The 72,089-nt window shown below is 38.3% G+C and overlaps 3 protein-coding genes across 4 annotated transcripts; 1 reads left to right on the top strand and 2 right to left on the bottom strand.

The window, feature by feature from the left end:
- Nucleotides 1-25,288: 25,288 nt before the first annotated feature.
- Nucleotides 25,289-28,871, top strand: LOC149409093 (uncharacterized). The gene is made up of 2 exons (XM_089650145.1): nt 25,289-25,794; nt 28,853-28,871. The coding sequence occupies exons 1-2, from the start codon at nt 25,289-25,291 to the stop codon at nt 28,869-28,871; spliced, it is 525 nt and encodes a 174-aa protein (XP_089506271.1).
- Nucleotides 28,872-29,368: 497 nt separating this feature from the next.
- Nucleotides 29,369-44,065, bottom strand: LOC149409092 (uncharacterized). The gene is made up of 8 exons (XM_089650144.1): nt 44,016-44,065; nt 43,766-43,927; nt 43,291-43,565; nt 43,127-43,204; nt 42,560-42,631; nt 42,121-42,283; nt 41,268-41,663; nt 29,369-29,639 (listed from the first exon to the last, which is right to left on the bottom strand). The coding sequence occupies exons 2-8, from the start codon at nt 43,909-43,911 to the stop codon at nt 29,369-29,371; spliced, it is 1,401 nt and encodes a 466-aa protein (XP_089506270.1). The 5' UTR covers nt 43,912-43,927; nt 44,016-44,065.
- Nucleotides 44,066-56,247: 12,182 nt separating this feature from the next.
- Nucleotides 56,248-57,616, bottom strand: LOC149409091 (uncharacterized). Of its 2 annotated transcripts, XM_089650176.1 has the most exons (4): nt 57,536-57,616; nt 57,260-57,444; nt 56,666-56,906; nt 56,248-56,519 (listed from the first exon to the last, which is right to left on the bottom strand). In XM_089650176.1, the coding sequence occupies exons 2-3, from the start codon at nt 57,321-57,323 to the stop codon at nt 56,668-56,670; spliced, it is 303 nt and encodes a 100-aa protein (XP_089506302.1). In that variant the 5' UTR covers nt 57,324-57,444; nt 57,536-57,616; the 3' UTR covers nt 56,248-56,519; nt 56,666-56,667. The 2 variants fall into 2 exon arrangements, with proteins under 2 accessions (XP_089506302.1, XP_089506301.1); XM_089650175.1 differs by having other exon boundaries at nt 56,248-56,906.
- Between the last annotated feature and the right edge of the window lie 14,473 nt (nt 57,617-72,089).

Here is a 72,089-nt window from a genome sequence, read left to right as displayed (position 1 = left end):
GAAACAACTTAAGTATGTCACAAGAAATCATTTATTGTCAAAGAACGAAACAATGATTATTTTAGTTTTTATTTAGGATTTGATTTAACCAGAACATGAGACTCATAACTTAGGATAGATAACAATTTCTCAAGGTGTGTGCTTCGAACGAAGATCACTAGCACAGTTGGAATTAAATGGTAGCAATTTTATAAGTTAGTTAGTAACAAAGAAATAAAACGATTATAATCTAACCTGTTTCATAATAGGGCGCCATGCGACTCATAGATTTGTTCTGCAAAATTTATAAAGGATAACGTGATGACCAGCGATTACAACAGATAGCTAAACAGGAACAATATGTCCGCAAGATTCCTCCCATAATGTCTCCTGGAGAAATCGCTCCAATCCTTCTAGTTTTAAAGTGTTTCCTTGACCGCCGCCCGTTTGGTACTAGAAGTGAGTTGTTCGCGAACGAGTCGGCTCAGTGAGCCGGATCTCTACACGGATCCGTAAGATCCGGTTCCTAAATCAGCCGCTCACTCGTTCGCGGATCAGTAGGGACTCAAGCCTGGTACACACGCAAAGCTCACATCAACAGATAATATAAAGCACAATAGCGCTCGCCATACAATCCCATACAGACCCGACACACGTAAAAAGATAACGCGCTATAAGTGTGGTTCTGAACTTCGCTAACCGAATTTATTTTACGTAACCGCTCCCGACGCGATATTTGAAAAGATATGCGTCCCCCTCTCCGCCGTAAAAAGGAGAGGGGGTCATTTTAATTACGGAGCTACCAACTAAGTTCCGTGTTCCCTTTGACAGCCATGACATAAGCGGCCTAATAATGCATTTCTTATTTATTATGTTAGCTCATATCGTCATGTGTGCTAGTAAATTTAGAAACATAAAAGACGTGCTCAAGCTGTCAGTAAGTAAAGTTGTCACTTTGACAGATGAAATTATGTTCCTCGGCCGCTCTCGAATTCAACTGACCCCCTCTCCTACCATAGGAAGAAATATTTGATAGCGTCGTGTGTCGGTAGAAAAGATGATGCGCTGTACATTAACTTTTGATGTGAGCTTTGCGTGTGTACCACGCTTCACCCGTTCGGGAACGTTGAGCCGGTGACCCGCTTCACTCGTTCGCGAACGGTGAGCCGGTGACCCGCTTCACTCGTTCGCGAACGGTGAGCCGGTGAGCAGGTGACCCGCCATACCCGAAGAGCCGACTCACCCGTTCGCGAACGAAGATTCGCATACATCGTTCAACGGATCTCACGGCTCGCGGGTCACTACTGAGGTACTGATCGAATTGATCATAGCTACAACATAATAATAATAATATTGGTATTCCCGCTTGGATAACATTTTAGTTGTTGTGTCGGCACTTATTTAGTTTACTATAACAGGAACAAGGACGAGTTATATTATGTTCATTGTTTATTTTCAGTTAATCATTGATATCTAAATAATCGTAAAAAAAAGTAATGTTGGTGTTGAGTACTTACATGAACCACGTTTTTAGCTATTATTCTCACACCGAAGTATTTTGTTTCACAACACATTTTTTATATTATTTTCACACTTATTTAGGACACAATTAATGTTAAATAGATTTGTTTATTTGAATTGTTCTATATTTTAATACGATTCACCAATTGATTTTTAAAATTAATTTAAAGAAATTTTTCGATAGTATTAACATATATTATAGATTTTAATTTAAAAATAACACATCTGACAATTTTGAGGATTTCATTCTGGACCTTTTTTGGGTGAGAGTTTGACCTGCTTTCGAAAATATTCTTTCACAGGGCACTGAGGTTGCTGCTATACATAGGTAGTCTTTTTTTTAACTAAAGCCGGGGGTAAATAGCTTTTCTTTGGTGCCACCAGTCTAAAAGAGAGTCCTCGTGGCGATAGATGAGTGGTTAAGATATGTATTTGTCCAATTCTATAATGCCTGCAGCGGTAGAATTATGTGAAACTTAGTACTAAAAATGATTTTAATCAATGAATAAACAATTGTAACTGTAACCTCACAATGTTGTAATAGTGTTGAAGCATTTTTCTTCTATGTAAGTGAACTATATTATTAAGAAAATGTATTTTATATAAAGTCAACTAATGGTGAATGTTGATAGATTTAAATAATGTCTACTACCTAAAAATATTATTATCTAGTTACCGCTACTCATCAATAGATGGCAATAAGTCAAAAATTCCAAAACAAAATAATTTATATAGCTAATAGTCAACAGATGGCAATACAAACAATTTTGAATGATAATCTGTAAACACGGAGAACGAAAATAAAACTACTTGAAAAAAATCCTGACCCATCTACAAAATCATGTATGACCGCAAGATCTAAACCAGCGCGAGGAGGGAATGTCTTATGATTCTTACAATGATAGCGAGGATGAAGAAAAGATAGAGGCATGTAAGGAAAATAATGCCCTGACAAACGCACGAATAAAAATAAATTGAATAAAGGCAACGATCATAGAAGGTAAAGGAAAGATAATAATAAGCCAATTTTTTTTTTGTAAATTAAGGCATGGACTCATTATTCGACATTTTAGCCCATTTAGTAGCCGAAAACAATTAAATGAACGGTGAACAAAAAATATGAACGAAGTTAAAAAAATTATACAGGAAATTAATTCATTGTTTGTCAACATGAGACATAAAAAATATTGTTCCTGAAACTTATGCATAATAAGATAAAAAACCACGAGCCCGTTGTAATAACCAAACCAAAAAATAAAGATAATGAAGAGAATAAGGAAACTGAAAATGAAATATAAGTGTTGGTTTTTTTTTTTTGTTTTTTTTTTATAAATAAATTTAAGATAAATCAAATTTAATAATTTTATAATAATTATTAAGTTCTGCAAGTATTTCTGTTAATTTTCCAGTTTTTTATGTGACAGCTCTTTCGGCTTTTGAGGCCATTATCAAACTGTCTTTGATTTATCTTAAATTTACTTAAAAAAATTAAATGGAGTTCTACAAATTAAACACCAAAACAATAAATAAGTGTTGGTACCTAGCATTATTACCGACACCTTTCCTTTTGATCTCCTTTATGAATAACCAAACCAGCCCAAGTTGCCGCTTGTGTTATCAGTGATAAGTGCGAACGTGGAGATTACCGGTTCCCAAATCATCGTAAAGAGTGCCTGAACAATTTTTGTATGTTTATTTCATAACGCTACCCAACTTTTAAAAGACATTGAATGAACAATAAATTAGAATTAAGAAAAAGGACAGTTAATTTTAAGAATTATAAATTAAGACTTGTATTAAACCTAGATTAAAACGAATCCTCAACCTTATACACTTTTTTTTTAATAAATGTTTAAAAAAATTGTAACTACGTAACTTCTTTTTATTTTTACTCGTTCCTCCTTTTCTTTTACATGCATGGTGTTAATATTAGACTCCCCTAAGTAAAGTTGTATCAACTGTTTTTAAGAGATGAGATTAGTTCTATAACTTCTGGTAGTGGGAGTGAAAGGAAAAAGGTTTTAGCTGAGGTTAACGACAGGTATTGTTTGCAAGATCTTTCTCCGAGTCGTTGTTTTTGGCTAAAATATTTTTTGCTAAGTTAGGTCCGATATTTTTTCCGGGTCAGAGTTGACGTGTATTGTTTGATCTTCGATATTAATCTTAACAATGGGTGAGTTGGTTTTAATTATAATGGCAATATCTTTAATGATATTCCATTTTTTTTTGTCGTCGGAAGCTTCACTGGTTTGTTTTTGGTAGTATTTCATTTTAACGTTGTCAATTATTTGTTACAGTTATTTCTATAGCGTTTGAAGAATAAGAGAGATGCATAATCGTTGGGATGTATTCTACAGGCGCTGTGAATCTTATCACGCTTTCTGATACAGTGGAGAATATCAGCAGTGTGTTCCGTCACGCCGGTTTGCTTTTGACAGTCCATGTGCTGACCAATAGTATGGTCAAATTATGAACTGTACAGTTTGAATTCACACACGTCAACTATAATCACGAAGTGCCGTGAGCCGACAAAGGCGGGCTTACTACCCTAAAAATATATATTATAACACCTCAAATATTATGGTCAACTATTTCCTAAGCATATAATAACATTTTCTAGTAAACCCAGGTTCAAAAGTAACTAGAAAAGGAGTCGGTTCCATATCGGTTGCAAGTAACTGGAACCGCAGTACCAACCCATTTATATGGCGGGTGAGTTATTTGTAAATAAAGATTTAAAAATTATTGTAGCAGAGTAAGTACGATTATACAATTACTAGATGACATGTACCCGGCGTTGCTGGGGGTTATCCTTAGGAGATAGACATATACCATCGCAGACTAGCTGACATGTACCCGGCGTTGCTGCTGGTTATCCTTAGGAGATAGACATATACCATCGCAGACTAGCTGACGTGTACCCGGCGTTGCTGGGGGTTATCCTTAGGAGATAGACATATACCATCGCAGACTAGCTGACGTGTACCCGGCGTTGCTGCTGGTTATCCTTAGGAGATAGACATATACCATCGCAGACTAGCTGACGTGTACCCGGCGTTGCTGGGGGTTATCCTTAGGAGATAGACATATACCATCGCAGACTAGCTGACGTGTACCCGGCGTTGCTGGGGGTTATCCTTAGGAGATAGACATATACCATCGCAGACTAGCTGACGTGTACCCGGCGTTGCTGGGGGTTATCCTTAGGAGATAGACATATACCATCGCAGACTAGCTGACGTGTACCCGGCGTTGCTGGGGGTTATCCTTAGGAGATAGACATATACCATCGCAGACTAGCTGACGTGTACCCGGCGTTGCTGGGGGTTATCCTTAGGAGATAGACATATACCATCGCAGACTAGCTGACGTGTACCCGGCGTTGCTGGGGGTTATCCTTAGGAGATAGACATATACCATCGCAGACTAGCTGACATGTACCCGGCGTTGCTGGGGGTTATCCTTAGGAGATAGACATATACCATCGCAGACTAGCTGACGTGTACCCGGCGTTGCTGGGGGTTATCCTTAGGAGATAGACATATACCATCGCAGACTAGCTGACGTGTACCCGGCGTTGCTGGGGGTTATCCTTAGGAGATAGACATATACCATCGCAGACTAGCTGACGTGTACCCGGCGTTGCTGGGGGTTATCCTTAGGAGATAGACATATACCATCGCAGACTAGCTGACGTGTACCCGGCGTTGCTGGGGGTTATCCTTAGGAGATAGACATATACCATCGCAGACTAGCTGACGTGTACCCGGCGTTGCTGGGGGTTATCCTTAGGAGATAGACATATACCATCGCAGACTAGCTGACGTGTACCCGGCGTTGCTGGGGGTTATCCTTAGGAGATAGACATATACCATCGCAGACTAGCTGACGTGTACCCGGCGTTGCTGGGGGTTATCCATAGGAGATAGACATATACCATCGCAGACTAGCTGACGTGTACCCGGCGTTGCTGGGGGTTATCCTTAGGAGATAGACATATACCATCGCAGACTAGCTGACGTGTACCCGGCGTTGCTGCTGGTTATCCTTAGGAGATAGACATATACCATCGCAGACTAGCTGACGTGTACCCGGCGTTGCTGCTGGTTATCCTTAGGAGATAGACATATACCATCGCAGACTAGCTGACGTGTACCCGGCGTTGCTGCTGGTTATCCTTAGGAGATAGACATATACCATCGCAGACTAGCTGACGTGTACCCGGCGTTGCTGCTGGTTATCCTTAGGAGATAGACATATACCATCGCAGACTAGCTGACGTGTACCCGGCGTTGCTGCTGGTTATCCTTAGGAGATAGACATATACCATCGCAGACTAGCTGACGTGTACCCGGCGTTGCTGCTGGTTATCCTTAGGAGATAGACATATACCATCGCAGACTAGCTGACGTGTACCCGGCGTTGCTGCTGGTTATCCTTAGGAGATAGACATATACCATCGCAGACTAGCTGACGTGTACCCGGCGTTGCTGCTGGTTATCCTTAGGAGATAGACATATACCATCGCAGACTAGCTGACGTGTACCCGGCGTTGCTGCTGGTTATCCTTAGGAGATAGACATATACCATCGCAGACTAGCTGACGTGTACCCGGCGTTGCTGCTGGTTATCCTTAGGAGATAGACATATACCATCGCAGACTAGCTGACGTGTACCCGGCGTTGCTGCTGGTTATCCTTAGGAGATAGACATATACCATCGCAGACTAGCTGACGTGTACCCGGCGTTGCTGCTGGTTATCCTTAGGAGATAGACATATACCATCGCAGACTAGCTGACGTGTACCCGGCGTTGCTGCTGGTTATCCTTAGGAGATAGACATATACCATCGCAGACTAGCTGACGTGTACCCGGCGTAGCTGCTGGTTATCCTTAGGAGATAGACATATACCATCGCAGACTAGCTGACGTGTACCCGGCGTTGCTGCTGGTTATCCTTAGGAGATAGACATATACCATCGCAGACTAGCTGACGTGTACCCGGCGTTGCTGCTGGTTATCCTTAGGAGATAGACATATACCATCGCAGACTAGCTGACGTGTACCCGGCGTTGCTGCTGGTTATCCTTAGGAGATAGACATATACCATCGCAGACTAGCTGACGTGTACCCGGCGTTGCTGCTGGTTATCCTTAGGAGATAGACATATACCATCGCAGACTAGCTGACGTGTACCCGGCGTTGCTGCTGGTTATCCTTAGGAGATAGACATATACCATCGCAGACTAGCTGACGTGTACCCGGCGTTGCTGCTGGTTATCCTTAGGAGATAGACATATACCATCGCAGACTAGCTGACGTGTACCCGGCGTTGCTGCTGGTTATCCTTAGGAGATAGACATATACCATCGCAGACTAGCTGACGTGTACCCGGCGTTGCTGCTGGTTATCCTTAGGAGATAGACATATACCATCGCAGACTAGCTGACGTGTACCCGGCGTTGCTGCTGGTTATCCTTAGGAGATAGACATATACCATCGCAGACTAGCTGACGTGTACCCGGCGTTGCTGCTGGTTATCCTTAGGAGATAGACATATACCATCGCAGACTAGCTGACGTGTACCCGGCGTTGCTGCTGGTTATCCTTAGGAGATAGACATATACCATCGCAGACTAGCTGACGTGTACCCGGCGATGCTGCTGGTTATCCTTAGGAGATAGACATATACCATCGCAGACTAGCTGACGTGTACCCGGCGTTGCTGCTGGTTATCCTTAGGAGATAGACATATACCATCGCAGACTAGCTGACGTGTACCCGGCGTTGCTGCTGGTTATCCTTAGGAGATAGACATATACCATCGCAGACTAGCTGACGTGTACCCGGCGTTGCTGCTGGTTATCCTTAGGAGATAGACATATACCATCGCAGACTAGCTGACGTGTACCCGGCGTTGCTGCTGGTTATCCTTAGGAGATAGACATATACCATCGCAGACTAGCTGACGTGTACCCGGCGTTGCTGCTGGTTATCCTTAGGAGATAGACATATACCATCGCAGACTAGCTGACGTGTACCCGGCGTTGCTGCTGGTTATCCTTAGGAGATAGACATATACCATCGCAGACTAGCTGACGTGTACCCGGCGTTGCTGCTGGTTATCCTTAGGAGATAGACATATACCATCGCAGACTAGCTGACGTGTACCCGGCGTTGCTGCTGGTAATCCTTAGGAGATAGACATATACCATCGCAGACTAGCTGACGTGTACCCGGCGTTGCTGCTGGTTATCCTTAGGAGATAGACATATACCATCGCAGACTAGCTGACGTGTACCCGGCGTTGCTGCTGGTTATCCTTAGGAGATAGACATATACCATCGCAGACTAGCTGACGTGTACCCGGCGTTGCTGCTGGTTATCCTTAGGAGATAGACATATACCATCGCAGACTAGCTGACGTGTACCTGGCGTTGCTGCTGGTTATCCTTAGGAGATAGACATATACCATCGCAGACTAGCTGACGTGTACCCGGCGTTGCTGCTGGTTATCCTTAGGAGATAGACATATACCATCGCAGACTAGCTGACGTGTACCCGGCGTTGCTGCTGGTTATCCTTAGGAGATAGACATATACCATCGCAGACTAGCTGACGTGTACCCGGCGTTGCTGCTGGTTATCCTTAGGAGATAGACATATACCATCGCAGACTAGCTGACGTGTACCCGGCGTTGCTGCTGGTTATCCTTAGGAGATAGACATATACCATCGCAGACTAGCTGACGTGTACCCGGCGTTGCTGCTGGTTATCCTTAGGAGATAGACATATACCATCGCAGACTAGCTGACGTGTACCCGGCGTTGCTGCTGGTTATCCTTAGGAGATAGACATATACCATCGCAGACTAGCTGACGTGTACCCGGCGTTGCTGCTGGTTATCCTTAGGAGATAGACATATACCATCGCAGACTAGCTGACGTGTACCCGGCGTTGCTGCTGGTTATCCTTAGGAGATAGACATATACCATCGCAGACTAGCTGACGTGTACCCGGCGTTGCTGCTGGTTATCCTTAGGAGATAGACATATACCATCGCAGACTAGCTGACGTGTACCCGGCGTTGCTGCTGGTTATCCTTAGGAGATAGACATATACCATCGCAGACTAGCTGACGTGTACCCGGCGTTGCTGCTGGTTATCCTTAGGAGATAGACATATACCATCGCAGACTAGCTGACGTGTACCCGGCGTTGCTGCTGGTTATCCTTAGGAGATAGACATATACCATCGCAGACTAGCTGACGTGTACCCGGCGTTGCTGCTGGTTATCCTTAGGAGATAGACATATACCATCGCAGACTAGCTGACGTGTACCCGGCGTTGCTGCTGGTTATCCTTAGGAGATAGACATATACCATCGCAGACTAGCTGACGTGTACCCGGCGTTGCTGCTGGTTATCCTTAGGAGATAGACATATACCATCGCAGACTAGCTGACGTGTACCCGGCGTTGCTGCTGGTTATCCTTAGGAGATAGACATATACCATCGCAGACTAGCTGACGTGTACCCGGCGTTGCTGCTGGTTATCCTTAGGAGATAGACATATTTTTTTTTTTTTTTTTTTTTTAATATTTTTATTTATTTTATAAAATACAGTATAATGTTTAAATTTACATAGTTAGAGCATATTTCAATAAAAATAAACATGTTTACCTTTACAAGAGTCTAAAACTCGTGTGTAAAGGGAAAATAATAAAAACTTAACATACATATGTAAATAGAAGAAAAAAAGAATCATAAAAACATATAAAGTGAAGAGATTTTAGTTTTTTTATACAATAATTTATAAAATAATATAGTGAGATATCATCGTCATTCTAATTCGTTAAATTATTTATTGTAGTGAAGTTAATTTTATTTTTAAATTTATTAAAGTCCGGTTCTATGCTCATCTCAGTCGTTAATTTATTAAACCATACCACTCCAGTGTACGTGTAATAGTGTTGTGCAAAACTGGTATGCATTAATGGAGTCCATAAGCGACCCATTGTATTTTGCCTATTGCTCTCGACACGAACCATGGCATGGTGTGACTTCTTATACAGATCTTTATGGATTTGAAGTAGCGTATTTTTCGTATATGTATTTTTTAGTGATGGGACTTGAAAATCTTGGAAAAGTTGTAAGGTTGGGTAGTCTGATGGTTTTTTTATTAAAATTTTTATTAACAGCCTTTGAGTGATTTCCAGCGGTAAAAGTGATGATTTGTAAGCTCCCCCCCACGCAACGATACCATACTGTATTATTGAATGCGCTAGAGCGTAGTAAATATTTTTAAGAATTTTTAAGTTAAGTATATTTCTTAGACTAATAAATATGTAAATGAGTTTTCTTAATCTATTTATGATATTGTTTATGTGAGTTTTCCACTTAAGTTGACTATCTATTATTACACCTAAATATTTAATTTCATTTTTATTTTCTATGGATAAACAGTCATTATTTTGGCAAGTAGATTTTTTTGATATGCATTTTTTTGAATGTATTTTAATATTTAATGTAATAAAAGGGTTTATTTTGTTTATACTAAAAATTATATAATATGTTTTTTCAATATTTAATGTTAATAAGTTTTTATCAAACCATTCTTTTAACGTATTGATATCATTGTTAGCAATTATTTCAAGTTCATTCAATGAATTCGCTTGAAATATAATTGCAGTATCATCTGCATATGAAATGAGTTTTCCTGTTAATGGTAATTTAAAGATATTATTAACATATAATATGAATAGAAGAGGGCCCAATATGGTGCCTTGTGGTATTCCAAAGTCACTTGTGTTCGGTTCACTGAGAGTGTTATTTATTTTTACATATTGACTTCTAGAGTTCAGGAAACTTTCTATCCACATTTTGGCATTATCTATAATTCCTATTTTGTTAAGCTTGTAGAGTAATTTTTTGTGACTTATGCTGTCGAAGGCTTTCTTTAGGTCTATGAATATTGCAAGAGATTTTTTGCCTTTGTCTAGTGCTTGATGTATTTTTGTTGTTAAATCTATGATTGCGTCCTGTGTGCTTATTTTTTCGCGAAATCCAAATTGTTGGTCACTCAATATATTATTAGTTTCAATAAATTTTAGCAGTTGTTTTTTTGCTACCTTTTCAAAAATTTTTGAGATATTTGATAATACTGATATAGGTCGGTAGTTATTAATTTCTTTAGTATCACCTGATTTAAAAATCGGTGAAATAATAGTTTTTTTGTAAATAGATGGAAAGATTCCTTTTTTAAGACTATTATTTATGATATGTGTAATAGGTTTTTTCAAAAAGTTAAGATTTTTTTTCAGAATTTCAACGGTTATCCCATCAAAACCTGGTGCGGACTCAGTTTTTAGGTTTTGTATTATAACAACAGTTTCTTGTTCGGTTATCGTTTCGAATGTTTTTACTGTTTTATTTAATGAAGCTACTGGAATTCCTGATGTGGTGGTATTATCTATGTTGTTAGTTATTTCGTTTGCGAGATTTTTTCCGACATTTGAAAAAAAATTATTGAAAGCATTCGCACATAGTTTTGGGTTATCAGAAACTTGCATCATATTATTGTTAATGTGCAGCTTTAAAATGTCACTTGTCTTTCTTTTTTTATCAATTATTTCATTTATTGTTTTCCAAATTTTTTTACCACTGTTACCTGAATTTAACATCTTTTGTTTGTAGAATTCTTCTTTGGTCATTTTAATTAGTGCCGTTAGTTTATTTCTGTATTTTTTAAAGTGTAAAATAATCGAATTATTTAGTGGGAATTTTTTTGTAAGTTTAAATAATTTTTCTTTTTCTCTAATGGAAACCACTAGACCATGGGTAATCCATGGTTTAATTTTTTTGAATTTTTTTTTATATATTTTTTTGTGTATTTCACAGCTTGAATCTTTTATATGCTTTTGTAAGGTGTCATGAAATTTTAAAGCACTATTATTTACATCTTCTGTGCAGAGTATAGATTCCCATGTTTCGTGAGACAGTTTTTCATGAAGTATTTGTTGATTTATCGATATTTTAGGCATGTTAGATTTATTACTATTATTAATGTTTTGTTTTTCTATGTTAAGGTTAAGAATACATGTATGATGGTCCGTTATGTTGTTTCTCCATATTATTGTTTGAAGATTATCAATGTAGTTGGAATTACACCATATGTGATCAATACATGATGGTATTTGATTATTAAATTCTCTAGTATATTTATTAATACAGGGTTTAAAATTTAAAGCGGTCATCATGTTAATATAATTGTCCTTTTCAATAGTGTGATTATTTTCAGCAATGTTAATATTAATATCGCCAATTAGAAAATTATTTGTACATTTATTATTTAAAATAATATTATTCAATTCTCCAATAAAAGTGGATATAACAGCAGAGTGTGTCCTGTATATTGATATTATTTGTATAGGTAGTTTATTATTAATGCTCAGTCTTATAATAATACAGTTTGCATTAGTCATATTCGTTTCAGTAAAGAGTACGTCTTTAAATATCGTCTTCGTGTATATAACAATACCACTATTTTTGTTAATATAATGTGAGCTCTGAAAGTAGTTGTAATTGGGGAGAGTTGGGATGATTGAGTTGGTGTTTAAATGTGCTTCAGTCAGTATGATTATGTCAGGATATTTGTTTAATAAATTTAGGTTTACTAGAAAATGATCAAAATTTTTCTTTATAGATCGTATGTTTAGATGCATTACGGTAAATGAATCTGGAGTCGTTTGAAGTATTGTGTTACAGTCATTAGAGTTGTCACAAATTACATTTTTTACGTAAAATTTTTTTTCCAGATGTTGAATAATGTAGTCATCCATTTCTAGTTTTAGCAAAAGGATTAAATAATATATAAGCGTTTGATGCATTTTTGTTCAATGAAGCGAAGGAATATATTTTAAAAATATTATGATATTGGTAATCGTATTGTATATAGTTTTTAAACGGTTGTGAAATGTTTTCTTTAAAACACATTTAAAGTTTTGAAGAATTTAAACGATATTATAATTTGTAGTATACAATGAGAGTTTTTCGTAAATGGAAATAAATTGATATGTAAATTATTGGGAATTAATATATAGAATTTCATATAAAGTACTGAAGGTATATTATAGTTTTTATAATACAATCTAACTAGTAAATTAGTTTTATGATATAGTCAGAATTCTATTTTTTCCAAAGCTATTTTAAGCATTCTTTGATAATATGGGCAAGCTTTATTATTTGCTAGGTGATTTGTTGGTATTTTTAGATTGAATCTTTCATTTGTTGTGGCACAATTTTTACATTTTGGAGAAGTTTCCTTATTTTCACAGTCCTTGTAGGAGTGGTCTCCTGCACAGTGCATACACGACATTTTATTTGTTACCTTTTGAAGGCATCTGCTTGATGTGTGCCCAAATTTAAGGCAAAAATAGCATTGTACGACAGGATTTGTGTCTTCCACGTATATTCGCTGATACCCCAGGTTGATTTTTCCTTCTTTTATTATTTCTTTTCTGACTTTGTTGTTGGTTTCGACAATGTAGCTAACATTGTCATTAAATTTATTTTTTATTATTTTTTTAATTTCAAATAGGGTACTTTTGTTAAGACCTTGAGTTATTATTTTTATGCCTTCATTCTGGTTGATTATGTCCTCAACGAAGTCCTCTTTATTGTAGTCATTGGAAATTCTATACCATCGCAGACTAGCTGACGTGTACCCGGCGTTGCTGCTGGTTATCCTTAGGAGATAGACATATACCATCGCAGACTAGCTGACGTGTACCCGGCGTTGCTGCTGGTTATCCTTAGGAGATAGACATATACCATCGCAGACTAGCTGACGTGTACCCGGCGTTGCTGCTGGTTATCCTTAGGAGATAGACATATACCATCGCAGACTAGCTGACGTGTACCCGGCGTTGCTGCTGGTTATCCTTAGGAGATAGACATATACCATCGCAGACTAGCTGACGTGTACCCGGCGTTGCTGCTGGTTATCCTTAGGAGATAGACATATACCATCGCAGACTAGCTGACGTGTACCCGGCGTTGCTGCTGGTTATCCTTAGGAGATAGACATATACCATCGCAGACTAGCTGACGTGTACCCGGCGTTGCTGCTGGTTATCCTTAGGAGATAGACATATACCATCGCAGACTAGCTGACGTGTACCCGGCGTTGCTGCTGGTTATCCTTAGGAGATAGACATATACCATCGCAGACTAGCTGACGTGTACCCGGCGTTGCTGCTGGTTATCCTTAGGAGATAGACATATACCATCGCAGACTAGCTGACGTGTACCCGGCGTTGCTGCTGGTTATCCTTAGGAGATAGACATATACCATCGCAGACTAGCTGACGTGTACCCGGCGTTGCTGCTGGTTATCCTTAGGAGATAGACATATACCATCGCAGACTAGCTGACGTGTACCCGGCGTTGCTGGGGGTTATCCTTAGGAGATAGAATGAAATAGTCCGTTCCGGCCGCCGACCTGTTAATGCGCCAAGAATCTAAATCGCTCTCAGTACCTAACACAGCGTCCTTGGGGTTAGAACTCCACTAATCGCAACCAGAGTAATGGAATTGTTAGAAATAATTGATAAAACACACAAATTTGCGGATTTTCGAAATGAACTTTTTATTTTTCCTATTATATTATATAATTGCCTCAGCGAACATGGTGGTGACCGCAGCCTACCAGCACCAAGCTCACTTATAGCCACGCCCCACATAGTTGTCCTAAATGGGTAATTTATTTTTGCATTTTCACATATCTATTGTAAAATAAATTTGTATATTTTTATGGGACGTTTGGGACAAAACTAACCTCCCGAGATAGTGGAATAAAAATGAAGATTATTATTATTTTAGCGATAAAAGCGGATTCGGTGTGGTTCAATATAAACAGTAGTTGTTTCAAAAGGAACTAGTAAGGGGAACGCGAAAGGGAATGACAAGTACAATCGCACACAGAGTAACAAATTATTCGGAACTGGCGTGAACAATCTCGATTACCAGCATATATTTTCATCAGTAAACTTCTTCTAACTGCCTGCTAACCTACCTGCTGACCTGCCTGCCGACCTACCTGCTGACCTACCTGCTGACCTTCCTGCTGACCTACCTGCTGACCTACCTGCTGAACTGCCTGCTGACCTTCCGGCTGACCTGCCTGCTGATCTACCTGCTGATCTACCTGCTGACCTGCCTGTTGACCTGCCTGCTGACCTAACTGCTGACCTACCTGCTGACCTACCTGCTGACCTGCCTGCTGAACTGCCTGCTGACCTTCCGGCTGACCTGCCTGCTGATCTACCTGCTGATCTACCTGCTGACCTGCCTGTTGACCTGCTTGCTGACCTAACTGCTGACATACCTGCTGACCTACCTTAACATTGACATTTTGCTTATTCAGGAGCAGTACACCTGGGAAGGTAAGACTCCAATTGAATTTCCGGGAGCGGTACTCGAAGTCGGCTCATCTCCAGGGGCGGGTGTTCTGGTCAATACATCATTGATCAGCCCCCTCCTTCTGGCTGGGCTGTCTAATGAGTACCAAACCTGTGTATGTATTAAATTTGCTGATACTGAGATCTATCTGATCTCAGTCTATTTTAAATGGGGGAACCCGGTAGAACCACATATCCTGAGTCTGACGCGCGCCCTAAACGCGCTTAAAGGTCGTAACGTAGTTATCGGAGGGGACTTTAACGCTCGCTCTCCTCTTTGGTTTGACAATACTAAAACCCATTCAGTACGATCACGGACTGACGCCGTCGAAGACCTGATTGCTGCGCAAGGCCTTTGTATCATTAACGAACAGAGTTCGTTCTTTACCTTTTCAAACACACTAGGAGAGAGCAACATTGATCTAACTCTTTGCTCTGGATCAGTTGCGGCCAGGATATCTAAATGGAGGGTCCATGAATGCGCAATAGTTTCGGATCATAGATTAATCACATTTACAATAGGTGTTAAGAAAACTGAAACTCCGAGATCCTCCTGGAATTTCAACACCTCAAGGGCGAATTGGGATAACTTTGGGGAGGCGCTACGAGATACATTAAGGGATTTTCATCACGTAGCAGCTAATGATCCGGACAATTTGGGGAACTTTTTCAATTCAGCCGTTGTATCTGCGGCTAATTCTTCTCTGGGCAGATCAAACCCAAAGACGAAAATTAGAACGCCGTGGTGGTCACCTGAGCTGACTTCGCTAAAGGGGGCCTATAAAGGAGCCTATAGGGCCTTGGGACTGTCCAGGAGGGGATGCTGTACGGAGGAGGAGACAGCTACCCTCCAGGCCGCTCTCAGGAGATCCAGGGCAACTTTCAAACATGCGGTTCTCCTTGCGAAACGAGCTGCCTGGCATAATTGGGTTAAAGATGTGGGCAACGCCAACCCGTGGGAAATCCACAGCGCAATTGAAAAATCCGTCAAGGGTTCGGATCGGTTTTTGTCTAGTCTAATTGGGAAGATTGATGGGAGGGACGCTGAGACTGTGGACGTGGCCTCTACTCTCAACACACTTTTGGGCAAGTTAGTCCCTGTAGAGTCAGTAATTGGGGAAAGTGACCACCAAAAACAGATTAGAAATCTGGCACGGCTTCCACCCAGAGACCTCGCCCAAGAGGATAGAATCACTCCTGTCACTAGAGCTGAAATTGGTGCTATAATTAAGGGTTTGGGTCCAAAGAAGGCACCAGGGCATGACAGACTTAATGGCGAGATAGTGAAGCATGTCTGGGTCCACGCTAAAGAGGAGCTCTTTCAAGTGATGGAATCGTGCCTGAGAAGAGGAATTTTCCCTTCTGAATGGAAGAGGGGCGTGCTCAGGATTATACCTAAAGGGAACGGCAAACCACTCACCGACGTAAAGGCTTATCGCCCGATAACCTTGCTCCCAATCCTCGGCAAGATCCTGGAAATACTCATTCGGCAGCGACTTCGCAGTACACTTTCACCGTCCAGTGAACTACAATTTGGTTTCGTCCCGGGTAAATCCACCGTGCACGCCATTTCGTTTGTGCTTAACTGGGTGAAGGTCTGCACAAAGAGGTACGTTGTAGCAATCTTCTTAGATATAACTGGTGCCTTCGACTTCGCGTGGTGGGACATGATACGCACAAAGGTTAAAAGTAGGAATTGTCCAAAACGCCTGTTTAAATCGGTTGACAACTACCTATCGGGACGAACTGTCTCGATATCCCATGGTGATTTTACTATAGAACGCGAAGTAAATATGGGTTGTCCCCAGGGCTCCGTTCTGGGACCTGAATTTTGGAATATTGACTTTGACGACTCCTCTAGGTTACCCTTGCCTGAAGGATGTATCATGATCGACTACGCGGATGATAAGATGTATCTTGTCTCGGGGAACAGCAGAAAGGAAATTGAAGAAAAGGCTGGTGATGGTTTGAACACCCTCCTTAAATGGGGGGAGAGGAATAAGATGACCTTCGCTCCCCACAAGACAAAGGGTCTCCTGATGAAGGGCTCTCTCAGTAGAAAAAGAAACCCTACCATCCGGATGGGAGACACCAACATCAAATTTGCAGACACGGTCAAGTATCTAGGTGTAACACTCGATCGATCGTCCTCATTTCTGGCTCATGTTAAAGATGTTTCAAGCAAGGCTCAGGCGCTGTTCCTAAAGCTGAGGAGACTCTCCACCGCTGAATGGGGACTACGCAATCCGGCACTACGTGCTCTGTACAGGGGCGTATACGTTGCGCAAGTTTCGTATGCTGCCTCTGTTTGGGAGCACCGCCTGGATAACTGCCTTATACTCCTCGCTCTTACTAGGGGCCAGCGAACTTCTTTGCTGGCACTATCTGGCGCATACCGTACTGTTGCTTCGGACGCTTTGCCAGTTTTGGCCGGCATTTTGCCAATCGATCTGGAGATTAGGGAAGTCTTAACCAAGCAGAGACTTTCCAGAGGATCCCCGGCAACCCATCTTGGTGTCGTTCTGACACCAGGTGGACCGGGAACTCTCCCTGGACTGCTTCGGAAGATGAAGGACCTTTCGCTCAAAGAGTGGCAGGTCCGTTGGGATAGGTCGAGCATGGGAAGATGGACCTTTTCCTTCTTCCCATCAGTTAAACTCAGAATGGAAGGGGCCTTCCTCAAACTGGACCATCACATGACGCAGCTCCTCTCAGGACATGGGGAATTCAGGGGGAGGCTTCACAGCCTTGCCCTGTCTACCCATCCCAATTGCGCTTGTGGCAATACTTACCAGTCGGCCGAGCACATTCTGTGGCACTGTGAGATTTTGAAGGATGCCAGAGACGAAATGATAGACGGTCTGAATGTCCCCATTAGACCGGTGTGGAACACCGATCTTGTTTCTAACAGAGTTAATTTCGAATGTCTGAGGAAGTTTACTAGGATCTGGGTTGAGAGATGGTCTGTGCTTAGAGTCGCTGACTAGTGTGATAACTGAGAACCCCTGGTGTATTGCTCCTGCTCCATGACTAATTCTTTTACAATTCTCCGATTATTGTTTATGCATTCTGTTCTTCTTATTTTTATTATTTTTCTTTCCTTACTGTACCAGCTGCTTCAAATGATTTTCTTTCGTTTACATTTCTTTTAAACAACTTGTATCCTATTTTCTTCTAATTTTCAGTTTTCTTTTCTTATGTTTTGTGTCTAAGGTAGACACACTGTCCTTTTTACAGACATTGCAGACACTCTTTATGTATCTTTGCTTAGCTAATTATCTCTTTTACTTTGTCTTTTATCTTATACTTCACATACTGTCCTCTTTACAGACCATGCAAATGTTATTTTTATGCTTTCTACTTTTGTTTTACTTATTCTACCGATGTTCTTAAGTGGCACTTTTGGATTGTTTATTGTTTTTCTTTTTTTCTTTTCTTTTCTCGTCTTTTTTATATGTATTTTTTTTTTTGGTTTTCTTTCTTTTTTTCAGTAACGGCAACGAGTTTACAGGCTAGAACTGAACTCCGTTGTTTGTTTTGTATTGTTTACTTTTCCCCAATAGGGGTTGGACAACGGGCCTCGTCCCCGCATGCACTGCTGGAGCTTCTTTTAATTTCTTGTTTTTACCGGGGGACTCCGCCAATCACCTGCGCCACCCCTGAGGAGCGTTGGTGGTCAGAGGGGTGACTGTGCGGATTGGGGTAACCTCCACCCTGCCTCCGACCTCCTGACGCTTCTTTCCCCTAGGTTCTTTAGGGTTTATCCCTCTTTTTCCCATGCTTATCTTCAGGGCACCACCGGGTGGTCGGCTAAGGGGTGTGGAAGTCCTGACCTGCACCAGTCACCCCAACCACCACCAATCTCTCAACAGGACTGCCAGACGTGGCTCGGCGAAACTCCCCCGTCACTCTATTATTTCACTTTGTTCTTTTTGTGCTTACAGGTACTGGAGTGTGGGTTCCCTCCACCAACTATTTGCCTGAAACTTGTTACTTGATTGTTTGATGCTTATTGTTCTGTGTTGTCTTTGGATTAATACCTGTAAGCGCTCGCATACCGCTTTCTAACACCGTATGCGGGGACATTGAAGGTCTAGCTTCATTTATATACTTTGTAGAGCCGTTTATTCAAAAATTAGATTCATGCGAGAGCTCCGAAGGGGTGACCATAAGTCACCTATACCGGGGTGGGACAGGGCGGGTGTAACCTTCAATGACCTACCTGCTGACCTACCTGCTGACCTGCCTGCTGAACTGCCTGCTGACCTTCCGGCTGACCTGCCTGCTGATCTACCTGCTGATCTACCTGCTGACCTGCCTGTTGACCTGCCTGCTGACCTAACTGCTGACCTACCTGCTGACCTACCTGCTGATCTACCTGCTGACCTGCCTGTTGACCTGCCTGCTGACCTAACTGCTGAACTGCCTGCTGACCTTCCGGCTGACCTGCCTGCTGATCTACCTGCTGATCTACCTGCTGACCTGCCTGTTGACCTGCCTGCTGACCTAACTGCTGACCTACCTGCTGACCTACCTGCTGACCTACCTGCTGACCTGCCTGCTGAACTGCCTGCTGACCTTCCGGCTGACCTGCCTGCTGATCTACCTGCTGATCTACCTGCTGACCTGCCTGTTGACCTGCCTGCTGACCTAACTGCTGACCTACCTGCTGACCTACCTGCTGACCTACCTGCTGACCTGCCTGCTGAACTGCCTGCTGACCTTCCGGCTGACCTGCCTGCTGATCTACCTGCTGATCTACCTGCTGACCTGCCTGTTGACCTGCCTGCTGACCTAACTGCTGACCTACCTGCTGACCTACCTGCTGACCTACCTGCTGACCTGCCTGCTGAACTGCCTGCTGACCTTCCGGCTGACCTGCCTGCTGATCTACCTGCTGATCTACCTGCTGACCTGCCTGTTGACCTGCCTGCTGACCTAACTGCTGACCTACCTGCTGACCTGCCTGCTGAACTGCCTGCTGACCTTCCGGCTGACCTGCCTGCTGATCTACCTGCTGATCTACCTGCTGACCTGCCTGTTGACCTGCCTGCTGACCTAACTGCTGACCTACCTGCTGACCTACCTGCTGACCTACCTGCTGACCTGCCTGCTGAACTGCCTGCTGACCTTCCGGCTGACCTGCCTGCTGATCTACCTGCTGATCTACCTGCTGACCTACCTGCTGACCTACCTGCTGACCTACCTGCTGACCTGCCTGCTGAACTGCCTGCTGACCTTCCGGCTGACCTGCCTGCTGATCTACCTGCTGATCTACCTGCTGACCTGCCTGTTGAACTGCCTGCTGACCTAACTGCTGACCTACCTGCTGACCTACCTGCTGACCTACCTGCTGACCTGCCTGCTGAACTGCCTGCTGACCTTCCGGCTGACCTGCCTGCTGATCTACCTGCTGATCTACCTGCTGACCTGCCTGTTGACCTGCCTGCTGACCTAACTGCTGACCTACCTGCTGACCTACCTGCTGACCTACCTGCTGACCTGCCTGCTGAACTGCCTGCTGACCTTCCGGCTGACCTGCCTGCTGATCTACCTGCTGATCTACCTGCTGACCTGCCTGTTGACCTGCCTGCTGACCTAACTGCTGACCTACCTGCTGACCTACCTGCTGACCTACCTGCTGACCTGCCTGCTGAACTGCCTGCTGACCTTCCGGCTGACCTGCCTGCTGATCTACCTGCTGATCTACCTGCTGACCTGCCTGTTGACCTGCCTGCTGACCTAACTGCTGACCTACCTGCTGACCTACCTGCTGACCTACCTGCTGACCTGCCTGCTGAACTGCCTGCTGACCTTCCGGCTGACCTGCCTGCTGATCTACCTGCTGATCTACCTGCTGACCTGCCTGTTGACCTGCCTGCTGACCTAACTGCTGACCTACCTGCTGACCTACCTGCTGACCTACCTGCTGACCTGCCTGCTGAACTGCCTGCTGACCTTCCGGCTGACCTGCCTGCTGATCTACCTGCTGATCTACCTGCTGACCTGCCTCTTGACCTGCCTGCTGACCTAACTGTTGACCTACCTGCTGACCTACCTGCTGACCTACCTGCTGACCTGCCTGCTGAACTGCCTGCTGACCTTCCGGCTGACCTGCCTGCTGATCTACCTGCTGATCTACCTGCTGACCTGCCTGTTGACCTGCCTGCTAACCTACCTGCTGACCTGCCTGCCGACATGCCTGCTGACCTACCTGCTGACCTTCCTGCTGACCTACCTGCTGACCTACCTGCTGAACTGCCTGCTGACCTTCCGGCTGACCTGCCTGCTGATCTACCTGCTGATCTACCTGCTGACCTGCCTCTTGACCTGCCTGTTGACCTTACTGTTGACCTACCTGCTGACCTACCTGCTGACCTACCTGCTGACCTGCCTGCTGAACTGCCTGCTGACCTTCCGGCTGACCTACCTGCTGATCTACCTGCTGATCTACCTGCTGACCTGCCTGTTGACCTGCCTGCTGACCTAACTGCTGACCTACCTGCTGACCTACCTGCTGACCTGCCTGCTGAACTGCCTGCTGACCTTCCGGCTGACCTGCCTGCTGATCTACCTGCTGACCTACCTGCTGACCTGCCTGCTGAACTGCCTGCTGACCTTCCGGCTGACCTGCCTGCTGATCTACCTGCTGATCTACCTGCTGACCTGCCTGTTGACCTGCCTGCTGACCTAACTGCTGACCTACCTGCTGACCTACCTGCTGACCTACCTGCTGACCTGCCTGTTGACCTGCCTGCTGACCTAACTGCTGACCTACCTGCTGACCTACCTGCTGACCTACCTGCTGACCTGCCTGCTGAACTGCCTGCTGACCTTCCGGCTGACCTGCCTGCTGATCTACCTGCTGATCTACCTGCTGACCTGCCTGTTGACCTGCCTGCTGACCTAACTGCTGACCTACCTGCTGACCTACCTGCTGACCTACCTGCTGACCTGCCTGCTGAACTGCCTGCTGACCTTCCGGCTGACCTGCCTGCTGATCTACCTGCTGATCTACCTGCTGACCTGCCTGTTGACCTGCCTGCTGACCTAACTGCTGACCTACCTGCTGACCTACCTGCTGACCTGCCTGCTGAACTGCCTGCTGACCTTCCGGCTGACCTGCCTGCTGATCTACCTGCTGACCTACCTGCTGACCTGCCTGCTGAACTGCCTGCTGACCTTCCGGCTGACCTGCCTGCTGATCTACCTGCTGATCTACCTGCTGACCTGCCTGTTGACCTGCCTGCTGACCTAACTGCTGACCTACCTGCTGACCTACCTGCTGACCTACCTGCTGACCTGCCTGTTGACCTGCCTGCTGACCTAACTGCTGACCTACCTGCTGACCTACCTGCTGACCTACCTGCTGACCTGCCTGCTGAACTGCCTGCTGACCTTCCGGCTGACCTGCCTGCTGATCTACCTGCTGATCTACCTGCTGACCTGCCTGTTGACCTGCCTGCTGACCTAACTGCTGACCTACCTGCTGACCTACCTGCTGACCTACCTGCTGACCTGCCTGCTGAACTGCCTGCTGACCTTCCGGCTGACCTGCCTGCTGATCTACCTGCTGATCTACCTGCTGACCTGCCTGTTGAACTGCCTGCTGACCTAACTGCTGACCTACCTGCTGACCTACCTGCTGACCTACCTGCTGACCTGCCTGCTGAACTGCCTGCTGACCTTCCGGCTGACCTGCCTGCTGATCTACCTGCTGATCTACCTGCTGACCTGCCTGTTGACCTGCCTGCTGACCTAACTGCTGACCTACCTGCTGACCTACCTGCTGACCTACCTGCTGACCTGCCTGCTGAACTGCCTGCTGACCTTCCGGCTGACCTGCCTGCTGATCTACCTGCTGATCTACCTGCTGACCTGCCTGTTGACCTGCCTGCTGACCTAACTGCTGACCTACCTGCTGACCTACCTGCTGACCTACCTGCTGACCTGCCTGCTGAACTGCCTGCTGACCTTCCGGCTGACCTGCCTGCTGATCTACCTGCTGATCTACCTGCTGACCTGCCTGTTGACCTGCCTGCTGACCTAACTGCTGACCTACCTGCTGACCTACCTGCTGACCTACCTGCTGACCTGCCTGCTGAACTGCCTGCTGACCTTCCGGCTGACCTGCCTGCTGATCTACCTGCTGATCTACCTGCTGACCTGCCTCTTGACCTGCCTGCTGACCTAACTGTTGACCTACCTGCTGACCTACCTGCTGACCTACCTCTGACCTGCCTGCTGAACTGCCTGCTGACCTTCCGGCTGACCTGCCTGCTGATCTACCTGCTGATCTACCTGCTGACCTGCCTGTTGACCTGCCTGCTAACCTACCTGCTGACCTGCCTGCCGACATGCCTGCTGACCTACCTGCTGACCTTCCTGCTGACCTACCTGCTGACCTACCTGCTGAACTGCCTGCTGACCTTCCGGCTGACCTGCCTGCTGATCTACCTGCTGATCTACCTGCTGACCTGCCTGCTGAACTGCCTGCTGACCTTCCGGCTGACCTGCCTGCTGATCTACCTGCTGATCTACCTGCTGACCTGCCTCTTGACCTGCCTGCTGACCTAACTGTTGACCTACCTGCTGACCTACCTGCTGACCTACCTGCTGACCTGCCTGCTGAACTGCCTGCTGACCTTCCGGCTGACCTGCCTGTTGACCTGCCTGCTGACCTAACTGCTGACCTACCTGCTGACCTACCTGCTGACCTACCTGCTGACCTGCCTGCTGAACTGCCTGCTGACCTTCCGGCTGACCTGCCTGCTGATCTACCTGCTGATCTACCTGCTGACCTGCCTGTTGACCTGCCTGCTGACCTACCTGCTGACCTGCCTGCTGACCTACCTGCTGACCTTCCTGCTGACCTGCCTGCTGATCTACCTGCTGATCTACCTGCTGACCTGCCTGTTGACCTGCCTGCTGACCTACCTGCTGACCTGCCTGCTGACCTACCTGCTGACCTTCCTGCTGACCTGCCTGCCGACCTACCTGCTGACCTACCTGCTGACCTACCTGCTGACCTTGTTAACCAAATAATGCGTCACTTTGTGACAGATTGTGGACCCCGCAAATCAACTTTGACTCCCGTCCAGGGGAGTCTTGGACGCCAAACTCTGACTAAATCAGAGTATGTTAAAATGCGGAGAGCACGAATACCCCGTCTCAGAGCATGGGCAATTGATTAATATGACATTCCTGTAAGGGTTTTGATCAGGGTTTCGCTACAAATAAAAACCAGAGGTAGGTAGATAATTGTGAATATTCTATTGTGCTCATAAGTATTTTTACAAATTAAAAAAAGTAGGACTCACCCCGGGACCATTAGTACACTTTCCCTACTCTTAACTAACTATGAATCATCCACGGCGGTAAATCTGCAGTTGAAGAGGCCCATCTCGCCTCCTCGTGGTGATTTTGACGCCTTGTACTCCGCGGCATCAAGATAAAGCGTCCTCCGTGACGACCAGCTGGTAGGAAGGGACCCTTAGACCTTCTGTGTGCGTGATTATCATCCAGACTTCCAGCCGATAAGATTGAGAGCCCGTATCGTGTTGGCGGTGCATCCGTTTTAAATGTGTTCCCGACGGGAAATCTCTTGCTGCAGTTATCTAAACTCGCGGGCGTAACGCCTACTCAGTAGAACGATTCTTTTGATTAATCCGGAACATTATATTTAACATACGAGCCGGGCCGGCACTGATCTCGTGTTTAAAATCCCAGTCCAAAAATCTCGCTTATTACGCGGATGAATGCAGAAATACTTTTTAATTAATAACTTGACATTTTCTTCGCCCGAATGTCGTCAATTCCGAACTTCTTATTACATTAGCACATTTGCAATTTTAAATTCTGTGACTGTCGTTTTAACAGCGGGCCGCACCATCCGCTGTCCAAACCAGAGTGCGGAAACGGAAAGACAAAACAGGCCGGCCACGCTCTCAACATAGTCATAAGGCCTTCCATAAAACACTTGTATACTTATGTAAACACCACTTTTAATTAGTAATAATCTAATTATTGAGTCATAGCCAATGGCTTCTTTTTCAAAATAATGACAATTACCTTAAAATAAGAATTTTGTAAACCATCTTTAGCGTATATTTTTCAAATTTATCTTCAGATCTGAAGTCGCATCCTGTGGAAAAACGATTTTCTTGTGACGATTGTAACAAATCCTACCGTGGTATGTCAAATTTTGAACTTCACATTTGCACTCATACTAGAAAAAAACCATTTTCACGTTCTAAGTGCAACTATTCATTTTCTCAAAAAAGCAGTCTGACGAACCACATCCTGACTTATACAAGAGAAAAACCTTTTATGTGTTCTGAGTGCAACTATTCAAGTTCTCAAAAAGGACATTTGAAGAAACACACGCTGAGGCACACTAGAGAAAAACGTTTTTCATGTTCTTTGTGTAACAAATCATTTTGTCGAAAGGGCAATCTGACGAGCCACATTCTGTCTCACACTGGAGAAAAACCTTTTTCATGTTCCGAGTGCAACTATTCATGTTGTCGAAAAGACCAACTGACGAGACACATGCTGACTCACACTAGAGAAAAACCTTTTTCATGTTCTGAGTGCAACTATTCATGTTGTCGAAAAGACCAACTGACGAGCCACATGCTGACTCACACTGGAGTAAAACCTTTTTCATGTTCTTTGTGCAACAAATCATTTTGTCAAAAGGGCAGTCTGACGAGCCACATGCTGACTCACACTGGAGAAAAACCATTTTCATGTAATTTGTGCAACAATTCATTTTCTCAAAAAAACAGTCTGACGAACCACATCCTGACTCATACTGGAGAAAAACCTTTTAGGTGTTCCGAATGCAACTATGCATGTCGTCGAAAAGGCCAGCTGACGAGCCACATGCTGACTCACGCTGGAGAAAAACCTTTTTCATGTTCTTTGTGCAACAATTCATTTTCTCAAAAAAGCATTCTGACGAACCACATCCTGACTCACAGTGGAGAAAAACCTTTTTCATGTTCGGAGTGCAACTATTCATCTTCAAGTAGGTGGCAACTGAAGCGGTACATGCTGTCTCACACTCGAGAAAAACCTTTTTCATGTTCCAAGTGCAACTATTCAAGTTGTCAAAAGGGCAGTCTGATGAGCCACATGCTGACTCATACTTGATCAAAATCTTTTTCATGTTCTGAGTGCGACTATTCATTTTCTCAAAAGAGAAGTCTGACGAGCCACATGCTCACACTGTAAAAAAACCTTTTGCATGTTCCGAATGCAATTATTCATGTTATCGAAAGCAGCATCTGACGAACCAAATTTTGACTCACTACACTTTGAATCATTTAAACAAAATATTTGACGTTTCCTTAACATCCCGAAGAGATCAGAGGAATGAATTTACTCTCAAATTATATAAATTCCAAGCTTTCCATCGTACGAAGAACGTAATCAAGTTTTATCATGCCTCTGTCTTACTATAACACACTTTCAAAATGTCTAATAGCTTTAGTAGAATATAATTTTATAGTAAACACCATTTTTTTTTTATTTTTTTTTATTCTTAAATATATTAGCATCACAAAGGTATAGTTTATTGTCCTCCACGCTAAGAGTTCACCTGTGTTGTGGATTTTTTCCCAATACTGTACCTAGAATCGATAATTTAGATATATCTAGATAGTTTGAGAAATTATTTTTTAAGATTGGGATATTCAAGGCTATTTTCAATAAGTCGCCCTAAAACTGGATAACAGGATGTTTCCCGATAAAATTTTAGTAAATTCCTAATCGTGACTATACATTTGTGTCTCGTTAGAGTATAACATCCATGGTTCTCTGTTTGTGCGCTTATTTCCTCTAAACTATGCAACGATGTTTGATAGTGTTTTCACTTAAGGTATAAAAAATTAAAACACTTTTCTAAATTTTACATTTAGAAAATTTCTTCCCGAAGGTTTTTACATATATGTATTTATTATAAATATATGTGCATGATACATGGATATTATATTTATTGAAAGAAGAGAAAACTCGATCTACGCCGGGTACACGTCAGTTAGTTATAAATATATTACATTGTGTTTTTTTTATTCGGTTAGTGGATTCGGTTTCAGTCTGTATTTTATTTATTTATGTCTATTCTTGAATACACGTTTTACAAATGATTACTGTGGTTTATATTGTAGTACAGAGAAAAAAGTACAGAAAAAAGGTATAAAAAATTAAGAACATAGGTTGATATTGGTAAAACTGTGTGTGGGTGATATTGTATGTAATGTATTTGGTTATGGTTTGGTTATTATGATCGCCCTCTGTTGAATAAGAGTGGGATTCTTTTGTAAAGTTTATGAGCATTGAATAACTTCGTTCCTTATCTTCCAGAATAATTTTTATAGAGGTTTTTTAGATTTTGATGAGTTGATTTTAAAATATTTTCATTTGCACTGATCATTCCGATAATTCCGTATATTAAGAGCGATTGGCGAAGAGCATGTATATTTCTCCATGTCTTTTCACTGAGGGCATTCGGGTGGTTTTGAAGAAATAACTTAGTTTTTAAAATTTAATTATCTAAATAGTTTTTACACCTAGATCTATTCATTTATAAAGTAAAAACGATTTTAACGCTGCTTTTACATCCGGTGCACACGATTGACCACTCGGTTTCTTTCGCTCGTTAATCTCTGTGTATTCTCCTGGAATAATTTTATTGTTTGAGAAGCTGCATTATTAGAAATTCTTGTTCTATGATCAATTATTTGTGATGAGCATCTTCTTTAACTAAATGTTTAATCGCCAAGCGATATATTAGCTAAAGTGTCACATAGAACTAGGTCCAAAATGCATCCATATTTGTTAGGTAACTGGTTAAATTGAGCAAAAGATAAGAAGACAAGTAACGCGAGTGAACGTTGGTTCTCTGTTAGTTGATATTTGTAGATTATTCCATTCAATATTGGTCTTGTTATAATCGTAAATTGATCGTTACATCAGATAGTTGACTGTAGTATGATGTTGGTAAAACTGGTAAATAATAACTTTTTTTATGATTTTCTAACCAAAGCAACTATTACGAAATATATACACCCCGATACCAACATTTCAGATTAACGATACTGTAACAAATTAATTGCGTCAAAGTATTTTTTAAATAAAAGTGTCGCAAGGTCAAGTTGGGTGAGGGAGAGTCACCAGTTCTACGAGTTCATAGAGGACCGACAGTTAAGACCGAGACGGGAGTGGTTGTGGAACACCAAGTATGCGTTTCTCGCCTGACGGTATGATGCTGGGCGGTGGATGAAGAATTTGAATTTGAGTTCGAGATATGTTTCTCGGTTCGACAATATAAAGCTGGGCATGAGCCAAAGAAGAGTGGTGACCTGACACGGCCAATGGCCAAAGTGCATATAACAAAGGCGCTGGCGCTGGTGGGAGACTTTGCTGGAGTCTCGGCTCGGAGGCCCTGAGCTGCTGAACTAAACTTCGGCTTTTTTAAGGTCACGCAGAGAACTCAGTGACGACAAGGTAAACAATATCATGCGCTTAATTAACAATGGCGACGTAAACAATGGAGAAGCAACCCCGAACCATATGACAACTAGTTTAGATTTAGAAATAAGTAGATCTAAGTATATTTAAGAATATGTATTAAAACCTGGCCAAAACAAATTATAACCCAAATGCCTAAATATCTAACATCTCTTTATGATTAAATTTATCCCCCTCGTCCCAACTGACGTCACCCGAATTGGTGAGAAGGCAGAGTGGAGAAAGTACACGACCGAAGAGGTAAAGTATAAAACTGCAATTTATTTAAAAATCATTATAATTCTGAGCTCGTTACCGGAGACATAAACGGATTCGTTACAATTCTCCCTGCAGCTATCTGTTTCTCCCTTGTTCTAGGGACTTCTGCCGAGACTAGGTATTATCACAGCGTTTCCATAGAGTGAGAGCTGTGCTATCATCACAACAAAACTAACACTTTCCGCTTACTGTAGTGGTAGTAGGAGATTTTCAAATATTGATGGGTTATTCGTAACCCAGGAAGCCAAAATCTTGCGTAGAATAGTTAAAGTCATCACATTTCTTTAGTTTTTCCTTTCCACGAATTCTTCCATGTTTACTGAGGGAGCTAGATTCTTTACAAGCGTATGTACATATGCACATCCAAACACCCAGCTTTTGTAAAGCTCTTACCGCATACTAAACACGCGTGACATTTGAGACCTAGAATCGTCTTTTTATGCGCGGATAGATAGCTAGTATTTTCACAGGTATGAGCGCATTTGTCGCACGAAAACGGCCGCTACCCGCTGTGCGTCTTTTATGTCTTTGTAGAAGTCTATTTCTAGCGAATGTTTGACCAAACACCGTACATACGTTTGGTTTTACTCCAGAATTACAGCGTTTATGTACGCCTTAAGTTTCCAAGACTGGAGAGCATGTGTACCTAAATGCAGAGATTACAAGCGAAAAGGTTTTGAGGCATTGACCGCAGAAGTATGCGTGGCGTCTCGGTTCTCTTTTGACAATTTTAACGACTTCTTCATCGCTTTCGTCTTCTTCTGCATCATCGTCGTCGTCTTTGTCTTTATGGTCATCTTTATCTTGGACATCTGCCTCATCAAGAAGAGTCTCTTGTTTGATGACGATAGGTTTTATGCAGCCAATTAGCATGTCCTCCACGGCACTAGTTGAATCAAATTTAGAAAAGGGTTTAATTAAGTACCTATATAACGCGTTATACGAAATCAGCTTATCCTTTCGGAAGGGTAAGTTTTCGTGACATCGGTTTGAGGGTAACCTGAAATAAAAAATAAAAAAACAGAAAATACATTATTTATAAATTCATTCGTGTGTATTCAGTACAGGAGTACTAGTCAGACTAAGGCATCCCCAATCTGAAGGACCTGGACAGGGTAAGTAGATAAAAAGAGAAAGGATAAGAGCACCTGAATATATTTATACCTGCTCACTTAACATAATTATCCTACATTATTCTTCTAAAGTATTTTAAAAAATGTTAAAAAATAACATCAAATATTTTCTTAATCTACAGGATATGCTTTGGCGAAAAAGTCTCCACATAAGTATGTGCAAATGTTCATTGCACAGCAATTTTGAGCATCTGCAACATCCTTTTTTCGTGCGCCTATTTTTCTTTGATGGAAATATACTGAATTTGCCTTCCTTCTTTGAAGTTGATGCGTGTTCTATATGAATCAAGCGAGCAATTTCTTTTCTCAGATGAATATTTAAAGTTCCTCAGGGGAATATTTAAAGACCTTGCGGTCATATATGGCTTAACCATCGCAATCTCCTTCAAGTGCTGTCAGCGTAACATCAAGTGTTCAGTATTGGCTTTTTAAATTATTTGGCTATTTTTATTTTTATTTTTTATTAGTGTCTATTTAATAAGGTTTGATGAGAGTTACATTATATAAAAATTTATAATATTTCATTTATATAGTTTGTTCTTAGTCCTCCTCACTAGGTAGTCCTGTGCTGAGGCGGACTGGTAGATTTCTTTGATTTTCTTTTATTTAGTTTCTATGATGTTTTTAGTACATTTTCTAGTATGTCTGCATTAATTTCTTTCACCCATGTTTTGATTTTTTCCTTAAGCTTATTTATCTTTTATATATTTTTCAAACTTGGAGGAAAGATGTTGTAAAGTTTGGTTGCCAGATATATGTGGTTTCTTTGGCCAAAACTTGTCTTGAATTTTGGAACATCTCGTATATCCCTTTTTGAGGCTCTTGTATCATGTATCCGAGTTTCATTAGGAGATTTTCTGTTTTTAAAATGATGTATTAAAATATTCTTGGCATATATTTGTTTTAAATTTAGAATGTCAAAACACTTGAAAATATCTTTTGAGGGGGTTCTGATGGGTAATTTTAGTACGGTTTTTATAATGCTCTTCTGAGCAATATCTAAGTGGTTAATACTATTTGCTGTAGCAGATCCCCATACTAGAATTCCGTACTCAAGACGGGAATGAACTAAAGCATAAAATACTATTTTGATGTCTTTCCTAGGTAGTATGTTTCTTAGGTTTTTTAAGAAATATACAAGTCTCGTAAGCTTTTTAGTGAGTTCATTTATGTGTATGTCCCATCTAAGGTTTTCGTCTATTTCCACTCCTAGATACTTAATACTTTTTGCCTTTGTTATAATAGGGCAAGAGCAATGTGACTTATTGTTTTGACACTCGTGCAATTTTAGAGTGTATTCTTTACCCGGTTGACCTCTTGAGTTTATTGAAAAGGCTAGATAATTAGTTTTAATTATATTTACCGTAAGAGAGTTCATCCGAAGCCAATTTTGAAGTGCAGTTAGTCCATGTTCAGCCTCTTTATAAGTGTCCATCCAGTCCTTTTCGTGGAATAACATAACAGTATCATCGGCAAAACTAATTATATTTCCATTGATGGGAAGTTTGGTAATTTCATTTACGTAGACGAGAAATAAGATTGGTTCCAAGACACTTCCTTGATCCGCCGTAGTTTATTGGAAGAGGATTGATTTTTTGTTGGCCTTTTTGTACTTGTTGTGTTCGTCCTGTCAAGTACGTCATCAGTAAATTTAGTGGAGTGCCAGATATGCCAATTTTTTTAAGTTTTGTGAGAAGAATTTTATGATCTATTGTGTCAAAGGCTTTTTTTAGGTCTATAAAAACAGCCAGACATTTTTTTACATCGTCTAATTTTTTATGGCTATTCTTGTAAAATGTTCAATTGCGTCCACGGTACTCAAACTTTCCCGAAATCCATGCTGTGTCGGGGAAAATTTTTTATTAATTTCCAGAAAGTGGACGATTTGGCTTTTCAAAATTTTTTCCAGGATTTTTGAGAAAGTGCTTAGGATACTTATAGGGCGATAATTATTTATGTCATTTTTGCTTCCATTTTTATAAATTGGTAAAACTGTGGCATTTTTTAGACAATAAGGAAATATCCCCTTTGATATAGAGAGGTTTATAAGGTATGTCAGGGGGAGGATCAACTCCTCTTGGAGATGTTTTATAGTTTTGATTGAGATAGGATCATTTCCTGAAGAAGTGTTGTTATCTAGTGAAGCAATCACTTTTCTTAGTTTGTTGCTAGTTATTTGGTTTAGATTGAGTGTGCTATCTTGGATTGAGACTTCATTATTTTCTATTTCCTTTTAATTAGTAATTGGTTTTGTGATTTTATTTGCCAATTTCGAGCCTATGTTAGTGAAAAAAGTATTAATATATTCCAAAGTTTTGTCAGGATGCTCTGCAAAGGAAGTTGGAATCATGTCAATGTTTAATTCTCCAATCATTTTCTTGTTGTAGGAGGGTTCAGAGTTAGTGATTTCTTTTATAATCTTCCATAGTTTTCTGGAGTCATTGGTACATTCTTCTATTTTCCTTTTATAGTAGTTTTCTTTGGCGTTGCGAATAACATTTTTACTTATATTTCTGTATCTTTAATAGAATCTTAATTTAAATATATCGTTAGGGTCTTTTTTATCTTTTAAATGTATATCATCTCTTTTCCTTATACAGTTTTTTTATTTTTTTTATTTATTTATTCGAGACACAAACAGGATATTTATAAAAACATTAATTATGGATTACAAAATATAAAAAAATACAATTATAAATATCCCTAGACTAATGTGTCTGCAGCAATCACATTTGCACATTCACATAAGCAAACATGTAAAATAATGACAGTATTTATATACAAAACTTAAAACTTAATTACAAAGATTGAAGCACATAATAAGTAGAAAAAATTAAAGGTATATATTAAAAAAATTCTAAACCACTAAACAATTTTTTTTTTTTTTTCTTATTATTTTTTTTAATTTTTTTTTATGGAAATACAGAAATCATGGAGATATTTCTTGAAACAAGTTATATTATTTGCAAAAATATCTATGACAGTGTGTGTTTTAGCAAGATCATTGTATGATCGAGACATTCTAGACATAGGATTAAAATAACTAGTGTTATTGGCAAAAATTTCGGTCCAAAATATGTTCATATTTCTTGTTTATTTGGGCCTGGCATAAAAATTGATTTGATTGACTAAGTTACTATTTACACCATTATTCACAATTTTGTAAAGCATTAAGAAGTCATTTATATTTCGTCTTTTAACTAAACTCTCTAGTTTGAAATATGTAAGTCTTTGTTCATACCCATTTAGAAGATGGTGGACACCTGATCGATAAGACAAAATCCGTGTAAATTTTCTTTGGACAGAATCAAGTCTGGATACCTGTGTAATGTAATGTGGATTCCAGACTGTTGACCCGTACTCAAGAACACTACGGATTAACGAATTGAATAGAATTAACCACTGGAGCGACAGAGAGAATAATGAAAAATAACTTCAGTTGCTCGCCACCTTTGAAAGTTAATTTGGAAAAATTTTCGACCACATTAAAAAAATCATTACTCCATATTTGTATATGTGAACATATAAAAAAAAATATACTGCTATGTAGCCAATAAACTCACCTATATTTTAATAATTATTTTGTATTTGTATAATTGATAGAAAAATTATAAAAAAATCGTAAACTTTGTAAATGCGCGAATTTTGTGCGTGAGTATATTTGAAATTGCCGCCAGTGGATATTTTGAATATTCACATTGAATATTTTCTACGTTTTATGTTCTCTATGACCTGTTCTACAACCACAGATCCAAATATATTCTAGAAAATCATTTTTTTATATGCTGACATCAAGATAAAAATAATGCGTGAAAATTATTTTGTGTTATTTGGTACGTGAACCTGTTAAATTTGAATGAACTAAATTATGATATTTTATACATTTACCACAAAGAAGTGGTACTACATTAGGAAGATACATTAACTGTTTACAATTACCAATAAGAATAACTGCCCTACTTGCTTTATTTAAATCATTTGATCGTTTTATACAGATAGCCTATTTCACGATGTCAAAATCAGAGGTCTGCTTTTTAAATAATTGTGACTGAGAACTGGAGATTTTTATCCATGTTTTTGTGTTTCGTGATAGAACAAGAAACAAAGATTAAAAAAAAGCCCATATCATAGCAATAAGCTTTGCCAATCTTTCAGGATATACTTTGTAATTTGATAAAATCCTGTGGAATTCTGCCATTTTGTTTGGGAAAATACGAGATGACAGCTAGTTTAAGGTCGATACACACCGGATAAATTATAATAGCTAAAATGATGGTGATGATTAAGCCTTATATATCAAACCTGTTGTATCAGCGTCGATCGGCTAATTAAATCTTAGTGATATTTTTTTATCTAAAAGTTGGAAATCTAAAGAAAAATAGTGGAGAGGAAAATAATTGAGGGAACAAATAATTGATTTATTTATTTATTTACGCCCTAATGGGCTATTACATTCATTAAATTAAAATTACAGATGTATAATTACAATGGTAGTTATGTTGGTTTTTGTCAGTAAATCAATACATTTAGCCTCGCTCTAGACTCGAGTGATACTCTCAGTATCGCTCTGGTGAGAGACCACCATTCAGATTTAAACATTGCTTGAAATGGCTTAGTTTTGTAGAAAAAGTGACTAGATCTAAAAAAGCCTCTTTACAGAAAAATTAACAAAATATATAATTAAGACATAAAAATAAAACTAGTGTGATTTGAGATTTTCATGGCCAAAAGTGTTAACATGATTTGTTTTTGGGGTGTTATGCCGTGTCGCGCTACCTCCTTCTATAACTAACGCTGCCCAAAACGTTACAGATACAAAAGGTACAGCGAGACGGCATAACACCTAAAAAACAAATCATGTTGATAAAACAAGTTATTTAATGTGTACAATAGCAGGAATACCTATGCATTTTTTAATATGTATATTTTAATGGTCAGAATTGAAATATACATATTAAATGTCCACCAAACCTTATCAGATAGAACTCGTACCTTTGGGTCCTTTTTTTTTTTTTTTTTTTTTTTTTTTTTTTTTTTTTTTTTTTTTTTTTTTTATTCATTCATTTAAATTTACACACAGTACAATATGTTATATACAAGATATAATGAAAATATATTTTGTGATTATTGATTATTGTACCTTATCAGGTCGAAATTATTGGTTCCTAACTAGGCAAATTGCCCGTTCCAAGAAACCAAAAAATATGTGAAAGTAAGTGTGTGATTTGTCTATGTCTATAATATATCTCATTAATGTTTTAATTTGTGATGTTTAATCGTTACAATCTTATGATAGAGTCGAACTTGAGCTGTTGTGTATGTTTCGAATGTGTATGAGCAATAATTAGAATAATGGGAGATATATATAGTGTGTGATTAGTCTATTTATTACGTGACGTTTTTTAACATTTTTTCACATTCTCCTCTGCCCAGTCCAATCAACCATTTAGTTATTATTGGGCCTATGTATGAAATATTACAAGTTTTTATGTTTAATTCAGGGGGGATTTTGTTGTACAATTTAGGTCCCAAGTATGTGTGTGTCTTTTGGTACTTTGCCGTATTGCTCGTTGGGATCATAAGGTCATTTCTGGTGTGGCTTCTTGTGATGTGTTTATGGTCAATTTTATTAAAATTGTCTAGATTTTTATGTACATGGATAATAATCTTTTTTATATAGTTTTGACGAACATCAAGTACATTAAATTGTTTAAAGAGCTCATCGCTAGAGAACCTATATGGTTTGCGCATTATGACTTTAATTATTGATTTCTGGGCCTTCATAAGCGGATCTAGAATTGTTCTTCCTGATGCTCCCCAGCCAATGCAACCATACATTAAGAGGGGGTTGCACAGTCCGAAATATATTTTTCTTAGATCTACTTGTCTAATTATGTTTCGCACTGCAAAGAAAATGTGAGTAAGTTTTCTTACCCTAGTTGTAAGATTGTCGATGTGATAATTCCACTTAAGATGATTGTCTATTATGACACCTAGGTACTTGATGTTTTTCACACATTCAAGATCTTCACAATTGTAGTTAGGTTCAGTATTATAGGAGTTACAGTCATGATTATGTGTTTTTATTGTGTGTGTTGTACTAGGTTGTCCCTTTATGGTTGAGCTGAATCTCATGTATTTGGTTTTAGAAGTGTTCAGTGTTAGTAGATTTTTGTTGAGCCATTGTTTTATCACGTTAATTCCACTTTCAGCAAGTTTGTGTGTGTCAGTCCAGTCATCTCCTTCAAAGATAGCTACCGTATCATCTGCGAATGTAATAATTTTACCACCGATTGGTAGCTCGCACAACTCATTGATATAGATTATAAATAGAAGGGGTCCCAATGTGCTTCCTTGTGGTACACCAAAGTTAGTGCCTAGTGAGTTACTCAAAGTTTTACCAGTTTTGAGTTGCTGGCTTCTACCTGCTAGGTAATTCTTTAGCCATTCGTATGGCATACCTACAATTCCAATATTTTGTAGTCTTTTGAGGAGTATTTTGTGAGAAATCGTGTCAAAAGCCTTGGCTAGGTCTAAGAATATTGCGATGTTTTTCTTTCCACGATCTATATTATTAGAAATATGTTCTGTGAGTTGTGCTATGGCGTCGTCCGTACCTCTCCCCGATCGAAAGCCGAACTGATTTTTGCTTAAAAGTTTTCTGTTCTCTATGTAATTACTTAATCTATTTTTAAAGATTTTTTCAATAATTTTTGAGATAGCGCTCAACAGAGATATTGGTCTATAATTGTTAACTTGGTTTTTGGGTCCACTTTTGTGGATTGGTACTACTATAGATTTTTTAAGATGATCGGGAAAAATCCCAGAGGAAAAGCTTTTATTGATAATGTTTGAAAGAGGCGTTGCTACATTGTGTTTAATGATTTTAAGTATAAATGTGTTTAGATTGTCAGGACCTTTAGAGTGTGTAGTGTTAAGACTGTCAATGATTTTTAAAACCTCTTCGTTTGTCGTAGGTGTGAGTTTAAATGAAAAAGGATTTTGTTTTGATTCTATTGACAATGCCAGTGAGTCTTCAGTTTCCTTGGTGACACTTAAGATGTTTTCTGCAAGCTTAGACCCAACCATCGTAAAGTATTGGTTTGTGTGGCACGCAATTATGTCCGAATCAATGATGGATGTATTCCCAATTTGTAATTCGTTAATATTGAGTTCAGTTTTATGTTTAGTGTATGTAATTTGTTTAACGATTTTCCACATATTTTTGCTAGATGTATCTCGGTCGAGTTGTTGCTTATAGTACCGTTCTTTAGCATTACGCATAACATTTTTACAAATGTTACGGTACCTACGGTAAATCTGTTGTTTGAGAGTATCCTGTGGGTCTTTTGTCGCCAGTCTGTGTAAGTGATTTCTTTTGTGTATGGCTTTTACAATACCCCTGCTGATCCAAGGAGTAAGTTGTTTTTTTTTATGTGCAGTGAGATTATCTGTTGAATTTTTAGTTATGTACTTGTCGATTTTGTTAATAAATAAATTGAGTGCACTGTTAACTTCAGTCATTTCACACAAATCTTGCCATGTTTCACCATTCAGATCTTTAATTAGTCCCTCATAACAGATAGTTGATATACAGTGGTTAGTTTTTACTTGGTTTTTATGGGATGTGTCCGGAATGCTTATTGCTGTTGTGTAGTGATCGGTTATTGTATTGTGGATAATAAATGCGGTGGAGTCCGTAATATTTCTGGTATTTATGTGGTCTAAACATGACCTGCTATTACCTTGAATCCTGGTAGGAGCTTTAATATTTAATGCGAAGTTGTTTTCTGCCATGGCGCATAGGTAATCGTGACATTGTCTGTGTATATTTCCGTAGGTGTTGATGTTTATATCCCCCATTACTATTTGTTGTTTGAATTCGCTACATTTTTTAAGTTCAGATACGAGATTATCCAGAAATTCCTGAATGTCAGTGAATGATGGTGATCTGTAAATGGCTAAAATACATAGATGTCCATTAATTACTATTTTTAGACAGTTTGATTGACTGATATGAATTTCTTGAACTTGAGAGTGAATATCATCGCTAATGTAGGCTACCACTCCACTGTTTTGATTCAAATGTTGTGTTGTGTGGTATTCATGATAACCTGTAATTTGTTTTGCGAGATATGAATCATTCAACCTGCATTCCGACAGTATTATTATATGAAATCTCACAGTCATCTTAGTACTATCTAAGAATAGAAGAAAATCGTCAAGATTTTCCATTGTGCGGATATTCTGATGTACAATATTAAATTTATTATTTCTCCAGTTAAATTCTTTGAGTTCATCAGTATCTTCTAGGATAGTTTCAGTATTTGGGTCCCCAATATTATCTAACTCCGAGTAGGCGTTTAAGATCATTTTAATTTAGATTTAGGAGGTGCTGTCATAAGATCACTGAGAATTAGGCCTGTATTTATACTTGCATGGCGGGAGTTTGAGCATATTATAAAACAAACATTAGTGTAAATACTTGAGAGATGAGAGAAGAATAAATTATATCTAGTGTACAATATCATGGTGGTGGTAAGACTCATAGAACAAAAAGAAGAAACAGTCGATCTAGATAATAATAATAATGATAAGTAGAGAGAGGGTACATTATTTTGAGTTTGTGTTATCTTGTCGAAATTAGCCAATAGGGAAAGTAAGAATACATATTGAGTGTTATAAAATAACGGATAAAAGCATATTATAAAGCAAACATTTCTGTAAATAGTTGATAGATGAGAGGAGAATAATTTATATCTCGTGTACAGTATCATGGTGGTGTTATGACTCATAAAACAAAAGTAAAAAACAGTCGATCTAGATAATAATAATAATGATAAGTAGAGAGAGAGTACATTATTTTGAGTATGTGTTTTCTTGTCGAATGTAGCTAATAGGGAAAGAAAGAATACATATATAGTGTTATAAAATAGTGAATAAAAGCATATTATAAAACAAACATCAATGTATATACTTGATAGATAATAGAAGAATAATTTAAATCTCGTGTACAGTATCATGGTGGTGTTACGACTCATAAAACGAAAATAAAAAACTTTCGATCTAGATAATAATAATATTAGGTAGAGAGCGAGTACATTATATTGAATATGTGTTTTTTTTTTAAAGTAGCTAATAGGGAAAGTAAGAAAACATGTGTAGTGTTAAAAAATATTGGATAGAAGCATATTATAAAGTAAAAATTAATGTATATACTCGATAGATTATAGAAGAATAATTTAAATCTCGTGTACAGTATCATGGTGGTGTTATGACTCATAAGACGAAAATTAAAAACTTTCGATCTAGATAATAATAATATTAGGTAGAGAGCGAGTACATTATATTGAATATGTGTTTTCTTTTTGAAATTAGCTAATAGGGAAAGTAAGAAAACATATGTAGTGTTATAAAATATTGGATAAAAGTATATTATAAAGCAAACATTAATGTATATACTTGATATATTATAGATGAATAATTTAAATCTCGTGTACAGTATCATGGTGGTGTTATGACTCATAAAACGAAAATTAAAAACTTTCGATCTAGATAATAATAATATTAGGTAGAGAGCGATTACATTATATTGAGTATGTTTTTTCTTGTCGAAAGTAGCCAATAGGGAAAGTGAGAATACATATTGACTATTATTGAATAACGGATAAAAACATATTATAAAACAAACATTAATGTCTAATATAGTGGAGTTGTATAGCAGCACAGTAATTTGTATCATTAGTCACAGTAATTGACGTTTTTCACTGTCCAAATCAGCAATATTATTTACTGGAATTGTCTTGGATGTATCAGATTTCCTCAACAGAATGCGCCCTCCTCTGGACCAAGCATGTTTATAATTATGGTCTCTAGCAAATTTTTTTGTTTGTGATAGCAAAAATTTTCCTTTCTGAGTTAATTGGTCGGATATATAAATGTGATTGGCGGTTTGCGATAATCCTAGGTCCCTTGTATTTATTTTGTTTGTCACATTAGTAGTGGATTTCTTGTAAGATAAGAATTTGGATAGGAACTCGTCCCGCGATGTTATGGTATTGAATGTCGCCACGATAGATCTTGGATTTTTGTCGGAGAACTTCGGTCCAATCCTGTTTATTTTTGTTATTACAGAATGCACGTCGGTATTTTCGTAGTTGATGATATTACAGATTTTTTTGAGAACTTCTGCATTATTTTCAATGTTAGACTCCGGGACCCCTCTTATCTCGATGTTACAGATTTGGCTTAAATACTCCAATTTATCAATTTTTTCCTCTTGCTTAGAAATAGTATTGAGTAGTATATTATTATGATTTTTTTGTGCATTTAATTCATCATTGACTATTTCTTGTGCTTTTTCGATAACATTTATCCGTTTTTTTAAGTCTTCTTGTTGATCTGCCATAAATTGGATAGTTTTTATTAATTCGATATTTTGTGACTTTGTCGTTATAACATTTTTATGAGATGTAAAAAGAAATGACTTGGTCCTGTCATCCAGGCCATCGTTATTGATGTCCAAAGAAAGTTCATTAAATTTATAAATTATAATTTCACAACTAAAAACAAGAAAAGAAAAATAAAATAAAAAAAACCCTCAGTTATTCAATATGGAGAGTGGGGTGGTGTGATATGGGACCATACAATCATTGCATAATCCCACATCACACACGTCACATTTTTTTGTAGTTCGTTTGGTAATTTTTTTAATTGAACACCACACACAATTCAACGTTCGCCCGCTATGGACCGAGAAGTGGTTGCCTTCCAGGACAGTACGCAGAATCTTTCCTTGAGCTATTTGGCCAATGATCACAGTCGGAGTCGGGTTAATTTCCCTGTGACAGAACAGCTGAAGGAGATTCCTCGCAACCTCACTCCTAAATGTTCGATACAAAATGCATTTATTTTCCTTGCGGAGCTTTGAACTGTACAATATATACGCATTCTGCACCGAAACACTTAGTAGTCTCCTGAAAAGCTTCTTGTACCAGACCAGGTTTCGCTGTCGTTCAACGGGGTAGCCTGCCAAAAGCTGATCCTTTCTGTCAACTCCCCCCATCACCTTGTTATAGTCTAGTACAATTTGGGGTTTGTATTTCCAAGCACCAAACTTTTCAACTGCCCCGATTTCTGCTTTATGGTAGGTGGACAACATACTTACCAAGCTTTTGTCCAACCAAACCATAACATTGAGGTCCCCGCAGTTCGAGTATACGAGCTCACCTTCCCTCAGTTTTGATTTGAGATTGGACTTAAATATACTGGGCATAAATTCTCGGTTCAACCGCAATGTGCCCATGCAATCCATCCCACTTCTTTTGAGGCATCGCGCTAATAATGGACTATTGTAAAAATTGTCCATTATTAGCGTGTACCCTTTGTTAAACAGAGGGCTGGCCAAATCGTATACTATCTTTGCAGTGGCCCCAACTGGGCAGATATTGTGAGCACCAGAAAAGTTGGCCTGTGTCATGTCTTCCGTTATGTCGTCTTCCGTCATGTCTTCCTGGTCTGGATTTGTCGATTCAGTCTGTCTGGAAATGGTCTTCCCCGTATAAATTTGGAATTTCCAAAGATAGCCAGACTTGGACTCACAAAGCTCGTAAGACTTTATACCCGAGCCTGCCGCTTTAGATTTGATCATCTGGACGAATCCCAAACGGCCTTTATAGCGGAGTAAGGATTCATCTAGAGAGATGTCTTGCTCGGGCAGGTATAAACTCTCAAACTTATGGGAGAGGTGGTCCAAGACGGGCTGAATCTTTTGTAACCTTCGCACAGATAACGGTACATCAGAAGAAAGAGTTTCATTGTTGGTGAAGTGAAGGAATTTTTTTATTAGAAGAAAACGATTATAGCCCATGGTTTTGCTGAAATAAGGCATGGCGGTGACGTCAATTGAAAAGAAGAAGTCTTTTTCAACGGGAAGGGGACAAATACCTTGATGCATTAGAAGTGCCAAGAATACGTACATTTCCTCTTTATTCGTGGGAGCCCATCTATTGATACGCGCATAGCGCTTGAATTGGGTTAGCGCAATGTGTTGTTCTGCATACCTGTTAGTCTCTCTTACGATCAGTTCAACGAAATCGGCATCGAAGATTTTAAGAAAGGCATCCACAGGTTTGCCCATTTCGTCGGTATTGAAAGTTGGTCCCGGCGTACCTGTGAATATCTCCCTTATCCCATTAAAATGTGAGATATCGCTGGACCAATCGAAAGAGTAACTGATCAGATGGCAGAATCGAACGCATTGCTTCTCTATCTACCTGGTCTTGTCTTAGGTCTACGGCCATACCGGGGTTAAGTGCATTGTTCATACGATGATAAGGTTTTGGTGGCATGCATAAGTTATCCTCGTCGACGTCGCTCCCTTCGTCCAGATCCGTTTCTAAAACAACAGAAAACACAAATTAACTTAACATTTCTACTTACTACATTACACTAATACTTACTCCCTTTGGTACAACGCTTTAAGATAATGAACTCTTGGCTCGATCAAGTTAATCAAATACTTGAGGCGCGCAATGTCAGAATAACACAAGGGCAGGTATAAATGAGTTTGAATGAAGAAAAGAGTGTGTGTGCCAAGACCGAGTTGTATGGCGGTCCATCCTCTGCCTACCCGTGTAGCGAAATGGCGTTGTTAGTTAGTTTTATAACTTACGGTCTTCAAATGCCGACTGATCATGATGAAGAGATGCAGCTTCAAATTCACCCGCTCTGTCCATGCCTGGGTCTGAAATGTATATAACACAAATTGATTTAATGTGTCTTTATTTCAATTACGGAACGCCTCTGATATGACGTTTTAAAACAATAATCTCACTGTTTCTAAACACAGACACTTCCTGGCAGAACGGCATGTCCACCCACAGCTCTCTATGGTAGCCATGCTCCAGAGAGTGATCGCCCCACTGGCGTTCCCCATTCCACGATTTTCAAGCAATGTTCAATTCTGAATAGTGGGCTCTCACCAGCGCGATACTGAGAGTATCGCTCTAGAGCGAGGCACAATAAAACTATGTATTGATTTACTTAAATTATGAGAAAAACCAATATAAATTGAATATTTGAGGCGGGCTATGTCAGAATAGCACAAGGGGAGGAACGGATGAGTTTGAATGAAGAAGAGTGTGTGTGCCAAAACCAAGTTGTATGGCGGTCCATCCTCTGCCTACCCGTGTAGAGAAATGGCGTGAAGGTTAGTTAGTTAGTTAGTTTTATAACTTACGGTTTTCAAGTGCCGACTCATCATAATAGAGAGCTGCAGCTTGAACGTCACCAGTCCCCGTTCCATCCATGCCTGGCTCTGAAATGTACAAAACATAAATTGATTTAATATGTCTATATTTCAATTACGGAACGCCTCTGGTAAGATGTATTAAAAAAACTCACCGTTTCCAAACGCAGACACTTCCTGGCAGAACGGCACTTCCACCCACAGCTCTCTATGGTAGCCATGCTCCAGAGAGAGATCGCCCCAGTGGCGTTCCCCATCCCGCGATGTCCCAGGTAACGGAGAAGTCGCCCGCGTTGGCACAGCGGGAGCCGTTGCTTGGGTCGTTGTGCCAGCTTGCTCGTTGGACAACCACGGTGGGGGAATAGGCGATGGCAGCGTTGAAGGCGTGCCCTGTGAAAAGGGACACGCTACTCTCTCCGGAGATGGAATTCTGAAAACATATACATAAATCATATGAATCGTTGTCATTCACACGTGAAACAGTAAATAAAAAACAATAAGAATTGGAATAGCGCTGATTTTACTGCATAATAATGCACAGAGCGCTGATCCAACCAACTCTCACGGTGGCGGAAAGCTCTCAGGGAAAAAAAATAATATTGTGTAATGCATCTAAAGACGATAACTTACTTTCGTTTAGCTTTTCTTGCAGGCGCGGTGGGGAGCAAAATCCGCGCCGCCTGCTTCTTAAATTTACGGTTTTCCAGCTCCAGTTGGAAAGAAGCAGGCAGGGCCCTAACGTCCTTTAGGGCCCTGACGCGATCTTCCCGCACCATAACCAGAGCAGGGTCACTGTTAAAATAAATTAAAATATATGATGAGCTCTACCCCTTATCCACAGCAAAAAAAACCTTCTTTAAAAACATTAAAAAATACTAACACTCCAGACCGAGCTGCCAGAGCTGCTCCACGTTGACTTCCACGTCCAGCTCGTACAGCCCCCCTCCTTTTGCCTCTTCCTCTGCCTCTCTGCATCGGTACACTTCTAATTAAAAATATTTCATGTAGATTTTATATTTTGAATAAAATCATAGATTTTTATATATCTTATCATATAAAAAATAGATATTTATACATGGATTGTGGAACACTTTCTTGTGGATTATTGGCTCTGTAGAAATTTGAAATAAGTAAATAAATTAATAATTTACAAAACGAAACGAAATAATCCCATATTCATTGTGTGATGGTAACTTTACATTAATTTTTAATTAATTTCATCTAATATTTTTCCGATTTTTTCGACATTTCTACTGAGTTATAAAATTACAAATATCTGGAGAAAAAATGACCACACCTAAATAAAATGTATAATTATCTCTTGGTAATGAATCATTCTAATAGAAAAACACTATTTCAAATACACAAGTGGAGTAATTAGGAATTGAATTGCTAATTAATAACTTAAAAAACCTAACCCCGCCAGAAATTATAGTTTCGTATCGAAGATATGCTAAAAAAAAACCGTTTTTTTAATCAAAGCAGTTGAAAACACATTAATAATTGAATCACGATTACACTAATATATATTATGGCGTTAAAACGCAAAAAACACAATTACTTACGGCATTTTAAAAGATGTGTAAATATAACCAATCACTCAAAACTCGAAAGTAAAATTTTTGGAAACAACTGTCAGTTAAAACCGCCAAATATTTATTCCAGAAGCATCTATTGATAATCGGTGTTGCCATAGAAGAAGCCAATTTTACCAGCTTTACAACGGAATAAATTACTGGACAGGGACTGGTTTAAATAATATTATATTTAATTTTTACGAGTGGTACGTAATAAACGTCGAATAATTCGACATGCTCAATATTAGAAGAAAAAAAAACGTCGAATTATTCGACATGTTCGCTCGAGTGGTAGGCTCTTAGAGTTCTTGAACAGTTTAGTTGATCTTACAATAAAACCTAGTACTTTATTTGATTTATTTACAATGTATTCTATGTGTTGGTTGAACGTTAGTTTGTTGTCGAATATAATTCCTAAATCTTTGATCGATTCAACTGTTTCCAGATTGTGACCACATATGCTATATGAGTATAGAGTTTTGTTGGTGTTCTTGGTGAAATTTATAACTTTGCACTTGCCTATATTCAGTTCCATTTCATTGTCAATACACCAGGCAGATAATGTGTTAAGGTCTTGTTGTAAGAGTTCACAATCTTCCTTAGATTTAATTGCTTTATATATCTTGAGGTCGTCAGCGTATAGAGAAAAATTACAGTGGAGTTTACATGTAAGGTCGTTAATGAAGATTAAGAAAAGCAAGGGTCCAAGGTGTGATTCTTGTGGAACGCCCGACGTAACTAATATTGGGGAAGAGTTAAACCGTTAACCGTAACTAATTGACATCTATTTGATAAATATGATTCTAACCAACGAAGCAGATTTCCGTGTATGCCGATTTTATCCAGTTTATTCATTAAGATAGGGTGACTAACTTTGTCGAAAGCCTTACTGAAATCGGTGTATACGGCATCTACTTGTGTTTTTTTATTCATTGATTTACACAGAAAGTCCATATACTCTATTAAATTAGTGTTTGTGGATCGTTTAGCTACAAAGCCATGTTGAAAAGGGCTAAGTATGTGTGTTACATGATTAAATATGTCTTTATTTACAATGGACTCAAATATTTTGCCAAAACAAGATAAAAGGCTGATAGGACGGTAGTTCTTTACATCGTTTTTACTGCCAGACTTATGGATCGGAATGACGTGGGCAACTTTCCACAGATCTGGAAATACTCCTTCGTTCAGACTTTTGACGAATAATTTGTGTAAAGGTGCTGCAAGTTGATCTGCACAATTTCGAATGAATAGTGGAGGAATACCATCTGGACTGGAACCCTTATTGATATCGAGGGCGTTCAACTTCACCTTGACCTCGTCTAGGGTTATTTTGATATGAGATAGTGGATAGTTATAGAGTGGGAGAGAAAGTTTAGAGTCACTTTTATAATTAAATGGTGAGCTAAATACAGAGGAGAAGTAAGTAGAAAAGAGTTCGCAAGTTTCTTTGCCATTTGTTGCTGATTTATCGTGGAGATGCATGATTTTTGGGAGGGAATTAGAAACTCTTTTCGATTTTATGAGGGTTGACAGATTTTTAATACTGTTAGGGAGAGAATTTTCTATTGAATCTACATAGGCTTTAAGGCAGGTACGTATGGATAATTTTACTCTAGCCGTCAAGATGGAAAAACTGTCATAGTCACATTGATTTTTGTATTTTTTCCACTTCTTTCTAAACTTTTCTTTTTCTCTGAGTTGGTGGATCAAAGCACTGCAGAACCAAATTGGAAACCTTTTGTTGCTGTTTCTTAAGCGCGGAGTGTGTTTTTCAATCGATAGCCATAATAAGTTATAAAAATGTAGTAGGGAGTCATTACAATTCAGAGTATTAAAATCGTTCCAGTTATTAAGTGATAGCATTTAGTGTAGTCCGTTTTTTTGAAGTTATATTTGATGTGATCTGTGTTGGTGGGTAGGGTTCTGTATTTAGACATTAGAAAATCGAATTCAATGGGAGGATGATAGGAGTCAACTTTAGATAGCACATGTGAAGCAATTTGAATTTCAAGGTGATGGTTGGAAAACACTAAATCTAAAATTCGATCTATATTATTAGAGACCTGATTGAACTGATTAAGTCCAGTCAAATTTTGAAAATCTAGTAGGGATATTGATTTTTGGCTATTATATATGACTGGTCTGGTGTGAATTTCATTGACATTTAGTGGGCATTGAATAGATGGTTCATTAAAATCACCCATTATTATTGTTACACCCTCTGATGATAAATTATTATGTGTTGTTTGACACTTTTCGAAAAAATCTGAGAGATTTTCAATTTGTATATCTGGAGGCAAATACGCCAAACATAAGTTGATGGTTTGCCTAGATGTTTCATGCAATTTACATTTAATCCATAAATCTTCTGTAAATTTTGAGCTGTGTGTTGGGACTGTGATAGATGTCATTTCTTTCTTTATGGCTATTAGAACTCCACCACCTGATTTTTTAAAAGAACTCGATGTGTCCCTATCTCGTCTGTAAATATTATATCGATCATCTACTATTTCATGGTCATAAATTGAGGAGTCTAACCATGTTTCTGTAAGACAAATTAAATCATAATTGCAACTGAGCACTTCGCAGTGCAAATCATTTAGTTTGCTTTTCAAACCACGAACATTTTGATAGTAAAATGTTATTGCCGTTTTGCTAGAATGCATTTTGAAAGTATACATTAAGCATTATTAAATATGTCTTTTTGTGGAATTGATGTGAAAATAGTTTATGTGTTATTAAGTAATTATGCTTTGAAAAGGGGCAATTTTGAAAATGAGAATTTTTTGTTTGTTTGTGATAAATTATTTTGTCTATGGTATCAGATATTGACAGAACTAGGTTAAGAAGTTCATTAATGATTACGTTAATTGATTGTAAACATAACATTTGTGTCGTAGTAACACAATTACTTGCAATGGTGTGTAATAGTTTTTTGTACTTAGCAGGTTGTAATAATTCATGAGAGTAGTGACAGATCGTGTGAATCGTGTTTTTTAGTGACTTTGTACAGTAATTAAATAATCTTAGATTTAAATATTTCCTAAAGGGCCGGTTGGTCTGGTAGGATGTGCATCTTGTGTTGACTTCAATGTTGATAGCCTGTTGACATCCTCTTGGTCAGCAATTAGGATTATGGGGGTTGAATCGCTTATACGAGTAAGGGGCTATTTCACTATGTCGGGCTAAATATCTGACTAAGCACTAAACCGCGGATTAGTCATTTTTTCGTTTTCACTATATCTGAATAACGCTAACGCTCGGGTTAAAGTTCGATTTGACTAATCAGTGCTCTAACCAGACGTTAGGCGCTATTCTTCGAATCAAAGATGGCGTCAAAACATTCCGAGTTTGACAGCGGAGAAGTGAGTCGAATTTTGTTGCGAATTATTATGGATACCGAGGTTTTCGATTTAATAGAAGAGATCGAGGAGGCAGAAGCAGGTGAAAGGGCGGCGATGCGAAGGCCGCGAGTTTTAAGAGCTCGAATGAATTTTTTGGAGGTGTTAGACGACACGGATTTTCGTTCACGTTTTCGGCTCACAAAAAATGTCGTCGTTATAATTCACGACCAAATCAAGGAGAGAATCTGCCCAACGACTACCCGGTATGTAATTTTAATATACAGCCTCAAAATACATTACAGAATAGTTGTATTCACATGCAGAGGCGGATTTGTAGTCTTGGCCGCCCTAGGCCCCAGACCATGTAGTCGCCCTTTTCTCAGCACCCATCATATTGACCAGGAGTATCCAAACTTTTCAGTAAGTTCCTAGGGTCAAAACCGTTTTAATTTTCCTGCCATTATCATTCATGGTTCATGGGGTGAGATTTGTCCAGGTCTTGGCGGTGGATACGTCTGCCCACCTGCTGCGTGGCGGGCCGGATCGAGAGAGACTGGGTGAGGGAGGCCTTTTGACCTTTCCAGCCGGACTATCTTGACCCATCGCCTTGCACCGCAGTTGGAGGGATGTATTCATACTTATGTCACTCCTGGACACAGTAATCCCCAGATTCCTACCCACCCCTCATACATTTTACTTTTCAGAACTTCCTATCCTTCCCTTCCTTAAAAAGACCATCCACACAGCATCACCTAAGATGACATAGGTCGTGAGGGAAAATATTTTCCTCAAAGCCTCCTGTGTGGAATTAATGTAAAAAAATACGCTTGCTAAATTCGCTAGTTCAATTACTGTATAATTGTCGATTGTCGCAGGCCGGATTGATGACATTGGCGGGCCGTTGTTTGGAGACCCCTGATATAGACTATAGACTACATAATGAATTTACTTTATCGACAACTTTTATCGAAATCGATTCAGAAATTTAGTTAACTATAATAGCTGCTAGTTTGTAATACTTTCTAAGGTTTCAAGGATTTGAATAAAACATTTAAAACAGTTCTCATACGTGTACATAACGTACATTCCAAATTGGAAAGTATGAAATACGCCATCCCACGCATATTATAGCTCTGTGTGTGAACACGCTACTATGCATAACAATACCTAACGCAGTTCAGTCACTAGCGCAACTGAATCACGGTAGGGATTGAAAATACGCGAGCGGGCGAGCCACGGAGCATGATAGGTCTGGCGAGGGCGGCTGTGGGGCGTGGGGGCGCGCTGTGTGCTGTGTGTGAACACGCTGTTGAATATCGCTATTTCGTACATAGAATATTTAGGTACTTAGGAAGTAATTTCTTGTTATCATCTGTGACTTTTTTGTCACGATTGGCCGCCCCTAATATCTGGCCGCCCTAGGCCCGGGCCTACATAGGCCTAAGGGAAAATCCGCCTCTGTTCACATGTTTTATCAATCAATGCAGTGTATTCAATGACATTACTGTTTGTAATATAATATTGAATTGTTTTCAGAAATGATGCTGTACCGACAATTGTCAGATTATTACTGACCTTGAGGTTCTTCGCAACGGGGTCCTACCTGATGTCTGCCGGAGATTTGGTTGGTGTGAGCCGATCATCCGCTTGCAGGTTTATCAAGGAGTGCTCGGAGGCTATTGGACAACTTCGTGCCACATTTATACAATTCCCTCAGGACCTGATTCCCTTAAAAGAGGGCTTTTATAACCTGGCAAGGTTTCCGAGAGTCGTTGGGGCCATCGACTGTACGCATGTTGCAATGTCACCGAGTAAGTACCCTTGCTATTACAATATCACACTACACTAGTAATATAATAGACAAATAATAGTCATTACAATCACGACTACTAAACAATCAAAAATAAAAGCACAAATAGACTTCATTCAGAAGACTATGGTCAGACCAGTGACAAGCTTAGTTGTTTAGTGTCGCCTAATGGCACTTGTTTGTAGATTCGACATGAAAGGATTCTCACCATGTACCTGTACAATTACAACAGCCATTTCCCTAAGTCAAAATATTTTCCTTTGTTTCAGATGGAGAAAATGCTGAGGTGTACCGCAATAGAAAAGGTGTTTTCTCCATGAATGTGCAAGTCATCTGTGATGCAGAGTTAATGATAAGAGACATTGTAGCCCGTTGGCCTGGATCCAGCCATGATCAAACTATTTTTAATAATTCCCTCATAAAGGCGAGATTTGAAAATGGCGAGTTCGGCAACGGTGTTCTGTTAGGTGACAGTGGCTATCAAAATACGCCTTATTTGTTTACACCTCTGGCACGAACAAACACCCCAGCGGAAAACCTTTACAACGAATCCCAAATTCGCAGCAGAAATGTTGTAGAGCGGTGTTTTGGGGTTTTGAAAAGTAGGTTCCCTGTACTGCGGAGGAAAATAACACTGTCTATGGAACGCACCACAGCTATTATAGTGGCATGTGCTGTGTTGCACAATGTGGCAGTGAGAATGAACGATGAGCCCTTTCAGTTAGATAGAGAACAAGAATTTGACATGATAGAGGAACAAATAATTCAACCTGATGATGCAGTCAATAATCCAAGGAGACATCTCATCTTGGATTATTTTACTCCCATGTTAAATAATCATGTTCCTCTGAATAATTAAAAGGGTGTCGATTGCCAATGAATCTCTTGGCGTAGGGCTGAGTCTCAACGGATCGCAGCATGACGCTGCTCTACCGGGCACAACACCCTGCCAGGTACGAAGGTCGTCTGCGGACGATTCCGAGTTCCGACGTCGAACTTAAGCTTGGTCAGAGGCGGGGCGCCATCGCGCCGGGATATTTAACCACGTTGCACAGTGCTCGCCTCGTCGGGCTTCGACGGAGGCCCCCGCGGACGGGGGCCGCCTGATAGATGTCACATTGTTTAGAGAGCCTTTCGACTCGCGGAACTCACATCACGTATCACCGCCCGATTTGCCTAGGCGGGATACGGCCTTAGAGGCGTTCAGGCCTAATCCTGTGGATGGTAGCATCGCACCACCGGCCGGTCGACCGAGTGCGTGAACCAAATGTCCAAAACTGCCGTTCCTCTCGTACTGAGCAGTATTACTATCGCAATGATCGGTCGTTGATTCGTTGTAAAGGTTTACTGCTGGGATGTGTGTGTTTGTGCCTCTGCGTTGAGAGAACAAATCTTGGAAATTATAAGCTTAATATTCCTGTTCAAAATGTTAACTACAGAAGAAAATAAAAATACAGGTGTTTTCTAAAATTTTTATTGCAAATGAAAAAAACATTCATTTATAAAAATACATATTACTGTTCAGTCTTTATTTTATTTTCTACCTTATAAATATATTGTATTGTAATATTATCCTAAAACAGGATCTCCCTAGTTCTACATTGTTCGACTGTAACAAATTCTGTTCAATACAAATGAATGAAACATAAGTTAAATGTTTATAACATTTTAATACACAGCAACATAATTTGTTATTATTATAAATTGTTTGTAAAACATTATCCGTTATCAGTCTATGCTCTAAATTTAAGATTAATAAATTCACAATGAATAATATTTTTTGTTTACTGTCCTTATTTCAAGTTATTTAAAATGTTATTTGGTTATCTAGTTTGAACACTGTTCGTCTGTAACAAATTCTGTTCAATACAAATGAATGAAACATAAGTTAAATGTTTATAACATATTAAATAATGAATACACAACAACATAATTTGTTATTATTATTATTGTTTGTAAAACATTATCCGTTATCAGTCTATGCTCTAAATTTAAGATTAATAAATTCACAATGAATAATATTTTTTGTTTACTGTCCTTATTTCAAGTTATTTAAAATGTTATTTGGTTATCTAGTTTGAACACTGTTCGTCTGTAACAAATTCTGTTCAATACAAATGAATGAAACATAAGTTAAATGTTTATAACATATTAAATAATGAATACACAACAACATAATTTGTTATTATTATTATTGTTTGTAAAACATTATCCGTTATCAGTCTATGCTCTAAATTTAAGATTAATAAATTCACAATGAATAATATTTTTTGTTTACTGTCCTTATTTCAAGTTATTTAAAATGTTATTTGGTTATCTAGTTTGAACACTGTTCGTCTGTAACAAATTCTGTTCAATACATATGAATGAAACATAAGTTAAATGTTTATAACATATTAAATAATGAATACACAACAACATAATTTGTTATTATTATTATTGTTTGTAAAACATTATCCGTTATCAGTCTATGCTCTAAATTTAAGATTAATAAATTCACAATGAATAATATTTTTTGTTAACTGTCCTTATTTCAAGTTATTTAAAATGTTATTTGGTTATCTAGTTTGAACACTGTTCGTCTGTAACAAATTCTGTTCAATACATATGAATGAAACATAAGTTAAATGTTTATAACATATTAAATAATGAATACACAACAACATAATTTGTTATTATTATTATTGTTTGTAAAACATTATCCGTTATCAGTCTATGCTCTAAATTTAAGATTAATAAATTCACAATGAATAATATTTTTTGTTTACTGTCCTTATTTCAAGTTATTTAAAATGTTATTTGGTTATCTAGTTTGAACACTGTTCGTCTGTAACAAATTCTGTTCAATACATATGAATGAAACATAAGTTAAATGTTTATAACATATTAAATAATGAATACACAACAACATAATTTGTTATTATTATTATTGTTTGTAAAACATTATCCGTTATCAGTCTATGCTCTAAATTTAAGATTAATAAATTCACAATGAATAATATTTTTTGTTTACTGTCCTTATTTCAAGTTATTTAAAATGTTATTTGGTTATCTAGTTTGAACACTGTTCGTCTGTAACAAATTCTGTTCAATACATATGAATGAAACATAAGTTAAATGTTTATAACATATTAAATAATGAATACACAACAACATAATTTGTTATTATTATTATTGTTTGTAAAACATTATCCGTTATCAGTCTATGCTCTAAATTTAAGATTAATAAATTCACAATGAATAATATTTTTTGTTAACTGTCCTTATTTCAAGTTATTTAAAATGTTATTTGGTTATCTAGTTTGAACACTGTTCGTCTGTAACAAATTCTGTTCAATACATATGAATGAAACATAAGTTAAATGTTTATAACATATTAAATAATTAATACACAACAACATAATTTGTTATTATTATTATTGTTTGTAAAACATTATCCGTTATCAGTCTATGCTCTAAATTTAAGATTAATAAATTCACAATTTAAGATTAATAAATTCACAAAACGTACTTAAATAAAATGGAACAATTACAAATCCGTTTCCTAAAATTGATATCAGGCAAAAAAAAAATACAAATATGTGTAGGCGATTATAAAAAAATGTTTTCTTTGTGTAATGTGCTCTCTATACATAGTAGGATAGATTACCAACTAACGCTAGATGAATTCTGGAATACAGAATTCAAAAAACCTGTAAACCATAACTACCCTACTAGGCATAGAGAAGCACAAATGTTTATTATTAAAATATCGCAAAATGTATACGGAGATAGAACAAAAAGACATAAAATTCCGGAATTGTTTAACTCATTACCAGAAGATATTAAAAATGAGACATGTCATTCAAAAGTAAAAACGAAAATTAGATCGTTCTACCTCCGTCAAACATAAAAACAATTAATATTGTGGTACCAAGATATCAAGTTTAAATTAAATATATTGTTATAAGCTAATAAATAGAAAAAGAGATTTCTTACAATTAAACTGATTGATCAGTTTTGTAAGATCTAAGTAAGAGAAAATAATGTACAAATAAAAAAAAACTGAATAAACACATATATAAAAAAAAAACAATGAATAATATTTTTTGTTTACTGTCCTTATTTCAAGTTATTTAAAATGTTATTTGGTTATGTAGTTTGAACACAGGGAAATGGTTACATTCATACAATAATCCACCCCAAAGAGGGAATTCCTGAGTCTCCAGAGGAAGTGGTTGTTACTTGATTTTGAGCAGAAGCAAAAGCTGAACAACGTCTATTTTACCCTTGCAATTTTTTAATTATTAATTTTAAATGTTCTTTTTGAAGCTCGATCAGCTCTTGCTCCTGCCTGATCCGCTCTTGCTCCAGCTTGATCCGCTCTTGCTCCTGCCTGATCCGCTCTTGCTCCAGCTTGATCAGCTCTTGCTCCTGCCTGATCCGCTCTTGCTCCAGCTTGATCCGCTCTTGCTCCAGCTTGATCCGCTCTTGCTCCAGCTTGATCAGCTCTTGCTCCTGCCTGATCCGCTCTTGCTCCAGCTTGATCCGCTCTTGCTCCTGCCTGATCCGCTCTTGCTCCAGCTTGATCAGCTCTTGCTCCTGCCTGATCCGCTCTTGCTCCAGCTTGATCCGCTCTTGCTCCTGCCTGATCCGCTCTTGCTCCAGCTTGATCAGCTCTTGCTCCTGCCTGATCCGCTCTTGCTCCAGCTTGATCCGCTCTTGCTCCTGCCTGATCCGCTCTTGCTCCAGCTTGATCCGCTCTTGCTCCTGCCTGATCCGCTCTTGCTCCAGCTTGATCCGCTCTTGCTCCTGCCTGATCCGCTCTTGCTCCAGCTTGATCCGCTCTTGCTCCTGCCTGATCCGCTCTTGCTCCAGCTTGATCAGCTCTTGCTCCTGCCTGATCCGCTCTTGCTCCAGCTTGATCCGCTCTTGCTCCTGCCTGATCCGCTCTTGCTCCAGCTTGATCAGCTCTTGCTCCTGCCTGATCCGCTCTTGCTCCAGCTTGATCCGCTCTTGCTCCTGCCTGATCCGCTCTTGCTCCAGCTTGATCCGCTCTTGCTCCTGCCTGATCCGCTCTTGCTCCAGCTTGATCCGCTCTTGCTCCTGCCTGATCCGCTCTTGCTCCAGCTTGATCCGCTCTTGCTCCTGCCTGATCCGCTCTTGCTCCAGCTTGATCAGCTCTTGCTCCTGCCTGATCCGCTCTTGCTCCAGCTTGATCCGCTCTTGCTCCTGCCTGATCCGCTCTTGCTCCAGCTTGATCAGCTCTTGCTCCTGCCTGATCCGCTCTTGCTCCAGCTTGATCCGCTCTTGCTCCTGCCTGATCCGCTCTTGCTCCAGCTTGATCCGCTCTTGCTCCTGCCTGATCCGCTCTTGCTCCAGCTTGATCCGCTCTTGCTCCTGCCTGATCCGCTCTTGCTCCAGCTTGATCAGCTCTTGCTCCTGCCTGATCCGCTCTTGCTCCAGCTTGATCCGCTCTTGCTCCTGCCTGATCCGCTCTTGCTCCAGCTTGATCCGCTCTTGCTCCTGCCTGATCCGCTCTTGCTCCAGCTTGATCCGCTCTTGCTCCTGCCTGATCCGCTCTTGCTCCAGCTTGATCCGCTCTTGCTCCTGCCTGATCCGCTCTTGCTCCAGCTTGATCAGCTCTTGCTCCTGCCTGATCCGCTCTTGCTCCAGCTTGATCCGCTCTTGCTCCTGCCTGATCCGCTCTTGCTCCAGCTTGATCCGCTCTTGCTCCTGCCTGATCCGCTCTTGCTCCAGCTTGATCCGCTCTTGCTCCTGCCTGATCCGCTCTTGCTCCAGCTTGATCAGCTCTTGCTCCTGCCTGATCCGCTCTTGCTCCAGCTTGATCCGCTCTTGCTCCTGCCTGATCCGCTCTTGCTCCAGCTTGATCCGCTCTTGCTCCTGCCTGATCCGCTCTTGCTCCAGCTTGATCCGCTCTTGCTCCTGCCTGATCCGCTCTTGCTCCAGCTTGATCCGCTCTTGCTCCTGCCTGATCCGCTCTTGCTCCAGCTTGATCAGCTCTTGCTCCTGCTTGATCCGCTCTTGCTCCTGCCTGATCCGCTCTTGCTCCAGCTTGATCCGCTCTTGCTCCTGCCTGATCCGCTCTTGCTCCTGCCTGATCCGCTCTTGCTCCAGCTTGATCCGCTCTTGCTCCTGCCTGATCCGCTCTTGCTCCAGCTTGATCCGCTCTTGCTCCTGCCTGATCCGCTCTTGCTCCAGCTTGATCAGCTCTTGCTCCTGCTTGATCCGCTCTTGCTCCAGCCTGTTCAGCTCTTGCTTCTGCTCAAATTCAAGTACGAAGCATTTCCTCTGGAGACTCACGAATTCCCTCTTTTCTTCCATGAGTAGGCGTCCTACTTCAGAAACGTGCGGGCTCGCACCAGAAACTGGCCGCTTAACACCGGACAGTGGCCGCTTCACACGCGACACTGGCTGCCCTACCGTCAAGGCGGGGTGCCTGGGGGTGCGAAGCAGCGGGACGCTCCAGTTATCCCACGGGATAAGGTCTGAGGCGGCAGGCTCTGGAGCAGGAGGCTCCGGAGTGGAAGTCTCTGGAGCGGGGGCCTCTGGAGCGGGGGCCTCTGGAGCGGGGGCCTCTGGAGCGGGGGCCTCATGCACCGCAGCACTGGATGTGGAGGGCTGGTTGTCGATTTCATCATTCATATTTACTGGAAAAAATAATAACAAGAATTGAAAGATTGTTTCAAGGCATTAACTTTTCCAACTTTTAAATGCTCAGAATTAATTTTTTTGTACTATTTGTCGCTAATATACGCACCTGTTGATTTTGAAATATGCAATGTAAATGGTTTACCGTTATAGTATGGCAATCTCAACTATGAATGATGAATCGCTGTCTATATTGTTGTTGGTCCCTTCGACACTCAGGTAGATCATTTCCAGAACGGTGGTCTCCATTGTGTCGAAGGGAGCTGCGGTGCTTGGCCCTCCACCAGTCTGGTACGAATCCCTCCTGTTGAGAGCGCCCTTCTTTCTCACCAACCTCTTCAGACTGTCGTACTTGTTCCTCAAAGTTTTCGACGATCTGAAGGCAACTGTTACAACTCATTACAACAATTGAACAGCTCAAATCATAAATTACTTTGTCATAATTCATAAGAACCAAACTGAGAAAATATTTGTGTCTAATCATTAGAGATAATAGAAAACAGAAAAGTGAACAGTGAAACATTATAAGATTCGGTTGTTTCTAGGAATTGAATTCAATTCATTGGGTTTTACTCGATTATTTTGTGACTGAACATTCAAACTTAATTTTATGGGTTTTGGACGACATGAAAGCTAACAATGAACTACGATTTACGATGACAGTTAGGAACCGAGTTTATGCGGTGACGTTTGTCCACGTCTTGGCGTAAACATAAATAATTTGTAATATATGATGTACCTGATGAGGAGGAGTTATATTTTTTCTCTATTTGCTCCCAGGCCGCATTCTTCTGCTTCCACATAACGGCGTCACTGTTTTTATTCTCCAGGACGTGCTTTCATTGGTAAACAATATTAACCAGATTTTGGCACTCGTCTCTGGATAAATTCACAGCACGCTCCCTAACTTCTTTATTGTTCATCCTGAAAAAGAAGAAACAATGTATTAATTCGACACGAATCAATCTAAAATGACCTGATAATCAACATAACATAACCAAAAAAATGAACTTACTTTGCGTTGCTTGTTGACGCTAGCATTCCATAGACATTGCGGCAAAACATGACAGCTGTTGACAGCCGTTGTAGTAGATTGGGTAACTGCAAACATTTTGCGATGTTGCCAGACCATTTCGAGTGTTATTTATCCGGAAGCTCCGCAACAATGGTGAAACGGTCGCCGTTGAATAACGAAGTTATTCTGATCTTTAAAGCCAGCCAACGGATAGCTAGTCAGATATTTAGCCCGACATAGTGAAATACCCCCTAATTCTTTAATTTTAACTAGGGAATACCGCATCGGAGAGAGATTTTGTCTGAACTATCCTACGAAAAGCTTTGCCCTTAACGTTTTGGAAATTCATTATGTTGTCGAGTAAGTACTAAATCATAACTGTGAAAATATTAATCTTGTGCATATTATTAAAGAAACTATTGCCAAATATGTATGTTTCGATTCGATTAATTGTGAGGGGCATAAAAAATTGTAATAAATGGAATTATTAAATTCACTGTGCCCTTCATAATTAATTCATGGTGTGCAGACCTCAATAAGAAATTAACTGGCAAAGATACAAGACAATATGATGGACGAGATTCCATGAGGAAAATGGCCATGCAACGTTTTTTAAAGTATAATCAATATAGGAAGAAATGGTTGTCCTAATTAGTTTATTTTATTTGTCTAGGTTTTTTTTTTACTTACTCGACTTCATAATGAATATCTTTCAACACCTTTTTTAAAATGTGTTTTGTACTTCTACATTCTTGTATTTCCTGTTTATGTATTTTTATATTATCTTGGTACACCTTCTTAATGTGTTTCATGCTTGTATAATATTGTATTTCTTGTTTCTGTAATATCTATATCATTAAACAATGTATATGAATCATTTCTCAAAAAAAACTTGCATTAAAATTTATATTTTATGCGAAACAACCAAAGTAAGATCTTGTTTCCCTTTTTATCAGGACCAAAAAGAAATTCTCTGATGAGGAATACATGACCTTACATATAATATCTTGGAAAATATGTATGTATAAATGTAAGTCGTATTAAAACGAAATACAAAAATCTTCTGTGTGTTTCAGTTTTCTGTTAAAAGCAGAGAAATATCAAAATTAGATACTGTCGTAAAAAGCACATTTCATATTTGATAGTCTAATAAATTTTCTTCCTTTATTTGAAGGATTGTAAATCATTTTAGTTTATTTTTACGACAAGTTGATTGTTCATCTCAGAACAAGATTTTAGGCTAGTGAATGGGGTAGGCACTGAATGAGAATTATATTGTCTATGGTTACGCCTTTTTTATAGTTTCCTCTATCCTAGTCGATGGTGAGTATGACGTATGGTGACGTATATTTTGCAGTAACAGGCTTATCATGTGCTTATCTATGGTAATATTTAGGACCCATGGGCTCAGTACAAAAAACCCGAAGATATTGATCTAGTGAGTGATTCATTTATGGCTTTGTTTATGTATAACACATATTTTGTTGACACATGTTTTCTTTACCGTCCGTTGTTTCATCAGTCACCCGCGCAGTTAAATGTATAATTCCATACTTGTGATAGTTATTAAGTATAGTTACGGTAGTTCATATTATATAGGTTAAGGTACAAACGTTAATATATCGTAATTTCCAATAATGTGTTATGTATACTATTTCACTGTTTTTACAGAATATTACAAGTGAAACCAAATGTTTAAAGCACAAACAAAGTGGGTTCCGTCACAACTGTGTTCTGTTTTAGGTATATTTGTTTGGTCTGGAACCAATTACCAAACGCTACAACAGCAGTGCCATGGATCTACCAAATCAAGAGACTGTTTCCATCAAGACGGAACCAGGGCCCCAGGAAGAAGGCGGAGATGAAATACCGTATACGGATATAGATTTCGACCTTCCCGATATAAAGAAGGAATGTTTGGAATATGCGGAGAGTACTCGTACAGCCAGTTAGTTGCATTGAATACGTATAAATTGTCGAATATTAAATTCAGATGTTCGGAATCCATGTCCGTTTCGAAATGTCGTGCAGCCTGTCCTGCAATACTTATAATTGAATACGTATAAATTGTCGAATATTAAATTCAGATGTTCGGAATCCATGTCCGTTTCGAAATGTCGTGCAGGACAGGACGCATTTACTTTTAAATATAGCTTTGCTAAACTAAAGCACTTTTTTAACTTGTGTATTGCTCACAGTAAATTCCCGTTTCTTTGAATTTTCACCTCATCTGTTTTCGACATATATTCGTATCTATTAACTAAATATACATAAATATTTATAAAAGGAAATATCATTTCATTGACTTTTAACAACAAAAAAACCGTGTTCTGAAGGTAGTCAAGAGTAAATGGCTTTCCTTCTTGAAAGATCGGTCCTTGAAGTGACATCTCACACATTTATATCTTAAATTAAGCTTAAAGTCTGTTCACCCTTTTCTTGCTCCTGTGTGGTCAATCAATGTTATCTTTTGTCGAAAATATTTTATTTTAATTAAGAAATTTTAATTTTAATTAAATACATTTTTTTGTAGATTTACGGTTAATATACTTTGTTGTATTGTTTTTCAGGTTGCTTTAATATGGAGTCTATTACCATCAAGGCGGAGCTTGGACCCCGAGAAGAAGATGAAGGGGGATTTAAATACACGAAAATTGACTTCGACCTGATGAATGTTAAAAAGGAGTGCTTAGAACGTGTTGAAAGAACTGTCAAGACAGCAGGTAAAATGTTTTTCCTTCTTAGTAGTCCAGTTAATCAAAACAAAACACCCGAATGTTGATTATTTTAAGGTCAACGAAAAAATACTTCAAAAATAATATATGCCGTTATTTTTATCACATTTCGAAGGCAGTAAGAAAATCTAAATGGTCAAGTGTTTTGATTTGGTTGCTGCAGAAGCTCGCTAGTTCTGTAAAAAGAAAACTAACTCAGCATGTAGGGAGCAAGATGACGATTCAGCTTCCTAATATTTTGTTTAAAACCTGTAATTTCGTAGTAAATTCTGACAGCTTACAATACAGAAATAAAGGGAAATAATAATAAACACTTGTCGAAATGATTTTCCGTATTTACATACATTCCTAAAAAAAACAACCGTGCAGTATTGGAGTGTTCTTATATCTTATATGTTCTTATATCGAGTGTTATTATATGCGGCCTCTGATATGATATATTCTGCTGCAACACGTCTGAAAATACTGATGAGATATTTAAAGATGAATTTGAATGACTATTTTCTGTAGCTAAAAACTATAATCTATGAATAGTTTTTGTTAGAATTATAATTTTTATTTCTTTACTTTATTGAAAACACTATTTCTTAAAAAAATGTTTTATAAAGTAAATCCATATACAACTTGGCGTTTCAATTCAAAAGTATAAATAAGTGCAAAGCACAAATAAGTCACCTGTTCCTGTGGGAACCTATTTTTTTACTTTTATGTTAATTTGGAATGCTTCTCTGCACTTAGTAAGACACGAAAGTAATAAGTCACATGAATCCAACTATTTATCCTTTTTTTTTTAATTATCGTCAGATCTGAAGATACAACCAGTGGAAACCACGGAGTGCTACTATTCATATTCTCAAAAGGGAAATTTGACGAGCCGCATGCTGACTCACAGTGGCGAAAAACCTTTTTCATGTTCTGAGTGCAATTATACGGCTTCTCTTAAGGGCCTTCTGAAGAGGCACATGTTGACCCACATCAGTGAAAAACCTTTTTTTTGTTCTCAGTGCAACAATTCATTTTCTCGAAAGAGCGATATGACACGCCACATGCTGACTCACACTGGAGAAAAACCTTTTTCATGTTCTATGTGCAACAATTCATTTTCTCGAAAGAGCTATCTTACGTGCCACATGCTGACTCACACTGGAGAAAAACCTTTTAAATGCTCTGAGTGCAACTATTCGTGTACTCGAAAGGGAAATTTTACGGTACACATGCGAACCCACAATGGAGAAAAACCTTTTTCATGTTCTTTGTGCAACAATTCTTTTTCTCAAAAGAGCAGTCTTACGTGCCACATGCTGACTCACACTGGAGAAAAACCTTTTTCATGTTCTATGTGCAATAAGTCATTTTCTCAAAAGAGCAGTCTGACGTGCCACATGCTGACTCACACTGGAGAAAAACCTTTTTCATGTTCTATGTGCAACAATTCATTTTCTCAAAAGAGCAGTCTGACGTGCCACATGCTGACTCACACTAGAGAAAAACTTTTTAAATGCTCTATGTGCAACAACTCATTTTCTCAAAGGAGCAGTCTGACGTGCCACATGCTGACTCACACTGGAGAAAAACCTTTTAAATGCTCTGAGTGCAACTATTCGTGTACTCGAAAGGGAAATTTTACGGTACACATGCGAACCCACAATGGAGAAAAACCTTTTTCATGTTCTTTGTGCAACAATTCTTTTTCTCAAAATAGCAGTCTTACGTGCCACATGCTGACGCACACTGGAGAAAAACCTTTTTAATGTTCTTTGTGCAACAAATTATTTACTCATAAGAGCAGTCTGACGAGCCACATGCTGACTCACACTGGAGAAAAACCGTATTACTCGAATTCTAATGAATCAATCGTACGAGGACGTACGTTATCAAGTTTTAGCATGCCTCTGTCCTACTATAACACACTTAATATAAACATGGAATATCTTGGAATTGGAGCCAATGAAAGTCTACGGACCAATGAATAGAGACCTGCCTTGATCACTCACTTAGAGTTGCTCAACATATCCCAAAAATAAGTTTACGCTTAAGACAATTCTAAACATTCTGTTTAGAACTCCTACACATGAAATATTTTAAATTTTCAATCCATAAAAAGCTTTATTTTCAAATACCTAAATATCCCGCTGCTCAACATAAATACTAAACCAGAGAAAAAATCGAAAATAACGAGTATTAACTTATTTCAATACATCTTTTGGAGATAGAAATATTAATTTTCATGGTGCAAAACTATATAATTCCCTAACACATCAACTATCTAGTATACTAACTAAAATGAAACATGTCTGAGAGAACTAAGTCATAATTAATAATAACTTGCAAACATGATGAATACAATGTAAAGACATTTAGATAATCATTTCAAAAACTACAACATGCCGCCTCAGAACAGTAAACCATAGTGAGGATGATTGTGGAAATGGCGATATTATTCTTATACATTTAATAATATGTTTTTATTTTATTTTTAGAAATGCTTAATGATGATACAATTGGTAAGGTGTATTAAATTATACTTGATAAGAGAACCTATTATGTATCTATATTCCATGTCTTAGTAATTTCACCTAGATAACTATATGCGTAAAACTATTTAAAAAGAGGAATGTTTCTGGAGAGATGAGGAGAATTTTTTGATTCTGTGTTTATGTGTGCACGAATCATAATTGACTGCTTATATTTTTTTTTTGAAAAATTAAGTTTAAGTTCTTATAAAATAATATAATCATGCTAAAAAAATAAGAGTTGTAATTTTTCGTATTAGATTTACGCGAGTGATTTGAAAGTGATTTGCTGAATTAGTGTTGTTGGCTTCTATATAAAGGAGCGTCGTGCGCCTAGTCCAACACGTTGGAACATTTAAACCAATGACGGGTAGCAATTTCGAACCATCCATTTTATTATTTAGAGGTGCAGAAACAATGTCTACTTTGTTACTTTTTTTTGTAAATTTACATTGTAATTTGTAGTTTTGTTGTATTTTTTACGTAAATTTTTCAATTTTTATTTTATTAGATAATAATAAACTTTACCGCCGTTTTTTGTTTACCGCCGTTTTTGTGCAAAATCAACTGAAGGGCGCTTTACAAATATATATTACATTTGTACAATTATCTATGTTATAACGAACTATATATGGAGATAATATACAGAACAATCCTTACCTGGTAGATCATTTGAGATTAAATCTACGTATATCTTATATTCTAAATCTACGTATATATTTTATTGTGAAAGCATTCTCCAGAGGACTTCTGACCAATATAGATAACATTTCTGTAGTCATGGCACTTTTTGAATTCTTACTTATTCTTAACAGGAAACCTAGCTTCTTGTAGGATTTTGAAGTAATTTGCTGGATGTGCTTAGCAAAAACTAATTTTCAGTCTAGATTGTGTTTTTTTTATTAGGTCTGCAAACAATACGATGACCTAATAAAAAAAATCGATCTAACCGTTATCCAAAACCAAAAAATTGAAACTGAATTCGAAACATTAAAAAAAGAACAACAAGACCTCAAAAAAAACAGTGGAGTACCTTGAGAATAAAATTGATATTCAGGAATACGAGTCTCAGTCGAACAACCTAGAACTGCGCAACTTCCCGGAAAATCCACATGAAAATCTAGTTACTATATTTCACAACCTATCCACAAACGTCATAAAATCGGTAGAACAGCCCGAAGACGTGACCTCTGTGGTGCGGGTGGGAGGCAGAAACCGCTCCGATGATTCTCGTCCAAAACCAAGAGATATAATAATCACCCTCAGCTCTAAACTAATGCGAGATTTATTCCTGGCTAAACTAAAAGAACACATTAAAACTAAAGGCCGAATTACTGCTTCATCCATAGGTCTACCACATACTCAGATGGGTCACAGTACACCCATCTAAATATCCGACCACCTGACTTCAAGAAAAAAAATCCTCCTGGCTCAAACAAAACAACAGGGAAAAAAAAAAAAAAAACTATAAATTTGCATGGACGAAAAATGATCAGGTGTACGTTCGACTCTAAAATCCTTAGAATCTCGTATGAATCGGACATTAAAAAAATATGACTGGAAGTCAACAAAAAAAATCCATTAACTAATCTGCTTATCTGTAATAATTTAATATTTTTTATTTATTTTCTTTTCTCAGTCAACTTTGCTCACATCACAAATCTATCTATAATTATTAATAATCTTACTACTTATCAACTTGCTTCAAATATTTATCTTAACTTGCTCCATAATTCCCCTTTATCTGATCATTTTAAATGACTCAAATATTCTTTTCTATATATATTCTATGTTCTATTCTATATTCTATTCTACAACTATTCCAATTCATCCATTTATTTCCACTTCGTTAATTTATCTAATTATTATACCAAACTTAATTTACTTAAATATTTTTAATTTCTTAATTACTTTATGTCGTATGATACATGTGATACATTCAATTTTTTTTAATTATAAAATAATTTCAACTAAATTAACTCCTTATATTCCCATGTTAATCCTAATCCTATCATATCATCAAATAAAACTATCTTACTTAAATCAATTACCTCACTTAACTTCTCTTAATAATGCTATTCAAAAATTGGATACAACTATTCTAATAAATTTCATAATTTCAAACCACTTGATCCCGTCTATCCTAGTGATTGTTTTTATTCTTGCACTTTTTTCACTTTTCTTAATAATTTTAATTTAGCTAATTCTCTTAAATGTGGTATATTTATTAATTTTCTTACATCCCTTGGTAATTATTATACAATTAATTTTAATAACTCTACTTCTCCAAATAACTAAAGTCTTCTATAATTCTCTTAACTGTCGCTTGGACTATAATTATAACAATTGTATCAACCATTTCCAATGTATTATTATTTTAAATCGTGAAATCTGTTTTAACTATTTTGATTATTGCGTCTCTTATTTTTCGATGAATTTAAATTGTTCCATTTTTATTTTTACACACATTTGTTTTAATTATTTTGTTTATCTCAATGTCTCTTATTTTTCGATGAATTTAAATTATACCAATTTTATTTTTATATATACCTGTTTGAATTTTTTCAATTATCTCAATGTCTCTTATTTTTCGTTGAATTTAAATTGTTCCATTTTTATTTTTATAAATATCAGTTTTAATTTTTTTGATTATCTCAATGTCGCTTATTTTGTCGATGAACTTAAATTATTCCATCTTAATTTGTATATACATCTCTTTTAAGTATTTTGATTATCTCAATGTCTCATATTTTTTGATGAATTTAAATTGTCCCATTTTTATTTTTACAAATATCTGCTTTAACAATTTAGATTATCTATATGTCTCTTATTTTTCGATGAATTTAAATTGATCCATTTTTAACTTTATAAATATCTGTTTTAACTATTTTCATTATCTCATTGTCTTTTATTTTACGATGAATTTAAATTGTTCCATTTTTATTTTTATATACATCTGTTTTAACTATTTTGATTATCTCAATGTCTCATATTTATAAATATATGTTTTTGATGAATTTAAATTGTGCCATTTTTATTTTTATAAATATCTGTTTTAACTATTTTGATTATCTCAATGTCTTTTACTTTTCGATGAATTTAAATTGTTCCATTTTTATTTTTAACTAATATCAAAATGGATAAGTTCACTTGGAGACCACAATACCTATATAAAAATTGGTACATAAATTAAATTATATTATAATTTTATCAACTAATTATCAATTATTATTAATACTTAATACTATTTTTATTACTATAAATACATTTAGAAACCATGATTTTATTATTTGTAATGCAATTAAATTTGTATAATTTAATAACTTTTAATTTAATTTAATTATTCATTCACCCTATTCCCAAGAAAGGTGACCGCTCCAACCGGGCCAACTACCGCCCCATAGCGATCACATCAATTCTGTCCAAAGTGATGGAACGTGTGATCAACGACAAACTGCTCACATAGGTACCTCGAGAAGAACAAAATTATCAACGACCGTCAATACGGATTCCGGCGGAACCGCTCGTGCGGTGATCTTCTCGCGTATGTGACGCATGTTTGGGAGCGTTGCCTGGAACGTCACGCTGAGACCCAAACGGTCGCACTAGACATATCCAAGGCCTTTGACCGGGTCTGGCACCGAGGACTCGTCAACAAATTGCCTTCTTACGGACTTCCCGCATCCCTGTGTACGTGGATTGCTGACTTTTTTAAGGGATAAGTCGATTCAGGCGGTTCCTAACGGTTTCACCTCTTCCTCGCACTCTATAAATGCTGGCGTCCCACAGGGATCGGTTCTGTCTCCGACTTTGTTTTTGTTGCACATCAATGACCTTTTGACATGTGCACCGATTCATTGTTACGCGGATGACAGTACAGTTCATGATAGCTTTTTGTTTGACAAGCCCCCAAAGGGCACACAAACTCCAACGGCTCGGAGGGCTTTGAATCAGAGAATGGACGGTTATCTCGAGAGTATTTCCTCCTGTGGTAAAAATAATCTCGTCGAAATTAATGTTTCAAAGACCCAATCCTGTCTGATTACGTCTAAAAGGTATCCAAATGACAATCTAGTCTCCTTCAACGGAAGCAATCTTCCGAACAGGCCTTCCATTGATATGCTTGGTGTAACGATAAGTGACCAGCTCAGGTACGGGGGCTCCATTGAAGCCAGAGTAAAGTTGGCCTCTCAGAAGCTGGGCGTACTGTACAGGGCCCGCAGATACTTTAATAGTACACAACTGCTGACCCTTTACAAATCGCAAGTGCGCCCTACTCTCGAATTTGGTAGCCATCACCCGCCATAACACAGGGACATCCCTAGCATGGCGGATGAATTATCACAAATATGTATAAATGTTCAACAAGTTCTTATAATAAAATAAATATATAATAAAAATATAATATAATAAAATAATATATACAATATTCCGCCATATTGTCTACCAGTGTTGACGTATTTTGACAGCTGCTTCAATTTACCTAGCTTTAACAATCATAATACTAGAAAATCAAACTAAAAAAGTGGTTAACTCGTCTAATCAGGAGAGTGCCCGTTGAGACAGTGAATTTTTTATCTCATAAATTATCTCGCTAAGGCGGAATACTCGTCATTATTTTTGTGTTTGTACCACAAAATACAACTCAGTGCAAAAGTGACTCGATCATTATATAAACACAAAAAACCTATCCCAAAGGCGTTTTTAGCGTCACAAAGGCTCTGCCATCTCTCATACAAGAAACAAGCATTGTGTCGTTTTTTTCTTTTTGTGTGAAACTTTGAAAAACTACCTTTAAAATGAATACACTATGCTCCATCTGTAAAAAAAAACATTGACACCCCGTCAGACTTCATCTCATGTTGTATCTCCGACGATAACTACCATTTCATTTGTGCCGATATCGCAGAGACCTCACGGCGAGGAACTAAGATTTTACAGTGGCGCTGCAAACTTTGCACAAAAACACAAAAAAACTCAAAAAAAAAATACGTCTGAAAAAAATCTAGAACTGACATCTATCGAGAAACCTAATAAACAACCATCATCAACACCAAAATCTACAATTGCCGCCTCATCATACGCCAGTGTGAACTTACCACCAACAACCACAGATGGCACTAGTAATCTGACAATCGATCTATTTTTAACTGAATTCGCAAATTTCAAAGACTCAGTTAATGAATCTGTTGGAAAAAAATACGATGCAATCCTGCTCCAAAATAATGAAATATTAAAAACCATTCAAAACATATCTCAAAACGTATACAGACCTTTTTGATATTTTCAAAACCTCACCGTCTTGCATCAAGGCAAAAATACTTGGTTGTGAATGTAACTGATATGTTTGTGAAATGTTAAATGTCTGTTTGTACTGCATCATACTGACATGTTCTTCTTTATGTGTAACATATGTATGGTGTTCTTATACATATACATTCCACATATATACATATATGTGAAATATATATGTATAGCATCAATATAAACTGCTTGAGATTTCTTATAGTGTTGGCTAACGGATGTATTATTTTAATAAAAAAAAATATATTTTTAATTGTCAAGTCTCTGACAGCCCTGAATTGTTGAAGCTACTTTGCCATACACTCCGGCCATAGTGGCCAAGTTGAGATATAAATTTGATTGTAACAATAAACTCACTACTATTTGCGCTACTATAATACTTCGCTAGATTATATCTGTTGGCAAGTCACCTTTTCTGTATATTTTATCCTGTTTAAATGAAGTGTTTTCTATTATTGTAGCATTCTATGTCTTAAGAAAATTTCAGCTGTATCACATTCAATGTCGTTTTATATACATATTGTTGTGTTCTTCAATTTAATACTAATATTCGCCTATGTATCACTTTGAACTTATAATATAATGTATCACATTACTGTAAAAGCCTTTTATGGCGTTTAATAAATAAAAAAATAAAAACAATAAAATAAATAAAAATATCTCAACAGCAAGAAGATTTAAAATATCGATTAAATAATTTGTAAAAACTACATGAACAAGTAAACTCAGCCTTAAATTCAAGACTTGAGGACTTAGAAAAAAAAAGCGAAAAAAATATAGAAAATGAAATAAAAATTTGTCTCTTGACAGAACGAAATGAAGACCTAGAAAAAAGAATAATAGCGATCGAGATTGACCAAGAAAACATGAACAGACGATTTAACAATACTTGTTTGGAACTTCGAGGGCTTCCAGAATTCAAAGAGGAAACATCACAAACCTTAAAAGACATTATATTCAACACCAGTAAAATAGTAGACTGCCAACTAAATACAAATGATATTTATAATATATATAGAGTATCACAAAGAAACAAAAATATTCCTCAGACAGTTAAACCTAGGTCAGTGGTAATTAATTTTAATTCAATACCGTTAAAAGAGGAGCTCCTTAATGCTATAAAAAAATATAACAGGTCTTGCGAAAAGATTGGGGACAAACTAAACACGGGAACAATCGGATTGTCTGGCCCCATTACACCCATATACGTCTCAGAACTCCTCACGTCTAAAGGCAAACGGCTTTGGTATCTAGCCCGCCAACGTGCGACTGAATGTAAATATAGGTAGGTCTGGACGAAAGCAGGTCTAATCTACATGAAAAAAGATGACTCTTCTCGACCTATATTAATAGACTCAGAACAAGCTATACCGAAGCTCTGACTACCTGCTCTTTATTTAATTATCGTGATAAAACTACTGACTACCGCTTTATATCGCCATTTCATACTCTATTACATAACAGCACTATATTATATGAACACCTAGGTTTTTGCATAACTCCAATTTGTACTGGAATAATTTTAATCCTAATTTTAATTTTAACTTTAATTTTAATCTTTATTCTCTCTAGAATGGTAACTACACTTATTATAAGATTATTATTTGATTTATTAGTAATTTTACTAATAATTCGGCAAAAGAGAACTCTAATCAACATATTTTATATAACCCAGATATTACTTATTTTTCATACCTATACTACTTTTTACTGTCTTTTGAAAGAGAAAATGCCACACACTAACTACATACGTTATTTATTTCCTGGATTTTATTTCAGATATTGTTTCTTACTCAGATATATTTTATTTTTCCTAACTACATCATTTTGTTTACAGTTTTGTCGCTACATATTTCGTACTACAAGTATTTATATGATAATAAAATACTGTTTTAAAACTTTACCCAGAAAACAACAATTAATTTTTGAATTCTAATGGTAATAAACGATCTTCAACATGAAATCGATAGTATCTTAGTGCCAAATACTGAAATAATTTTTGAAAACATTAACAAAATTATGCAATTTAATTGGGAATCTAATAGGATTAATATTGTTCATCAAAATATTAGAACGATGGGAAACTTGGATGATTTTCTTATATTTTTGGAAGAAATAAAAGCTGTGGTAAAGTTCCATGTACTAATTCTCACTGCATGCAGGTTAAATGATTCATACATAGCCAAACAAATTTCAGGCTATAACGAATACCATACAACATCGCATATTAACCAAAATAGCGGAGTAGTAGTATATATCGACAACACATTAAATTCCTTAGTACAAGAAATAAACATAAATCAGTGTAATTGTTTAAAAATCAACATTAATGAGAATTTAGGTATCCTAGCTATCTACCGATCACCATCGTTCAATGACATCCAAGATTTCCTGGAAAATCTTATTGGTGAGTTAAAAAAAACTAAGGATTATGCACAGTATGTACTGATCGGGGACATAAATATAAATACTATAGGAGAAGTATTGCATAGGCAGTCCGACGACTACTTATGTGCTATGGCTGAAAATAACTTTATTTCCAATATTAATTCTCCAACTAGGGTACAAGGTAGCTCAAGCTCATGTTTGGATCATATATATACCAGAAATATAACAAATTCAAATGCATTTGTAATACATAATACAATCACTGATCATTACACCACTGCAATCAGTATCCCAAACTCAACACCCAAAAAACATAAAATTAATCACAAACAGATTATCGATTATGAGGCTTTATTAAATGATCTTAATAATAAAAATTGGGAATATGTTTATAAAGAGACTGAAGTTAACAATGCTCTAAACTATTTTATTAATGAAATCAATACATTCATAACAAAACACACAATAACTAAACCCATTCCATATAGTAAAATACATCTCACACCATGGATTACCAACGGCATTGTTAAATCTATACACAAAAGAAATCACCTTCATAAAATAGCTAAACGAGACCCTTTGAACGATACTAAACAGCAAAACTATTACCGATACCGTAATATTTGCAAAACCGTTATTCGCAAATGTAAAGAGAGTTATTATAAATTCTTACTTGATAAGGATAATTCCAGCAAAAACATGTGGAATGTTGTCAGAGACATAACTAAAAGTAAAAGAAATACCAATGCATCTGTAACTGAATTAAATACCGGAAATTTGATTATAACTGACAATCAATCAATTGCATGTCATACTAATCAATATTTTGCATCTGTTGGATCAAATCTAGCAAAAAAATTTTTATTAGAAACCCAAAAAACGGAAGACTCTTTAGCATCGACAATTGAAACAAAGGAACAATCTTTTTCATTTAATATTAAACCAACTACTGTAGAAGACGTCTTAAAAATAATCAACAGCCTTAATACTACACATGCAAAGGGTCCAGATAGTCTAAATACACAAATACTAAAAAAAATTAAAAATCAGATTTCTGCTCCGCTATCATATATTTACAACTTAAGTTTTGCATCAGGAATATTTCCTGATCACTTCAAAAATCAATAATTGTCCCAATTCACAAAAGTGGACCTAAATCTCTTGTAGAAAACTATAGGCCAATATCACTATTAAGCGCGATATCCAAAGTCATTGAAAAGCTTTTCAAAACTAGGTTAAACGAATATGTGGAGAAACATAACATTCTAAGTCCTAACCAATACGGCTTTCGGTCGGGTAAGGGAACGGATGATGCCATCGCATGTCTCACTGAAACTATTGCAGGGAATATGAACCGTGGCAAGAAAACTATTGCCCTTTTCCTGGACCTGGCCAAGGCATTTGACACTATATCTCATAAAATTCTTTTACAGAGACTTAGAAATATAGGAATAAAGGGAAAAGCTTTTCAATGGATAGAAAGTTATATATCTAATAGATTTCAACAAACCAGAATTAACGAGGCTATTAGCACTTCACTAAAATACACTTTTGGGGTACCACAAGAAAGTACACTTGGGCCCCTTCTCTTTATTATATACATAAACGAACTTT

The sequence above is a fragment of the Hesperophylax consimilis genome, unplaced genomic scaffold (genome assembly GCF_061612785.1).
Source record: "Hesperophylax consimilis isolate HC1 unplaced genomic scaffold, BYU_Hcon_1.0 scaffold_36, whole genome shotgun sequence".
Lineage (NCBI taxonomy): Eukaryota > Metazoa > Arthropoda > Insecta > Trichoptera > Limnephilidae > Hesperophylax > Hesperophylax consimilis.
This window is presented reverse-complemented; position numbering and strand designations above follow the sequence as displayed.

Excerpts from the sequence above, each read along its gene's own strand:
- LOC149409093 (XM_089650145.1), top strand. The coding sequence starts at position 25,289 with ATGTGTTCTGAGTGCAACTATTCAAGTTCTCAAAAAGGACATTTGAAG.
- LOC149409092 (XM_089650144.1), bottom strand. The coding sequence starts at position 43,911 with ATGGTGCGGGAAGATCGCGTCAGGGCCCTAAAGGACGTTAGGGCCCTG. Across the intron at positions 43,566-43,765 it reads GCAAGAAAAGCTAAACGAAA|AATTCCATCTCCGGAGAGAG; the intron begins GTAAGTTATCGT and ends ATATGTTTTCAG. Across the intron at positions 29,640-41,267 it reads AGCCCTCTGTTTAACAAAGG|TGCCGTGGAGGACATGCTAA; the intron begins GTACACGCTAAT and ends TGATTCAACTAG.
- LOC149409091 (XM_089650175.1), bottom strand. The coding sequence starts at position 57,323 with ATGTGGAAGCAGAAGAATGCGGCCTGGGAGCAAATAGAGAAAAAATAT. Across the intron at positions 56,907-57,259 it reads ATATAACTCCTCCTCATCAG|TTGCCTTCAGATCGTCGAAA; the intron begins GTACATCATATA and ends GAGTTGTAACAG.